We start from the raw sequence: 66,334 nt of genomic DNA, 5'->3' as shown, positions 1-66,334 counted from the left end.
TGCATGGATCACTGTAAAATTAGATTAGAATGATAGAAATAGCATGCACTACATTAAAAGATTATAGGTTGTATACAGAAATATAAAAAAGTCCAATAATAAATGGCCAGTTATCTAACTTGGTTGTTCATGTAGGTTAGGTACCATTGTACAAAGTCTCAATGCAATACATCAAGCAGTTGCTGAGATATTAACCTATGTTTGTTAACATGCAAAACCTTAACCAGAATTTCTAGGTCGCATAATAAAGGGGCAAAAAGTATATAATATGCAAGATAGAGTTATCTTACTTGATTATTTAAGAAGGCTGAATGGTTGGGAGCCGGTGTATAAAGTTTCAATGTATTACATGATGTATTCGCTGAGGTATTGACTTAAAAGTGGTTACATGCGAAACCTTAACCAGAATTTCTAAGTCGAATAAAAAGGGCCATTATTTGAAATTAATGCAATATAGAGTTATCATACTTGGTTATTTAAGTAGATTGGATTGTTAAGTACTATTGTATAAAGTCTCAATACAATACCTCAAGTAGTTGCTGAGATATTAACCTTTATTTGCTTACACGCAACACCTTAACCAGAATTTCTAAGTCAAATAATTAAGGCCCATAATTTGCATTATATTCAAAAAAGTGTTCTCTTACTTCATTAATTTAGTTGGTTAGACAGTTGGGAATATATATCTAAAGTTTCAATGCAATACACGATGAATTTGCTGAGATATTGACTTAAATGTGGTTACATGCAAAACCTTAACCAGAATTTCTAAATCCAATAATAAAGGGCACTTATTTTGCATTAAATGCAAACTTAAGTTATCTAACTTGGTTAATTAAGTGGGTTTTATGGTGGGGTACAGTGTATAAAGTCTCAATGCAATATATCAAATAGTTGCTGAGATATGTGCTTACATGCAAAACCTTAACCAGAATTTCTAAGTCGAATAATAAAGGGCATTTTTGCATTAAATGCAAACTAGAGTTATCTAACTTGGTTAATTAAGTAGGTTGGATAGTTGAGTACCATTGTATAAAGTCTCAATGCAATACCTCAAGTAATTGCTGAGATATTAATCTATGTGTGCAAACATGCAAAACCTTAACCAGAATTTCTAAGTCAAATAATAAAGGCCCATAATTTGCATTATATTCAAATAATTGTTATCCAACTTCATTAATTTAGTAGATTAGATAGTTGGGAATACATATACAAAGTTCCAATGCAATAAATGATGTATTTACTGAGATAACTAAAGATTGCTTTTTTGAAAAAGCGCTTGTCTCTCCTATTGTGTGGTCGTAGCTAAAAAAAATGATGGACATGAAATTTGTAATTTTGGACTGGAGTCGAACGAACATTGAAGTTTGGTTTATTCACCCGTATTAAATAGTGAAGAGAAAAAAGTATTGTTGATTAATCTTGGAAAATGTAAACGAAGTTTGCATTGTATAAAGTTCCTGGGCGCAAGCGTTATTCAATTATTGATCGGAAACCATTTTTCAGCTCAAGGTCATCGTGACCTTGACCTTTGACCTACTGATCACATAATCAATAGGGATCATCTACATGACCAACTTGCATACCAAGTATTTAGTTATTGGGTGCAAGTGTTCTTTAGTTACTGCGCGGTAACCGTTTCTTCACCTCAAGGTCACGGCAACCTTGACCTTTGGCTTACTGATTATAAAATCAATAGGGGTAATCTACTAGTCATGACCGACTAGCATACCAAGTATGAAGTTCCTGGGTCCAGCGTTCTTTATTTATTGAGCGGAAACAAAGTTTGACGTACATACTGACAGACTGACTGACTAACAGACTGATCAAAAATATAAGGTAACTTTTGCACTGCCTTCCCACCAGCCCGCCCGAACAATGACGCAAAGCATTCTAACAACTAGTTTTCCCTTTGTGAAAACTTGATTAAGTATATAAAAATGTGCCTGTCAAAAGAAAAAAGAAAGAAAAAAGGCAATCAAGGGTCATAATTTGTATTAAGGGTCATAATTTGTATTAAGGGTTAAAATAGAGTTATGTTACCTTATTGTAAGATCGTCGTCAATAATTGTGCGAATTATTAAGTCAATTGAATGAAGGGTATAGAAGTTCATTAAAATCTCAACTTGCTCTAAAACTTTAACCTGCCCTAAAACTTTAACCTAAGTAGCTAAGTCAATCAATGGCCATAACTTGTATAAAGGATAATATGGAGTTATGTAACCTCATTGTGTGATGATCCTGAACAACTGTGTGAAGTATAAAGTGAATTGAATGAAGGGTATATAAGTTATTAATAAATATCCCAAACCTGTATTAAGTGAATTGAAGGAAGGGTAATGGAGTTATAAGTGAAAATCCAAACTTGCCCTAAAACTTTAACAAGACGCCGACGCCGACACGGACACCGACGCCGACGCTGGGGCGAGTAGTTTAGCCCTCCTTATTCTTTGAATAGTCGAGCTTAAAACCACTGTTATGACGAAATCTGGCATCTCGAACATTTTTGTAAACAAGAGCTGTCACAGTATGTGACGAATGCCCCCGAATGTGACATTGACCTATGAACAAGGTCAGTACATGAAAAGTTGATCTTGACTTTACGTGTCAAATACATATGGCAAGTTATTTTATATTGCCTCAAAACATAAAAAACACCACCCATACTTGACAACCTACACGGTTATGTCCTTATATGCAGCACTCCATTTTGAATAAACACTACGTGAGACCTTGACCTTAGAGGTAGGGACATGGGTCTTGCACGTTACAGATCGTCTTGGTATGTGGAACACATGTGGCAAGTCATTTTAAAATCTGTCCATACAAGAGAAAGTTACGGCCCGGACACGATAACCCATACTCTATGTCCTTATATATGCAGCACTCCATTGTGAATAAACACCTAAGTGTGACCTTGACCTTAGAGGTAGGGACATGGGTCTTGCATGCGACACGTCGTCTTGGTATGTGGAACACATGTGGCAAGCTATTTTAAAATCTGTCCATACAAGAGAAAGTTACAGCCCGGACACGACAACCCATACTCTATGTCCTTATATATGCAGCACTCCATTGTGAATAAACACCTAAGTGTGACCTTGACCTTAAAGGTAGGGACAAGGGTCTTGCACGCGACACGTCGTCTTGGTATGTGGAACACATGTGGCAAGTTATTTTAAAATCTGTCCATACAATGGAAAGTTACAGCCCGGACACGACAACCTATACTCTATGTCCTTATATGCAGCACTCCATTGTTAATAAATACTAAGTCCCACGTTCGGGGGCATAAAACAGACGAGCTAATACAGCTTATAAATGTATGTCAGAAATAAGTAACATACCTCCAAAAACACATGATGAACCCGACAAGTTGTGTAGGTAGAAGATAGCCACTGTTACGACGCCGACTAGAAGAGGTATGAGGCGTTTCAAAGTTCTCCTCAACGCCATAACAACGATTCTCTCCAATGTACCACACGATCAAAACGAGAGAGAGAGAGAGAGACAGCGAGACAGCGAGAGACACGTCATGCTTGGAAACGTGCAAGGAAGGCTAAACATTTTTATTTTATTTTAACACTGGCAAGTTAGATAATATTAACTTTGGCAAGTTCATTATTAAAGTTATTAGTCGCTATCATATGTATATATTTCGAAACAAAGCTATTCGTCAAGATTAGCTTTAAAATGCGTAATAAATATTAATAAACTATTGTGTTTGTGCTAAAATATTGTTTTTAAAAGACGTATCAAGAAACATGTATTTTTTGGTAATAATACTAGCCTAAATGTCCAAGAGGAAAACGTGCAGGCGATGAACCATGTACTTTTGGTAATATTAACCTGAATGTCCACGAGAAATACGTGCAGGCGAGGAACCATGTACTTTTGGTAATATTAACCTGAATGTCCACGAGTAATACGTGCAGGCGAGGAACCATGTACTTTTGGTAATATTAACCTGAATGTCCACGAGTAATACGTGCAGGCGAGGAACCATGTACTAAACTATACATAGGCTGATTGGTATCATGGGCACTTACTGATTCGAGTGCGTTTATAATGAAAGTTTCAATCGTGACAACTCGGCATGCTTCGTGATATTCATACCGTTGTATAATGGCCGAGGTGTTCCGATTGCCAAACTCTGTGTAGCCAGTGAAACATGTATTACGAATCAATCCCTACTGCCACAAATTAATGTCCGATTTCATTACCGTCCAATCTATAATTAAACATTGAGTATTAGCTTGATATCATTGCCCTTTTCTGATGTAATTCGGCAAACAAACCGACCCACTTTGTCCTAATCAATTATTAAATAAAATCGGAGTTACTTTCATATTGTTAAAATAATCACGTTATGCGAGGTATTGTAAATTCAATGCCCTCGGACACTATCCGTAGAAGTTTACCTCTCATAATAACTAAAATCAAAGCATTGAAAGTGCTGAATGCGGCAATGCCTTGATATTATCGTGTGTGATTTTTACTAAAAGTGAAAATAATATTGTCTTGAAACTAACTACCGGTACTAGAAAACCTTTGGTTCAAGTGGCAACATCAGAATTTCAGATTTGCAATCATATGTAAATTTTTGACACAGTCGATATTCATCCTTTTATTAGTAGACACAACCATTTAACATTGAAAGCCATTTTTCAACTTTGAAATGTTGGTGAATAATGATGGGTCTCGAAAGTGTTGTAGACGCTTTCAATATCAAGTGTGTTACCACAAAAGTTACTTAAACTTTAGTCTAAGGCTTGCATCAAGAATGAATACTTGCAAATAAGACTTATAATTCCTCCTGAATGGAACAAACCTCAAGCTGAACATGCCATACGAATAAAATTTCCAATCTACAAATCCCAATAATATAGTGTTTATATCTATGAAAACTTGCTATAATAGAATGTTAAAAGAAAAGCAAAATATTCCAAGCTAAATTGGGAAATGAAAATGTCAAAATATTAAGCATACACTCGAACCCCGTTGGCGGAAGTACCTCGAGCGAAGCGGGAATGCGAAGCGTTAGTATAAAGAAATCAGTCCTTTACATTCAGTTCGAACCAATGAGGAAATTGAGCCAAGCAAGTTCGAGCCAATGAGTATTGACTCTATTTGTTAAGAAAACTTGGTAAAAAATTGTTAAAGCATCTTAATAAAATAACATAATACAAAATTGACAATGTCGCCATTCGTACACATTTAAATGTTGTAGTTTTAACATGGTTTTCAACATTCTATGTCGCGACAAACAACTGTCAATTTTGTTATCAAAAGTTAATAAAACTTTAGCCTTAGACATATAATCTCTCCTGAATGGAGTAAAGCTCAAACATATAAACATCACATATTAAACCAATTTCTAATGTACAAGTCCCCATTATGTAGTGTTATTTTTATATTTATAAAAAAACTTATTATAATAGAATGTTTAAAGAAATGCAAAGTATTGCAAACTTAAACGGGAAATGAAAATGTCAAAACATTAAACATTCAGTCAAACTCCGTTTGCTCGAGCTCCCAGGGACTGGCGAAAGTACATCGAGCATTGGGGTATTCGATAGTTCTAAGCGGGGGGTGCTAAGCTTCAGTATCAAGAAATCGGCCATTCAGTTCGAGCTAATGACGAAATCAAACAGGCAAGTTCGAGCCAATGAGTATTGACTGTATTTGTTAAGGAAATATTGCCAAAAATTGTTAAAGCATCTTTTAAAAAAGAACATAATACAAAATTGACAATGTGGCCCATCTACATATTTAAATATTGTAATTTCAACATTCGATGCCGCGACAAAGTTAGATTCTTATTGTAAAATGCTGTATGTCGCTGCAGCACAGCTTTTATATAACAAAAACAAGACTGATAAAATGGCCTTATGTCGCTCACCTAACTGAAACGACCAACAAATCAGTGGTTATTAAGGTTGTTTTTGCTTGCTCAGGAAGTAAGTGGTTGCCGATAAGTTTATGAATGATATCGAATACGAAGTAAGTAAGTTGGTTGCTGAGGAAGGTTTTTAAGTAAGTGGTTGATAAGGTAGTCATTAACAGCTATGGAAGTCACTGGTTGCTAAGAAAGTCATTGGTTGCTATGGATGTAGTTAGTTACTTAGCACTGCATGAGGCTACTTACCAATTATCAAAGGTCTTGGCCTTGCAGTATTATATGAGATACAACTGTATAAGTATATAGAAAACTTGGGGTCCCTGGGAAAGTATTCATAAAACATCTTCAGTCATTTTCCTACATAAGTCAGTTCAGTATATTACTGGTCATAAAAGAGTAAACAATACGAGTCCAGGAGGCTGGTCTGCCATGACTCCAACGGCAGTTTTTGAACAAATTTCACCGTTATCTTTTGACTGAATGAGTTGGAAAGGTTGAAAATGTAAGCAAAACAAATTTACGTCGGATTAAAAAACTTTTCCAAGTTTAAGAGTTTCAGTACACTGTCGAAGCCCGTTTACTCGAATTCCCAGGGACCGGCGAAGCTACCTTGAGCCACGGATAATTCGAGCCAAGCGGGATCGTTTACCTTCATCCAAACATGGATATAAAATCATTAGATCCGTTTCCAAGATTGAGTAAAGACGTCCTAATAATGCTTTACATTAAATTACAATTTCCCTAAATAAGGTTTGGAAGAAAAAAGAACTATCATTCTTCTAACTTATATAGCCAAACAATCTTTATTAATCATATACGATCTAATTATAATATAGTCTGAGACCTCTTATTTTATTGATCAATTTTGATCAAAGGGAAGTAACTACAATTGACTTTTTAAAAGTACATGAAGTTCTTAAACTCATTTTGATTTTTAATCCTTAGGTCACAGTGAAAAGATATTCACTGCTGTTATTTCACTCAAAATTTCAACGAAGGCATGCAAGAAATAATATAACAATGTTGATTGTGCAGCCAAGAGCATTTTGACAGATATAATGCTGAAATAAGTAAAACTCAACACAGTTAAAACAAGTCTTTATTTGGATAATTGTAACATAATTTGTCCATCAATAACAAAAACATTAACACAAGCTGTCTGCGTTATTTTACTCCTTAGTGTTTACGCTAATGTCACCCCAACGACCACCAAAACCCCGTTTAATCATTAATTGGGTTTACTTTGTGGGCTTATTTCATGGATCGAGCTTTCTATTAGCATTGATGGAAACTTTTTCCTTTACATAACAATTAAATCAGCAGCTACGCCAGGCTTTTGCCAATATACAGGTTGGTATTGTCCATCAGGAATCAGGGGCGTACCTGGGGTATTTTGAACTGTTCGGCAGTGCACTCTTGTGCTAGGTGTCACTATGTTTTTGTTAAGGTCTTTCTTTACTTAGATCACAATATGTTATATGGGATGGAAGCGAAAGGAGAGTCCCTTGAGGTGTTTTTGGAGAATACAGTTAGAAAGAAACCGTTTTCAAGTATTCCGAACCCTAATATTCAGTCAACTTAGGACAAACTTTAACCATTGAAAATAATATATAATGATTATATACCCAGAAAACACCCCTAAGCCTTCTATTATAATGTTTGATTCTGAGTTTTAAGCATTTGTCATTTCGATAAAACTTAATTGCCCAGGTGTATCTGAGTTTACATAGCTACGCCACTGGGAGTGATAGAGTAACCACATTAACATTTACTACGTTTCAAATCGACCCAACAAGCCCTCACTAAAGTATGTGCACGGTAGGTGATTTCATACAAAGTACAAAAATGTATTTAACAAATTAACTGAGCCTCAAATGGTCAATCAATTGCATTTACTTAAACCAAACATATGTAACTTAAATGCTTGATATTCCTAACGACACAGATAAATAGCAAAATGCAACACCCAGAAAGCAAAGATATAACCAGGTCCAAGGCCCGAATATTTTTTAAATGGTGAGTCAATATAATGGTTATGGATATACGTGCATGGTGTGGACATACAGTACATACAAAATCTGCGTCTGAAATTGTAATAGCACTCATTTCCTTCGACTGGCCGACCTAATGAAATGTTACATGAGAGACTATATCCCCGATGTATACACTTCGCATTTTTTACGGCTTGTATCTTCTTCCATGAATGAAACCACATATGGGCTGTATACGTGTAGTTTCCATAATCCCTGTTCAGTCCTGCATTGAAAACTGTGTCACATGTCAGGTCAATTATTGATGAGTTGAGCCCTTTTTCACAAAAGTCATAATAATTAGTCCCGTTTAGGACAGCTGTTACATTCTGTAAAATTGTCCATCCTTTCTGCTCCAAACCTCTGGCTATTATTTCATTGCACCCCATTGCTAAGTATTTGCGCTTATCACTTTTAACACATTTTTTCCGTACCCTCTGAATTGCGCTGGGTCAAGTCGATCATTGAAGTAAACTGTGCTAGCTATATGAATGTCACTTTCAGTCTCTTCTGAAACATTTTGGCTGACGAACGTAACTCCATGATTGTCTAAAAAAAGTTCGTACGAACCGCCTTTAATGTAAGAAAGATATGCATCTGTGACAAAAATAGGACCTGTTGATGCCAAAACACGCAATTTTGCCATTTTACCGTTACGTAATGTTTCTATCAAATGCTTGAAAAAAAGGATGCCTCGGTCTACACAACATTATTCCATTGTTTAACATCAAAGGCCTTTGAAGAGAGTTATAATCCGTGTTCTATCATTCGTATGGAAAATGGACTAAATAAACACATTCTTTAGGTATGCGAGTTCAATAAACTACGTTTTTTGCATTGGATCCGTTTTAATCAAAATCATCTTAAATATAAACTTCACTATAGTAATGTTATATATATATATATATATATAAAATCAGTTTTTTTCAGGTTCAACAACGATTAAGAAGAAGACGAGAGAACGCAATGATACCAATATATGGCAATATCGGTACAAACCCCATAGCTGGATGTGCCAGTATAAAGCCCATAGGTGGCAATATCGGTACAAACCCCATAGCTGGATGTGCCAGTATAAAGCCCATAGGTGGCAATATCGGTACAAACCCCATAGCTGGATGTACCAGTATAAAGCCCATAGGTGGCAATATCGGTACAAACCCCATAGCTGGATGTACCAGTATAAAGCCCATAGGTGGCAATATCGGTACAAACTCCATAGCTGGATGTACCAGTATAAAGCCCATAGGTGGCAATATCGGTACAAACCCCATAGTTGGATGTACCAGTATAAAGCCCATTCGTGGCAGGATCGATACTGAACATTAGCTGGCAGTATCGGTGAAATACCTATAGCTGGAAGTATCGGTGAAGTGCCGATTGCTTGCAGTATCGGTAAAATGCCCATTGCTTGCAGCATCGGTAAAATGCCCATTGCTGGCAGCAGTATCGGTAAAATGCCCATTGCTGGCAGTATCGGTAAAATGCCCATTGCTGGCAGTATCGGTAAAATGCCCATTGCTGGCAGTATCGGTAAAATGCCAATTGCTTGCAGTATCGGTAAAATGCCCATTGCTGGCAGTATCGGTAAAATGCCCATTGCTGGCAGTATCGGTAAAATGCCCATTGCTGGCAGTATCGGTAAAATACCCATTGCTGGCAGTATCGGTAAAATGCCCATTGCTGGCAGTATCGGTTAAATGCCTTTTGCTGGCAGTATCGGTAAAATGCCCATTGCTGGCAGTATCGGTTAAATGCCAATTGCTTGCAGTATCGGTAAAATGCCCATTGTTTGCAGTATCGGTAAAGTGCCCATTGCTGGAAGTATCGGTAAAATGCCCATTGCTGGCAGTATCGGTAAAATGCCCATTGCTTGCAGTATCGGTAAAATGCCTATTGCTTGCAGTATCGGTAAAATGCCCATTGCTGGCAGTATCGGTAAAATGCCTATTGCTTGCAGTATCGGTAAAATGCCCATTGCTGGCAGTATCGGTGAAATGCAAATTGCTGGCAGTATCGGTAAAAAGGCCCATTGCTGGCAGTATCGGTGATATGCCTGTAACTGGCAGTATCGGTGAAATGCCCATTGCTGACAGTATCGGAGAAATGCCCATTGCTAGCAGTATCGGTTAAATGCCAATAGCTGGCAGTATCGGTGAAATGTCCATTACTGGCAGTATCGGTGAAGTGCCAATTGCTGGCAGTATCGGTGAAGTGCCCCTTGCTGGCAGTATCGGTAAAATTTCCATTGCTAGCAGTATCGATGAAGTGCCCCTTGCTGGCAGTATCGGTAAAATTCCCATTGCTAGCAGTATCGATGAAGTGCCCCTTGCTTGCAGTTTCGGTAAAATTCCCATTGCTGGCAGTATCGGTGAAGTGACCGTTGCTGGCAGTATCGGTGAAGTGACCGTTGCTGGCAGGACCGGTGAAGTGCCCATTGTTGGTATTATCGGTAAAATATCCGTTGCTGGCAGCATCGGTGAAGTGCCCAATGATCGGTGAAATATCCATTGCTGGCAGCATCGGTGAAATGTCCATTGGTGGCAGTATCAGTGAAATGCCCATTGCTGGCAGTATCGGTGAAATGCCCAATGCTGGCATTTTCGGTGAAATGCCTATTGCTGACAAGATCGGTGAACTGCACATTGCTGACAGTTTCGGTGAACTGCCCATTGCTGACAGTTTCGGTAAAATGCCCATTGCTGGCAGTATCGATGAAGTGCCCATTGCTAGCAGTATCGGTAAAATGCCCATTGCTTGCAGTATCGATGAAGTGCCCATTGCTAGCAGTATCGGTAAAATACCCATTGCTGGTAGAACAGGGTTCGATTGTAGGTGGTATTATTGGTGCAATGCTCAACGTTATCGGTTCAGAATATATGAAGGTTGCAGCATAGGAACAATATCCATATCTGGCAGTTTCGGTACAATGCCCAAAGTTCGAAGTTTCGAATTATAACCCATAGTAGGCAGTATTAGTTAAATGGTATATACACATAGGTGACAGTATTTGTACAATACCCATCGGTAGCAGAATCGGAACATTTAATAATAGGTGCATGTAGCAGTATCGGTGCAATACTAAAACGTGGCAGCATCGGTAGAATAACCATAGACGGCAGTATCGGTAGAATAACCATAGACGGCAGTACCGGTAGAATAACCATGGATGGCAGCACCGGTAAAATAACCATGGACGGCAGTATCGGTAGAATAACCATGGACGGCAGTACCAGTAGAATAACCATGGACGGCAGCACCGGTAGAATAACCATGGACGGCAGTATCGGTAGAATAACCATGGACGGCAGTACCGGTAGAATAACCATGGACGGCAGCACCGGTAGAATAACCATGGACGGCAGTACCGGTACACAATACCTATAGGCGGCAGTAACAGTGTAAAGCCCATAAGTGCATTGTACGTACAGCTACAATACAAATATATGGCAGACTCGTTACAAGCCCACAGGTGGCAGTATCGGTATATAACATTGTCAGTTCAATATCCATCGATGAAGGAATCAGCAAAATGGGATCAATATCCATAGGAGGTAGTATTGGCACGATAGGTGGCAGTATAGTTACAATACCAGTCGGCGTGTGGGGGTATTCGTCACTTCTGTGTGACTCTTAATTTATATTTGGAATGACTTGTTTTGTAAATAAAGGGTCGTTCAAAATTAGTGCATCTGAAATACATGGGAGAAAGCGCATTTTATTACTAATGGCAATCATGTCAAATTCAGAGAAAAGCAATAAGATAAATATATGAAATTGAACACAATTCAATCAACGATCTGATGTTTTGACAGCAGTCTTATGGTTTTCAGACATTCACGCAAAAATTAGCTGTTTAAAAGACAATATAAATAAAAGAAAAGAGCAATCACGCAGTATGTGTTAAAGCTCTTAATACATACCACATAAAATATTGTATCTTTAAGTCAAGAAGTTATGATTGTGCATTGTTTACTCTCAGATTATTTCTGTGTACTAAGGCGGCCATCTTGGGCGCCATGTTGGTTTAAATATTTTCGGGATTATGTTATATGTAATAGGTATTGCACCAATGCACTATATAATTTTATATGAACTAACGATCGGTTTAAAAATACACTATTTCCTAATAACCTATTTTTATTTTTGTCTAGCGACCATTTTTGATGCAATGAGGGCTGAAATGTAGTTTGAATTTAGAATTCATTGTATTATGTTTAAACTATTGTAGAAATGTTGTTTTGCACAAGAATCAAAGCATTAACAGACAACTTAAAGTAAGATGCCGTTTCCGTAAAATTTGATACCCATCATAGGCGCCACTTGAACACAAAAATCTCACCGACACCATCAATCCAATTCTTGTATTATACGGTGTAGGCTACCGAAATATGCAAACAAATACATGTTCTATACATGTACATGCAATGTTTGGCTATAATAACTCCATTTGGCTGTCGGATTATCACAGCTCACGGTCAAACTACGACAATAAAAGCGAATGGCCATTGTGGCCGAATCGATAGGGATTACGGCCATTGTAACTAACCAAACTGTTACGGATTACTTTCTTTAACAATGTGTGTACTATTAAAATAAATACCTTTTAAATCAGTACCTAAAGGAACAGTAACAACTACAAAGCAAAAATGTTATAATTTCTTTCCACATTATGGTGAATTCGCACGCCTTGTATTTCTAAGCTTTACCTCAATCGTTATTGATGTTGGCTGCCATGCCAAGATGATCACATGGATGAATATTTGTTTTACTTGTTTATATTTGTTGGACAAGAAGAGGCTTTGTTGCATAAGTCGAAATAGACTTTTCTTTTCTTCTCTGTTCTGTGAAAATTCACGTCATAATAAGTGATTAACTAGTGTCCCCTTATTTTTCTAATTAGTTCGAATTATAATGCATTCCTATGGAACTTGAGTTTCAATGGTGTTGTTTTTTATCACCGTATTTATTTATTTTCACACAAAGCTTTCCTTTAAAATAACAGAAAAATCATTTTTGAATAATAAGTTTGTAATGAAGGACTTTATAAAAAGAACATGGTTTGATAATCTGACATAAAGTACTCGGTTTTAAGTAACCACATTTCAAAGAGATTTATTCACTACTCGGCTTGTCATGTCTGTGAAGTTGACAGTCTGGCAGCGTAAATGAGCAGTCTGGCATTCTGGCAGCGTAAATGAGCAGTCTGTCAGCGTAAATGAGCAGTCTGGCAGCGTATATCAGCAGTATGGCAGCGTAGTCTGGCAGCGTAAATGAGCAGTCTGGCTGCGTAAATGAGTAGTCTGGCAGCGCTAATGAGCAGTCTGGCAGCGTAAATGAGTAGTCTGGCAGCGTAAATGAGTAGTCTGGCAGTCTAGTAGTGTAAATGAGCAGCCTGGCAGCGTAAATGAGTAGTCTGGCAGCGTAAATGAGTTGTCTGGCAGCGTAAATGATTAGTCTGGCAGCGTAAATGAGTAATCTGGCAGTCTAGCAGCGTAAATGAGCAGCCTGGTAGCGTAAATGGGCAGTCTGGCAACTTGAATAACCAGTCTGGAAGATTAAATGACCAGTCTGGCAGAACTACTCATATTCTGTTTAAACTGTCGAACTAGTATTAGTTTTGATAAGGACATCAAGTTTTATCTTAAAATGTGATATCACCCTTTAAATGCGATCGCCCATTAAACCCATTTAAAACGCACGCGTTACTATATTGAATAAGAAATCCGTTGTGTATAATACAAACACTGGACAAACTTAAACTACCTGTGCATGTTAAAAATGTTTCGAAGACGTTTGGATTTTCAATTTAACTTACTAATATATCTTATGAAAAAGATATTTGGATACATTATTGTTAGACCATGGATCTACATTTCCTTGTCAGTTTCGTTCCTGTACTTGATTTATATACTCAATTTTAGCCCAACAAGCAAAGGTAAAAACATACATTTGAAAAGTTCTGATAATAATTGACAATAATAATAGTAGTGTACCGTGGGTATCCGACGATGGATTCTTGTCGTCGGCAACACTGGTACCTTTTCCATTTAGGCAACAGTAGTACTCAATGAAGCAGAGTAATAGTGTAGCGTGCGTGTCCGACGATGGGTTCGTGTCGTCGGCAACACTGGTACCTTTTTCATTTAGGCAACAGTAGTACTCAATGAAGCAGAGTACTAGTGTAGCGTGCGTGTCCGACGATGGGTTCGTGTCGTCGGCAACACAGGTACCTTTTCCATTTAGGCAACAGTAGTACTCAATGAAGTAGAGGGTAATAGTGTAACGTGGGTATCCGACGATGGATTCTTGTCGTCGGCAACACTGGTACCTTTTTCCATTTAGGCAACAGTAGTACTCAATGAAGCAGAGTAATAGTGTAGCGTGCGTGTCCGACGATGGGTTGGTGTCGTCGGCAACACTGGTACCTTTTCCATTTAGGTTAGACAACAGTAGTACTCAATGAAGCAGAGTAATAGTGTAGCGTGCGTGTCCGACGATGGGTTCGTGTCGTCGGCAACACTGGTACCTTTTAAAATATAATATTTATAAAATAAAGCGCCCTTAGTAGCACACAGATACCGTACGTTTACAATACGGGTATCTTACGGGCCACGCCGACTTCCAAATCCGCACGGACAACGTACTTTAACCGTACGGGCCTTTTAAGGGCCTCGCCGACTTCCAAATCCGCACGGACAACGAACGTTTACCAATACGGGCCTTTTAAGGGCCTCGCCGACTTCCAAATCCGCACGGACAACGCACGTTAACCGTACGGGCCTTTTAAGGGCCTCGTCGACTTCCAAATCCGCACGGACATCGAACGTTAACCGTACGGGTCTTTTAAGGGCCTCGCCGACTTCCAAATCCGCACGGACAACGAACGTTAACCGTACGGGTCTTTTAAGGGCCTCGCCGACTTCCAAATCCGCACGGACAACGAACGTTAACCGTACGGGTCTTTTAAGGGCCTCGCCGACTTCCAAATCCGCACGGACAACGCACGTTAACCGTACGGGCCTTTTAAGGGCCTCGCCGACTTCCAAATCCGCACGGACAACGCATGTTAACCGTACGGGCCTTTTAAGGGCCTCGCCGACTTCCAAATCCGCACGGACAACGCACGTTAACCGTACGGGCCTTTTAAGGGCCTCGCCGACTTCCAAATTCACACGGACAACGCACGTTAACCGTACGGGCCTTTTAAGGGCCTCGCCGACTTCCAAATTCGCACGGACAACGTACTTTAACCGTACGGGCCTTTTAAGGGCCTCTTTAAGGGCCTCGTCGACTTCCAAATCCGCACGGACAACGTACTTTAACCGTACGGGCCTTTTAAGGGCCTCGTCGACTTCCAAATTCACACGGACAACGTACTTTAACCGTACGGGCCTTTTAAGGGCCTCGCCGACTTCCAAATCCGCACGGACAACAAACGTTAACCGTACGGGCCTTTTAAGGGCCTCGCCGACTTCCAAATCCGCACGGACAACGAACGTTAACCGTACGGGCCTTCCAAATTCGCACGGACAACGTACTTTAACCGTACGGGCCTTTTAAGGGCCTCGCCGATTTCCAAATCCGCACGGACAACGCACGTTAACCGTACGGGCCTTTTAAGGGCCTTGCCGACTTCCAAATCCGCACGGACAACGCACGTTAACCGTACGGGCCTTTTAAGGGCCTCGCCGACTTCCAAATCCGCACGGACAACGCACGTTAACCGTACGGGCCTTTTAAGGGCCTCGCCGACTTCCAAATCCGCACGGACAACGCACGTTAACCGTACGGGCCTTTTAAGGGCCTCGCCGATTTCCAAATCCGCACGGACATCGAACGTTAACCGTACGGGCCTTTTAAGGGCCTCGCCGATTTCCAAATTCACACGGACAACGTACGTTTACCAATACGGGCCTCTTACGGATCTCGCGGTATTTTTAATCCGCACGGACATCGTACGTGTACCATACGGGGCTCTTACGGGCCTCGCGGTATTCTTAATCCGCACGGACATCAGCAATGCACACACGATCTCCACCGAGGCCCTTTTAAGCTGTTCCCTACTTCGAAAGTACCTTCAAGCTCCGTATGATACTCGCAAAAGTCAACAATATCCGTACGGACACAGTGCAATTTTGCAAAATTTCGACTGAGAAACTGTTTGAATTATACATATTAAATATAATCTTTACTAAATGTTATATATTACTTCTTATTAATCAAATTCAAGATTGCCCCTCCTCCATGCATCTGAGAAATATTTTGTCAATACATGTAAAAAAAGAAATATTTGTGGTAATAATTTGATAATGCAAGGGTTGAAAGGAACTTTTAATCCAAAAGCAATCCGCTTACGGCCATGTACATGCCTACTTAGTTTCATAAACCTTAAAACAAATTAAATGAATGAATGAAAATAAATACATGTAGATTTAGCCTATTGAGGTAGATAACCAATTAAACATGTTATACATGTAGAATGTCTAAGTTACCCTAGACATTCTACATGTATTACATGTACATTGCTCACTCCATTGCATACATGTTCTGTCATTTTGATTTAAATGTTTCATGTTACATGTTTGTATTTCAATAAAGCAGTATAATAAGGAATTATTTGTCATTTATTAAAGCTGCACTCTCAGTGATTGAACGTTTTGACAACTTTTTTTATTTTTTGCCTCGGAACGAGCCAATTTTTGCGAAAATCCACGGAAACCAGTTATATAAGACTGCTGACAAAAAGGTAGCAGATTTTTATAAATAAGTCCAAAAATTGATGTTTTATGCATTTTTCTTAAACCATTAGTAACGGTTTAAGCCATAAAACATTAATTATCGAACGGAAATATGAAAATCTACGATCTGATTTTTTGTCAGCGATCTTATATCATTGTTTTGCAGATATTAACGCAAAAATGTGCCCTTTCCAAGACAAAACATAAAAAAGTTGTAAAAAGGGTATATCTGTGAGAGTGCAGCTTTAAACAATACTTCGACAAATATTTTTGTATGCGAAAGATCACTCTAACCGAATGTATCATATTGGTAACGTGTAACCGTCATTTTTATCTTCAAGACTTAATAGTTCATGTTATCTATAATTCGCGAATGCTGTCATTTTCTAAAAATTGTAAATCTGAAATATCGCTATTCCGAAATAATGTTTAGGTCCCTACGATTTTGGATAAACGGTGATCAACTGTATTTCTTTACCTCTTAGAGGCTTTAATAAAATAAATGATTCAGTGAATATAATTTTTTGTTTGAATTCATAAACGTGTGTATATTAATAAAATAAAAATGTTTTCTCAATAATCAGGCTAATTCTTTAAAACTTTTTAATAGAAGCAACATATATGCAAGTGTTGTCTAATTAATTGAACTTGGAAGTTATTAATGAATGCAAAAAACAGACAAAGTTGTTGTAACGGCGTGAGTCAATGAAACTTTAACATACAATAATTAAGCATTGCAAAATAGGCCTGTTTGCGTGCGTGCGTGTGTGTTTTTGTATTGATAAGCCTGAAATAAACTATGGAAATCGACATTGTTAATATTACCGTTCAGCAACAGTTTATCACAATGAAATATAAATGTTTTTGGATTTTGTTTTGTATAGGATTCAACTTGCCCGTAAATCTCAATTCTTTCTTTTTCTGAATTTCAGAACACACGTGGAAAACCTACAAAAGAGCTTTGAGCTCACAGGACGAGCGGATGTTTCCAATCAAAGAGATTAATTACGTTGATCTTTTCAAAATAATACCAAAGAGCACTACCCAATCTGGTGACTTCCCAGTCTCAAATAGAAGTTTGCCGTTCATACCACACATAATCCATCAAACACACTGGGATAAGAACATTCCAAAACAAGAGGGAAAGTATGTTACAAGTGTGATAAAAAATCATCCAAAATGGCAGTATTACTTTTGGACTGACGAGTCGGCTCGGCGGCTTATACGGGATAGACATCCGAGCTTTTTGCATATATTTGATTCCTACACCAGAGGCATTAAGAGGGGAGATGCATTAAGGTACTTTGTGTTGTACGAGTACGGCGGGATTTACATGGACTTGGACTTCCTGGCCTCGAGAGCTTTAGACAGGGTGACTTACAAATATTCCTGCATAATGCCGGCCGAGCCAATAGAGCAAGGGGTATTTTTGTTTAACAAGACTCTCATTTTATCCAATGCCATCATGATGTGCGTGCCAAAACACCCTTTCTTCAAGTTCATGATAGAGACCCTCCACACATATATGCCGAAACAGCCGGTTTTGAAGTCCACGGGACCTGAATTCGTTACTAATGCGTTTTATTACTATATTCTGATGTGCTCCGATATTGGCAATCCGATGGAACTAATCGAAGAGCATGATGGGTATACATTTCTACCGGAAAAACGGCTTTCAGGATTAGGAGAGCCGGCAAATGACGTCCATATACCGAGTACCTTATTCTTTAACGATGCTCTAGGAGAGCTTAAGGATTCGGGGCAATATCAAAGTCGGTGTGTGCGACCAGAAAGAACCAAATTAGACATAATTGGTTGCAACGAAATTGTGAGACGAGGGATAGAAATGCTTAGGAAAAAGGAGGGTGCTTTATCTGAAATGATAAAAGCAAATTATTTATTTTCAGACAGTTCTGTAAATTCAAAGGCATTGAATAGTGCAACATTGTTCGATGATGTCTGTCTTCAACGTGGGGCATTAGACGGCCAAGCTTTAAAATGTGATGATATTTTTGTTTCAGGGCTCCATCGATCTCCGAGTAATTATACTTTTACAGAACACCAGTGGTTTCATTCATGGATTATTGCTAGAAACGATATCTTGAGAAAGAGTGCTGGTATACCAATTGAAAAGATAGTTCCACATGCAATCATTTATAACTGAATACACCTATGCCGTGATAAGTAAAACGTGTACATGTACATATCCATTAAATTAATGTCATCGATCGAAACTATGTAATAACTGAAATGTACTTTCAAGTACAGATATAACAATATGTGTTATATATGTGTTCAATCCACACTACAATCGAATCCGGTTGGCTCGAACTCCAAGGTACCGGCGAAAATACATCGAGCCTCGAAAATTCGAGCCAAGCGGGAATGCTTACCTTACGTTTGAAGAAATCGGCCCTTTACATTCAGTTCGAGCCATCGAGAAAGTCGAGCCAAGCGATTTCGAGCCAACGGGATTCAAATGTATTTTGTATCAGCATTATCCTTATATTAAGTAATATTTTTACTACATGTATTTTCTATCAGACTTATCCTTATATTTAGTATTATCCATACATTTTTGTATCAGCATAATCCTTATATTAAGAATTATTCATACATTCTTGTATCACCATAATCCTTATATTAAGAATTATTCATACATTCTTGTATCACCATAATCCTTATATTAAGAATTATTCATACATTCTTGTATCACCATAATCCTTATATTATTTATTGTGTATACTACTGCATTTAAATGTTCCCTTAAAATAAAATATGCTTAAACCAAGTGTGCAAATATGTGTTCTGAATTTAAGTACTCGGCATATACATTCAAACCCCGTTTGCTCGAACTCGCTTGGCTCGAGCTTGGTCCCTGGCAGCTCGAGACAACGGGATTCGGCATATACATACCACAAATATCAAAACGTATCCCATTTCATGTGCAAGAAGCTTACGATCATTTAATAAACTATGGTTTGCTCTGTAAAAAAAGCCCGCCCAATATTATTTAAGCAGTATTTTTCCGTGGCCAATATTCTTAATTCATCTTTAGTCATTTCTTAACTTAAGTCGAATTCTTAAAAGTTTCATTGTCACATTAAAAGAAAGGTATTAGTGACTTTAGAAAAGAAGTATGTACATTCATTTACATCAATTAACAGATTTAAGGAATTATTTCAAGTTTCAAGTTTAATTGGCAATATCGGCAATACAAGAGCCTTTGGCCATGAAAGGATTTAAGCTTTAATATTAAATAGCCAGTGAGATACTTAACTTTTTGAAAATGTCTTAGTTAGAATATGAATTAAAGCTGCACTCTCACAGATTAAGCGTGTTGACAACTATTTTTGTCTTGGAATGAGCGTATGATATAAGACTGTCGACTAAAGATCAGATAGCTGTTTTCATAGTGACGTTAAAAAATTAATGTTTCGTGGCTAAAAAGGTTGGTAAATGAATTTTTGTCATAAAAAGTAAATATGAAAACCTGCGATCTGATCAGCAGTTTTATATTACTGGTTTCCAGACATTACATAACAATTGACTGATTTTAAGACAAAACAAAATTGTCAAAACGATCAATCTGTGAGAGGGTAGCTTTAATATTTAATAATTCAATATCGGCCCTATGAATATATGATAATCTAAGAATATAATAGTCACCATATAACGAATGTATCGCCTTTTCATCGATAAACAGCTGTAAATACTAGCTATGGTAATAGAACACCTGTCCCACACAATTTTGGAGTCTTAGAGGGACAGTCAACAGTAGCAGTGCGTGTATACCACGTGATAAATTTCGTCATATATGCTACGTCGGAAAGCAACATTTTGCTTAAAATGAAGACTTCAATCAAAGACAATTTTTCTTTTACTGCACCATTTTAAATAAAACAAAGCTCTGTGCCGCTTAAAGAGCCTCGCCTTCGTTTTATTACCAAAGTTTGATTGAGAGTTTAGTTACATCAAACACTTCGACAAAACTGTTTCCAAAATAATGTTTTGACGGCCGTATTGTGAAAACGTTTGTCGAAGTAAACTCTTAATCAAACTCTGATAACAAAAGAACAAATTAGAAAAAAAACAGTTTATATACATTTTCAAAGTATATTTTAATACATGTATACAACTTTACAGCAAAGTAAACATGTCAATATTTCCATTGCTATTTTTACTATAAAATAAGATTATATTGAAAAATATAGTTAAACAAAGTGCAATACTTTCAGGCTAAGTAAATTCATTCTTTATGACATCAGCGCACTCGCTTTTCACCAAGGCGACTCGGGTTCGATTCCCGGCCTGGGCGCATGCGAGTTTGGTTTGCGGTCACCAAGCCGGACAAGTGGGTTTCCTCTGGGTACTCCGGTTTACCGCATATCACAAGACCGTGCCAACGAGAGTGATTAATATAATGTTGTAATAACTTGTTTCACAATCGTTGTAAAATATATAAGTTCAAACTAATATTAAATCTCCAACGTATTCCTTATACGGACCATCTCATAATTTTAGTATTAACATATTCAGCGAACGCCAATGAGTGTCATGTTTTCCTAAGTCAAAAAAGGGACATTACTCTACCATAACTAAGGTCAGAGTATTCAGAGTATTTGGCCTTGCTACGCAAGTGCGTTTGTATAGATCTGGTATCATTGGGACCATTTTTAGTTTGAATTGTTGAACGTTTTTTTGTGTAAGGTTCAAGGTTAAAGTGTTTGCACACTAGCAATGTCGCCGCCGCCGACGACGCCACAAAGGCAATGGCAAAAAGGGGTTTTCACTTTGGTCACCACAGGTCACAACCGATGTAAACAAACACTTAAATGACGTCAATTTCTAAATAACCTTTTTGAAAGAAAAGATATGAAACCCTTTAAAAGACTATGCTAGTTTCTGCTTCTACTGTAACACGTTTGAACAAATGTCGAAAACAATGCTTCTTATACAGGATATGGAGTTCCATTTAAAATAAATGTGCAGAAAACACAGTATTGCTACCTTATGAGACCATAGTAGATCGCAGTAAAAAAATAAGCATTCAACAATCATTTAAACTGTTTGCGTTTTCAGCTATTTAATACTTTTATTATCTATAATAGAAAAATCCGACCCAAGGGCACGCGCGTAAGCCGGTAACGAGGCTTGCACTTATTTCCAACGGGGTCCTTTATTTTTTTTGCTGAAGGGACAGCACGCAGAAGAGACAGTGGTGGGATACAAGGAAGTCCAGGTGCTATACACTAGCTCTTTTTCGAAGAGACCCCTTGGTTCTTTTACGTGCTCGGTGTAAAGCACCGATACACGGGGTACAACTTTCCTGGGTTAAACCAGTACTGAGTACACCATTTTTACAAGCACTACCATTTAAATGCCGAGGGACAGGCAAGGGAGCTACTATTCCAACTTTTTACGTCATTTGGTATGACGCGGCCAGGGATCAAACCCACGACCTCCCGCTCCGTAGGAGGACGCTTAACCACTAGGCCACGGAGACGGTACATGGCGGTGTAAGACGGGGTTTTCCAACACTGGTCACATGCCTGGAAACACACGTCCGGTAAGCAAGAAACTGTTGTAGTATTGTTTATAGTACGTAATACTTTTAATATCATAACGAAAGAGTTGTACTTAGTAACATATGGTAAGAGACATACAGACGGACAGAAAGATTTAAATATATCTTTTTTATTTCCTCCATATATATAGATAGCATAACATTTCTTTATATACAACATGTTCAATTGGTACTAATGTACATTATAAATGTCAAAACAATGAAATAGAATAGGCAACTTTCTATATACACAACAATGAAAAAAATACATACATGTACATTAAAATGAAATGGAGTGAGGAAAATAACTATTTAATAAATAATAAGTTTACTTTTATCACAATACATTTGACTAATTTCTCGAGATATATTTGTTAATAAATGCAGGGTAAAGAGCGAAAGCAAAAATCTAAATCTCCAAACTGCATTCGGATAATAAAATTGTAAATGTTCTACGTTATATACTGTAAAATGTTATCTAGTTTATATTGTTGTAAACAATTTTCAGTTGTATGATTTGAGTAACGAACTTGAGACAAGCAGTTATGTGAATAAAAAAGACTAGATACCAGTACAATACATAAAAGAGCCGCCTGATCTACTTCGTATTATTCTTGCGTTTATTAAATAAAAATACTTGTTCTTGTTTAATCATGATTTGTATCAATCAATTGTATTAATTAGTATCAATTAATTGTTAAAGAAAAAATAAGAGAAAATTTTAAATCGCATTTTCGCATTTGTTCATGAATTGCTTAGAAAATTGATTGGAAAGAATATCTTTCTTAACATAATTCTTAGGATATTTGTAATCTTTAGTCCCCTACTAACTTTGTACAAACTGTATATATCGTAATACCGTTAAACTGTTTATGCTGATGGATGCCCACAAATTAGTTAAACACAACATTTTTTTATATTTAAGGAATTAATTGCGGGGTTCATGTCATTATCGGGGTATGAACGCATTTTGGATGGTCGAAATATGTGGTGTCCGAAGGACTCCACGCGTACTTTGACCATCCCAATTGAGTTCATATCCCCGATAATGACATCAATCCCGCAATTCATTACTTATATTTACACCAATAGGTCATTATTTCATTTAATAATTGTTAAAAAAATACTTTATTTAAGAAAACCCTTCCTTACCCATTCTGTAAATAGAACGACCCGACTGAAACCGGAAACACGTTTTCAAATGACGTCACAATAACGCGGGAAAAAACACTTGAAATCACTTTAAAACGTAAAATTAAAACACTTATGGCAACAACGCATTTAAATATAATAAATAAACACTTTCTTAAATGTTGATTTATATTTTACGGGAACTTCTGACACAATACAAACAATAACAAGATCAATAGTTTTCATGTATATTGTTATGCGAAGAATTGCGATCCGAAGATGTTGTGATTATTTAAGGAATGGAAGTTGAGGTGTAAATATTGCAAATTGTAAATAGTTTTCATTGCGTATAATAGGATATATATTGCATTTCTTAATAAACGAAAAGTATATCAATGAAAAATAGCACGTGGTACAACGTTCTTGATATTAACCCTAAAAGCCCAAGAATGAAACCATTTGTGGGATGTAAATGTATATTTACTGCGAGATCTAAACAACCCGGCTTTAAAAATCTTCTCGCATTCTGTAGTAAAACTTCCATTATTTTGACGTTTAAGACATACGTCATCAAAAATAGTTTTATTGTTTCTATATTCAAGAATTGTGTGGTCCAACTCAGTCTGTGTTGAATTAGTTGAAGAATTCCTAGCTATTTGCTCCATTCCCCTACACACTATTTCATTGCAGCCAATGGTCTCTAGCACTGTCTTGTTACTTTTCATACACACACTTTGATAATAGCCCGATTCCTTACGGCCTCCGAGTTCATCATTGAAGAACATGGTGCTTGGTATATGAATGTCATAAAGGGGTTGCCCTGTAGCGCTCCTTTTTCTTGGCAAGAATGTTATCCCATCATGTTCCCTTTTCATTTCCAAGGGGTTGTCCATTTCGGCACTCATTTTAATGTACGAATAAAAGGCATTGGTAACAAATTTAGGACCAGTCGCTTCAAGAACAAACAGAGTAGTATCAGCTATATGTAGAAGGTCTATCATGTGTTTGAAGTATGGATGTTTCGGCATGCAAAGCATAATACCATTGTTCAATATCATACTACTATTGTACAGAAATATTCCCTGTTCTATTGGCTCCGCTGGGATAATGCATGAATATTTGAATGTCACCTGGTTCAGATTTCTATAGGCTATAAAGTCGAGGTCCATGTAAACACCACCGAACTCGTACAGCACGAAGTACCGCAAGGCGTCTCCTCGTTTGATCCCTTCTTCGTATGAGTCCCATATTGGCAAGAAGCTATTGAACGTCTCCTTTATCAATGCTCTTGCAGTTACATCAGTCCAAAAATGATATTTCCAGCTGGGATTTTTGTTGATCACACTTTTGACATATACCCTTTCCTTTGACGGGATCATTGTGCTCCAATGGGTTTGATGTATTAAATGAGGAATGAGCGGCGATTTTCTGCTTCCTCTTGGGAAATCTCCAGTGGCAGAAGAACTCTCGGGATATATGGTAAATAGATCGACGTAATTGATGGATTTGATATTAGTCATCTGTAACTTTCGTAGGGTCACCCGTTTATTTGGATCTGCAAAATTCGAAAGTGAAAAGAATTGTAAGACTCGCAAATGAACAGGGTCACAGAAATGGACGGTTATTCAACAAGCGCACAGGTTTTAGCCTGTCTATAGCTCAATCCCCACGAACTGCCATGTTTTAAAAATAGATTCTCACAAAGAGGCAGGTTTTGTTATACTTTTAGTCCTATTATCATGTGCGACAAGAGGGCTTCAGTGTGTGTATACCACGTGATACATTGCGTCATAAATGCTACGTCGGAAGGCAACATTTTGCTTCGAATGAAGACTTTAAACAAAGATAACTTCAACACTTCCTCACCATTTTAAATGAAACATAGCGCAGTCTACGCCGCTTACTGAGCCCCACCTTCGGTCTTTTACCAGAGTTTGATTGAGGGTTTAGTTTCTTAAAAAAACTTCGACAAACCTTTTCACAATACGGCCGTCTGACGGAGCACTGTCAAAACATTATACTAGTATTGGAAACAGGTTTGTCGAAGTGTTTGAAGAAACTAAACACCTTATCAAACTTTGGGTATAAAACGAAGGCGAGGCTCTTTAAGCGGCGTAGACTGCCCTCTGTTTTAATTAAAATTGTGTAGTAAAAGAAAAGTTATCTTTGATTTAAGTCTTTATTTTAAACAAAATGTTGCCTTCCGACGTAGCATGTATGACGTAATTTATCACGTGGTATACACACACTGGGCTTGGTTATGATGATATATGATAACCATTGTAGCTGGTATGATGAAACGTTTGCGCAGAGAGGGTCGAAACAAATCTACTGACATTATTTCCGATTAATATCAGTTCCGGCGACAAACCGGAAATCATAACAATCAGAAATGACGTCACCGGATTTGACATTAATGGTGCCAATAACAGAAAACGACAAAATGCGCCTTTTGCGCTTTTAAAAAGGTTAAAATGCTATTGCTTTTTTAGTTTCATAACATTCCTTTCTAATATTACTCTTTGGATATATTTAACTGGACCAATTTGATGTATACTCAGTACCATCGAAACTTACGATGTGAGTGAAATGTCGTTAAACTACTTTCTGCAATATTTCTTCTACTTATGCCATTTTTTTCGTGAAAAAGTTTTTGCGGTATAAAAAAGCAAGCATTTTGAAATTATGTTCGGTAAAGGAACCGGTCATACAAAAAAAATCACAGAGTATTTTGTGCGGTCCTGCTTTTGGAAACGTATCAATTATATCAATTATTTAAAAAAAAATATGTTTGGAATAAAGATAATATCATAAATCTCTGTCGCTGAAAACAGCTTCTTTTTAACCAAAGTCGATTCAATGAAAACAAAAAAGAGACTCAGAAAAACAAATTGTTCTGTTTACTTCTCAATTCTGTAGAATTCATACTATTGTTAGCATGGCTCTTTATTACATTTCTATTCCCTATATATTTCATTTCGTTAATAATCAGTTTTATGAAAGGAAATTTCTGTTAAACATTTCCCCAAATATGGTAGAATATGAACACTTTACAATAGACTTAAACATTTAGGTTATACATCCTGGTCGTTTTTAAAATGTTTAAGTGTTTTATAAAATTATCAACCTTAAAAGAACTGTGAGATTATGGCAGATATATCAAAGCTGCAAAGAAATCAAGAAACCCTATTTTGAGATTAAATTTCTTCTTAAATACTAACTATATGTTTTTCACGCATATACTATGACAATTTATGCACCAGTCAATTGTAACCACGCCCCCCCCCCCCCCCATCCCCCAGGTCCGGGGAATAGCGGGGACAATGACTTTCGGTCCAGCCAAGCCCGGGCAAAATCCCCGCCCTGCGGGGACGAACTGCTGGTAAAACCTCCGCCAAATTCCCCCGCACCCAGAGATCATAAGTTAGGCCCATTTCCCGCTATATTTAGCGCGAAGACAAAACCACCGCATTCACCCGGGGCCACCTGGAAGGTAAAAACACAGCCCATTTTCCCGGCTATCCCCGGTATACCCCGGACCTGGGGATGGGGGGGGGGGCCTGGTTACTATTGACTGGTGCATTACTTTTTGTGTTATTTACCTACTTTTATATGATGTCACCATGACTATGTGTGTAGTTTTCATATGCATGTCCACACAAGCATTCAAGTTTCAAGTAACATCGTTACAAGCGACATGTAATAACATATACAGGCAATTTGACGGAAAATACAAATTGAGGCAATTTTACCACGGGGTACAGTGACAAAATTCACACAGGCTAATTTCATGATATTGAAAATCAATGTTATTCAAAGCTTTACAGCTTAAAAAACTTTCATGTACATGTATGTGCCGCTTTTGCCAATAAAGTGTGAACCTTTTAATACTGTAACATATACACGATCAAAATGGGACAAATAATCTCAAATAGCGTTTAAAACTTTTAAACATGGTTTTCACGAAAGTAGTTTGTATCCAAGCTCTTTAAAGCAAATGCAAGCATTTGGCCATTTATTTTGTGGTCACGGATAACTTCTCAGCAAAAGTATAAATATATAAACCAGTATCTGACAACTGTGATGGCAACGATATAATATGAAAAAAAGATTGAACCATCACAATTATATAGAGGACACTCAGCCACAAAGCTAAAAAAAAACGTTTGAAAATGATGTCACCATTTTTCTTACAAACGGTAAATTGTTTATTTCCAAATATATCTTTATTTAAACTCATGTAACCCTATCTTTTGGAGGGGGATAACATTTTCTTGTTCAAAGTCCCCTATCTTTTGGAGGGGAATAACATTTTCTTGTTCAAAGTCCCCTATCTTTTGGAGGGGGATAACATTTTCTTGTTCAAAGTCCCCTATCTTTTGGAGGGGAATAACATTTTCTTGTTCAAAGTCCCCTATCTTTTGGAGGGGAATAACATTTTCTTGTTCAAAGTCCCCTATCTTTTGGAGGGGGATAACATTTTCTTGTTCAAAGTCCCCTATCTTTTGGAGGGGGATAACATTTTCTTGTTCAAAGTCCCCTATCTTTTGGAGGGGGATAACATTTTCTTGTTCAAAGTCAAGTGTTTTGTTTTGCTCAAGGGGAAGTAACTACACAGGATTTTAAAAGTAGTTCTAAATGTTGATATTTTCAGTCCTTATTTTGCAATGAAAATATCAAATTAGATTTTTCACTTTTGTTATTTCACTGATAAAACTTCATATTTTATCGAAAAGCATGAAAGAAAGTGCGATAATGTAAGATATTCGGAAATGATGCTGTGCTTGAAACTATCACCTGTATGTCCTGCTAATGCGTAACCGTAGGTGGTTTGTTTTAAAGATGCACTCTTACACCCAAATAAAGATGTACTTCAGTTAACCCAATAATTTGAATTTATCGAAAAGAATGAGTAAATATCAAAAACAAAGATTTTTATGAAAGATATTGTGTTTAATTTGAAAGAAAAGAGCATTTCATCCTTATAAGAAGATAGTTGATCACTGTTAATCTTTTAGCACTCACCAATCATGTAATATTTTTGCGTTTTCGGCTATTAAAAAATGGCTACAATCTTGTTGATTACTAGCTCCCAAAAATGCATTATTTTTGTAAGAAGCTACAGGTTTTCCTCTTAAAATTAATCCTTTTTTATACATGTGTATTATTGGTTTTTAATACGACTATCACTTATATATTCAATCGAAAAAGTCGGTCAATGTATTGATGGATTTCGCTATCGCTCAGGATATTAATATATATATGTTCGTCCTTCCCCATATTTCTTCCTTCTAAGTACGTAATCAATCATGATCGTTTGCGGAATCAGTCCCGTGTGTGGGGCTCTGTCCGTTTGTGGAATCAGGCCCGTGTGTGGGGTTCTGTCCGTTATCGGAATCAGGCCGGTGTGTGGGGCTCTGTCCGTTTGCGGAATCAGGCCCGTGTGTGGGGTTCTGTCCGTTTGCAGAATCAGGCCCGTGTGTGGGGCTCTGTCCGTTTCTGAGGCCTGCATATAGCATGCGTTTTAAAATTAACAAAATTTGAGTTAATTTTAACTGACCGTTCCTCATTTGTATCCAGCTATGTGGTGAACATTTACCATTCATTATATCAGTCATTTCATTACAAAATTTGCCAAAAAACATATACATTGAAATAAGCTTACCAAACGGGTTCACTCTAACAATGGTTCTTATGATGGATTCCGAGGTTAAATTGAAAGAAATGAGCATAAAACACAGTATTTCAACCTTATGAGGCTATAGAAGATATTTCAGCATTCACCAATCATTTAATATTTTTTGCGCTTTCTGCTATTAAATACACGGTTACAATCTTGTTATATCAGTAATTAATATTTTCCGTAAATGCATTATTTAGTCATATGTTCAGTCAAAATTGATGTTTGTTTTACATGTGTATGTATTGATTTTGACAAAGAGTGTCACTTTAAGCAAATGTACTCACCACCTTCAGATGTCCAATTCAAAAAAGCTCCGTTTAACACAAACACAAACATTGTTGACATCGCAGTAAAAATCACCAGAGTTCGTTGGAATTGAAGTCTCAACATTCTCTTATTTCCCAGGCATTCTCCAAAGACATGTTGCATCGCCATACTTTTTAAATATCTTAAGTCTGTATTGTAGATCCACAAGCACATGTATCCTTTAATTGTATCTTCATAGCAAATATTCGGATCTGCTTAAGTAGCAGATTGTGTCCTTCCATTATCTGCATGAATGGTTGTATTTATACAACAGATTAACTATTTTATTTTCATTTTATTTTGAAATATTATCATTACTCCTGGGGAAGGACAATTTGAAAATGAAAACGTTTTATGAGCATGTAATGTTTCATTTATTACCAGGCATTGTTGTCATAACAATTGATTAACCAAGATCAATGTTTTATCAGTGAAATGTATAAAGTCCTGAACGGGCACAGACAGCTCATCTTAAAGTGAAACCGTACGTCTTATAATGCTTAAGGCAAAAATAATCTTCTGTTTGGTTCTACCCTGTTAATTGGTTTTTAAATCCTGCTAACCCATAAAATATGCAACAAAATAGGTTTATGAAAAGGAAACTATTTACACGCATTTATTCAGGTTAAACTTATGGGCAGAAATATGAAGTCAAGGTGACATGAAAATAGAGAAGCAGATCTCTATTTTTTCATTTGTTTTTCTAAATTATGTAAACAAAAAGCTTAAGGCCATCACAAATAGGTAGCATGTAAATATACCAGATATCACCAACTGTCATTACGTGTTCACAATGGGGCAGCATTTATACATATTAACATACAAGATATCAACAGTTGTCATCACGTGTTCATAATGGAGCAGCATTTATACATGTTAACATACAAGATATCAACAGTTGTCATCACGTGTTCATAATGGAGCAGCATTTATACATGTTAACATACAAGATATCAACAGTTATCATCACGTGTTCATAATGGAGCAGCATTTATACATGTTAACATACAAGATATCAACAGTTGTCATCACGTGTTCATCATGGAGCAGCATTTATACATGTTAACATACAAGATATCAACAGTTATCATCACGTGTTCACCAAGGGGCAGCATTTATACATGTTAACATACAAGATATCAACAGTTGTCATCACGTGTTCATAATGGAGCAGCATTTATACATGTTAACATACAAGATATCAACAGTTGTCATCACGTGTTCATAATGGAGCAGCATTTCTACATGTTAACATACAAGATATCAACAGTTGTCATCACGTGTTCATAATGGAGCAGCATTTATACATGTTAACATACAAGATATCAACAGTTGTCATCACGTGTTCATAATGGAGCAGCATTTATACATGTTAACATACAAGATATCAACAGTTGTCATCACGTGTTCATCATGGAGCAGCATTTATACATGTTAACATACAAGATATCAACAGTTATCATCACATGTTCACCAAGGGGCAGCATTTATAAATGTTAACATACAAGGTACAAACAGGACTTTAAATGGGGGGGGGGGGTCCCGTGTGACAATGCTATACACTGACGCACGTTAAAGAACCAGGGTAACTCTAACGGTTAGAGTTACCCTGGTTCTTTAACGTGCGTCAGTGTATAGCATTGTCACACGGGACCCCCCCCCCCATTTAAAGTCCTGTTTGTACCTTGTATGTTAACATTTATAAATGCTGCCCCTTGGTGAACATGTGATGATAACTGTTGATATCTTGTATGTTAACATGTATAAATGCTGCTCCATGATGAACACGTGATGACAACTGTTGATATCTTGTATGTTAACATGTATAAATACATTCTGCCTGTGCACAATGCTCCAGAAAATCTTAAAATAAAACACGGCCCATTTCCCCTGGTATACCTCTGGACCTGGGGAGACCGTGGTTACAACTGACTAGTGCATTAATTGTCGTTTGTTGTTAAACCCTTTTATTACCTGGCATAATAAAATATATTGTTATTTGATTCAAAGATAACAAATTAAAATTATTTATGAATAAAAGAAACTATAACAAAGAAATGTGTATTTGTGATTTGGTGCGGAATTGGTCTGGTCCGGCCAGTCTGGTCTCGTCAGGCGCCCCGGGGCATGTCTTTGTTGTTTCAATCAATGTTTATCACAAGTCTTTTATACAAATATTAATTACAGTTTAAACCCTGACCTATCGCTGCGTAATATTTATACACCTAACAAATACCAACGTATAGATAAAAAAATATCAATATTGATTTGATTATGAATATTGAATTGATTAGGTGTATTTATTTTAGTGTTTATAACGATGAGCTGTATATGCTTAAGTTAAATAATCATTCTGTTCTGTTCTGTTCTGATAAAACCCAGATAATGTGTTCAATAAACAACGGATTAAAAAACACAATAAGTTGATATCTTCCCAAATATTAAATTAAAACTAGCAGTAAAATAAAAACTATGTTGAAACTGAAAACATACTTATTAAGGGCATTCAATAATGAAATAGTAAGTTGAAGGACCAAAATAAAATTTAAAAAAATAGATATAACATAGATCATATAGCCGTTGTAACATCTGTAGCAAATTGAATGAAAGAAGATTTTATCAAATTTCCAATAAAAAAAGCGTTTTAAAAAAATCGGGATATCTAGTTACAAAATGAATATGTTTTGGTGTCAAAATTATCAGTGGTCCCCAATCAACAGTTTATTGGGGCTTTTGGTGAACTAAGAAAGAGAGAGAGAGAGCTCTTAAATTCTGGTGTAAGGTTAGGAATTCCCCACACTATTATAAGATCTGTGTTTGATAAAAATGGTAGAGACATTTTATTCGAAAATATAAATATTAAAATAAGTTGGGTTGAAGCTGAACATATTCTTAATGCAATTTGGTTTAATTATATTTTCATGAAATTTAACTACCAAAGAAGTTATTTTCAATTTCTCAAACAAAGGAAACGTGATCAATATCTTCCTTCCTTCCTTCCTTCCTTCCTTCCTTCCTTCCTGCCCTGCCCTGCCCTGCCCTGCCCTGCCCTGCCCTGCCCTGCCCTGCCCTGCCCTGCCCTGCCCTGCCCTGCCCTGCCCTGCCCTGCCCTGCCCTGCCCTGCCCTGCCCTGCCCTGCCCTGCCCTGCCCTGCCCTGCCCTGCCCTGCCCTGCCCTGCCCTGCCCTGCCCTGCCCTGCCCTGCCCTGCCCTGCCCTGCCCTGCCCTGCCCTGCCCTGCCCTGCCCTGCCCTGCCCTGCCCTGCCCTGCCCTGCCCTGCCCTGCCCTGCCCTGCCCTGCCCTGCCCTGCCCTGCCCTGCCCTGCCCTGCCCTGCCCTGCCCTGCCCTGCCCTGCCCTGCCTGCCTGCCTGCCTGCCTGCCTGCCTGCCTGCCTGCCTGCCTGCCTGCCTGCCTGCCTGCCTGCCTGCCTGCCTGCCTGCCTGCCTGCCTGCCTGCCTGCCTGCCTGCCTGCCTGCCTCCATCCATCCATCCTTACTGCCTCCATCCATCCATCCATCCATCCATCCTTCCTTCCTTCCTTCAATCCTCCATCCATCCATCCATCCATTTGTACATCTGTACATTTTCATATTATTATTATTATAGGGTACATGACATGATGCAAATTATGTTGTACATACATATATACTCGTATATTGCATATCTCCTTTAAGGAGGAAATAAAGATATTGAATTGAATTGAAAACATTTATAAACAGGTAAAAAATGTCCATTCATAAAATTTGGTCAACTCCTTACAACCCCAAAACATGGCACAAAGAATACATGTTTAAACCCCGAAAAGGCCGCTCCTCAAAGCTAAATAAAACATGGTGTTTTGAAACGTTTTAGTTTTTTATTTGGCCTTCCCAACCCACTTTTGCACTGTGGATGGCCTTTAATAGCATACATGATTACAAAATTCAGAACGAGAACTTGAGCAAAGTGTTACAATACAAGTCTTGTGTTTTTGATGATCTTTAAAAAATGTAATACAAGTATATAGTGTGTGCGTATATTTGTGGACCAGGGAAACGAGTGTTGTTCACCATTTCGCCTGTTTATACTCTATAACCCCTGAGCGTTGACTAAATCTTCTAGTATGGTTTGACCGACGCTATTGATCATATTATGATTTTAAATGTGTTCTTAGCAAATGTTTTCAGAAATGTTGCAATTCAATCCTACGAAGAAACGTCTGTTGGGCCTCGTTCTTCGTGAGCTATCTAGTATAAAAGACTTCTATTTATGTAGGTACATGTATATACATTTCGGCAATGGATTAATAACATGAACAATCAAAATATATACAGACAGGGGCGTAGCTAGCCCGCTATTCATGTGGATTCATAATTGTGCTAGGGGTCTTCGGGGGCATGTCCGCTCGGAAAAGTTTTGAAACCATGGTGCAATTCGGTGCATTCTGGGCGTTCTGAGGTGCTTTATTTATAAATAGATTAGATTCGAGTCTTTATAACGCTTTAGGGAAACTTGAAAACACACTTTCAGGACCGGTAAAATGTCACTACATCCCTTTAACATTAATAATGTCCATACAATCATTTGCGAGTTTCTTTTTGAAACGGTAAAATATAAGATGTTTTTCTATGTTGTACCTTTTTGTTTCAAAGGGGAGCTAAACAGATACTGAAGGAGTTCGTCTTTTCAAGCGTTAAATGATAGTCAACATGAATTACAGCGGATCTTGCATTCAACATTTTGAACTGAAGAAACTGTCTTGGATGCAAGCCCCAATTTCTCGAAAATTCTTAAGTACGTTAAATGTGCTGAGCGCGTTATTAACGTCTGCAGATACTACGCCAGAGCACTCGTGATCTTCCGTGTCCGAGGGTCTTTCAAGACCGTTCAAACCCTCTGGAGACTCTTTCTTCTCCTGAAATATTCCAGAGGTATCGTTTCCGCCACATGTTTCCGTCCTCGTTCTCGTCAACATCCTGTTTCCTTACTTGGAACAAAAATTAAACACCAATAGAAGTAATTTGAGGTAAGATGGAAAGAAAATAAATTCCATGGAGTGTAAATAGTATACATTAACTTGATTAAGTATCTGGACAATAGTTCATTTATTTCAAGTTAGATAAAATTGTTCAGAACAGCAACAGCGACTGCTGGAATAGTAATGTTGTTGAATATATTATACCGAAACTAAATCTGGCTTAGTCTGATTTTAATCTAGGCTTTGTTTAGCAATGAAAGTATTTGGGTAAGTAATAAATAGAGCACCTATCACTTTAATAATTTATTTTTTAAATGAGAGCCCTTGCGCGAGCTAAAAATTTCAATCAAGAGTTTCGGGGTGGCGTAACTGTTTGTACTATGTTGACAAGCACGCGTATAAATGTTAAATTGAATGGGGTTGTTAGTGGCGAATCCATGGTCTAGTGGTTACGCACTTGACTGTCAATCCAGGGGTCGCAGGTTCGATTCCCGCCGCTCCACTGAACATATTACTCATCTTCCGGGAGGGGCGTTAAATGGGAGTCCAGTGTGACAGTTCTTTACACTGGCGCACGTTAAAGAACCTGGGTTGCTCTAACTAGGGTGGCTCTAACCAGGGACACATTATGGCTGTGCACTATGCTAAAAGACCTAATATGACTTAATGACAAACACTCTAATCGGAGCACTCGTCGAATGGGCTAGGCCCGACTACAAGTATTAATAAGCTTACACACGACCACCTCTATTGAACAGTTAATTAGTTAGGTATCAGCCATTTGCGTCCGGTGTATAAATTGACTATTTTCTCTATTTCTAATTCCAAAAAAAAATACACCCTAAACTAACTCGGCTGAGAAAGTTTAATTCAGGCTTTAGTTTTTTAATTTAACAACACTACTTAAATTGCTGACTTATTTTCATAAAAATAACTTTATCAAATTGTTTTCCCTATTATAAAAAAAATGACTGTTTCACAGGATCGTACTGTTTAAAAACGTATAAGAATAATGACGTAATCAATTAATGATCCGCTTGATTTAATCGAAACGCTGTGGGATATATTTGCTATCTTATTTTAACCAAAAATACTTGTGAAAACATCTGTATAACACCACCAAGTCATTCTGAAATAACACTGTTATTGGCGTTACCAAAACAAATGGACGACACATGCAAGAAAGAATTTGCATATAAGGCAAAATATCAATACAAGTTACGAAAATGTGATGAGAACAAGAATGTGTTAAAACAAGCAAGCAAATGTTGCAAAAAGTCACTAAGAAGTTCTTACAAAACGTTTCAAAATTATAATGTTACAAAGTTAAAGTCGTTGAAAACCTCAAATCCTAGAAAATTTTGGAAAATTTTAAACGGTAAAGAGAAAGCAAATATTTTTGCTAGCTTAAGCGATTTAGAAACACATCTTAGAAATGTCAATGCGGACGATACCAATAATATTACAGGTATCCAAAATAATGTACAAAATATCCATTCTGATGCAAATAATGACATATTGAATTGTGATATTTCTGAAGAAGAAATTAGAAATGCTGTAAAATCTTTGAAAAACAATAAAGCTAGTGGAATTGATAATATTTTGAATGAGCATATTATACATTCATTTCCACTTATGAAAGATATTTATGTAAAACTGTTTAATATTGTTTTTAAGTCTGGTGGTGTGCCTCGAAATTGGACTATTGGTGTTATTAACCCTTTACAAAAATAAAGGATCAATACATGATCCTACGAATTATAGACCAATAACTTCACTAAGCTGTATAGGAAAACTTTTTACCTCCGTCTGAAATTCGAGAGTACAGAAATTCGGTGACAAATACGATCTAATTAGTCAATACCAGGCTGGCTTTAGACAGGGTTATTCTACTGTTGATAACATATTTGTGTTAAATTGAATGATTGAACTGTTACAAAAGCATAAAAAAAATATTCTGTGCTTTTATAGACCTCAAAAGTGCATTTGATACTATAAATAGATCTTTTCTATGGTTCAAGCTAATGTCATACAATATTAACAGCCTGTTTTTGGATGTTGTCAAATCGATGTATAATCATGCAAAATCGTGTGTGTCTGTTAATGGAAATCTTTCAACCTACTTTCCGTGCGCCATTGGTGTACGCCAGGGCGAGAACTTATCGCCATTATTGTTTTCTTATTATTTAGCTGATCTGCATGAATATTTTCGAAATAGTACAGTTTTGCACGGTGTCAGTAGTAATACTCACCCATTTGATAATAATTTGGTCGCCTATCTGAAATTATTTGTACTTTTGTATGCAGATGACACTGTCATCATATCTAAATCAGTTGATGATCTTCAAAATGCTATTGTCCTTTATGAACAATACTGTGACCTATGGGAACTCACTGTCAACACTTTTAAAACCAAAATTCTAGTTATTCAGAAAGGCAGAAGACGTAATTATCAATTTATGTATAAAGGCAATTCATTGGACGTGGTTGATAGTTTAAAATATTTAGGATTAGTATTTAGCAACAGTGGCTCTTTTTATAAAGCTAAGGTTGAAATATCAAAGCAGGCACTTAAAGCTATGTACTGCCTTCTAAGCAAATGTAAGCATTTAGCCCTGCCGATTGATATGCAAATATTAGAAGATCTGTTCAATAAAATGATCAAACCTATACTTCTATATGGTTGTGAATGCTGGGGATATGGCAATAATGAAATTTTAGAAAGAGTTCAATTTAAATTTTTGAAATATATTTTATGTGTTAAGTCAAGCACCGCATCTTGCATTGTATACGGTGAAACAGGCGTCAAACCGTTATCAATTGACATAGAGACTAGAATGATTTCATATTGGACAAAACTTGTATCACCATTGTACCCAAAATTAGCAACAACTATGTATACGATAATGTTAAGTAATTATATTTGTGATGTAAACATACGTAGAAATACTTTTCTATGGATTTCTTTTGTCCAAAAAGATTCATAAAATGTGGTCTTCATAATATATGGGATTCACATATATTTCCAAATCATAAATGGTTGACTTGCAATGTTAAACAGAAACTCATAGTTTTGTTTTTAAATGAATGGTATAGCATTGTTAACACTTCCGGTAAATGCAACAACTATAAATTGTTTAAGAACGATTTCGGAATTGAGAACTATCTAAAAACTTCACCTTACAAATTATTAAAGTTTATGATGAAATTTCGAACCAGAAACCATCGTCTTCATATTGAGACAGGAAGCTGGATTGGACTTGATATGTCATCAAGGAAGTGTCCTTTGTGTCAAGCAAACAGTAGCATTGGAGACGAATATCACTATCTACTTGAATGTAAAGCTTTAACCAATAGCAGAAAGCGATTTATTGATAAAAAATACTATGTCAATCCGAATGTCATCAAATTTAAATCTCTTATGTGTATGTGTAACACTCAAATGTCGAAATATAAAAAGTTGTGTCAATTTGTGAAGGAAATAGTAAAACTGTTCTTAATGTTAATATATTTGTACTGTACAATAACACATGTATCCGATACTCTATAACTCTCGACATATTCATATAAAGCATTGTATAACATATGTCTCTCCCGTTTTATTTGCTTTGTACCTTTGTATATGGAATGCTAACTTTTTACAACAGCCTCGTTGTTATTATGTATTTCTTTTTCACAAGCTCATGCTGTCATGTTACATGAACTGAGTTTTTTGAAAATAAAACTTGAAACTTGAAACTTGACACAATCGGATAACTCGACCAACTCCGCCATACGACGAGTCTCGGTACACAGTCAATCGGATAACTCGGCCATCTCCGCCATACGACGAGTCTGGGTACACAGTCAATCGGATAACTTGGCCATCTCCGCCATACGACGAGTCTGGGTACACAGTCAATCGGAACAACTCGGCCATCTCCGCCATACGACAGGCATTGAATATATATGCCGGTGCGTTGGTGAAAAATTGTTCGTAAAATAAATAAATATTAAATTAATTAACTGTAGTGATTTTTATTAATCATTTTAAATTGATTCCCAGTAAAGAGTATTATTGCATAAATTAAGTTTCCTGAGAGTAAAGTCCTCGGGTTTAACTGCTAAATTGAAATTACTACGCGATCTACTTGCAGCGTAGATAAATTTAAAGAATTCTCACATTGTAAACCGAGGTTGTTTTCAACATAAAATGCCCAAGGTGTTCCGATTGATAAAGACAACGAACGATGAAGATTGCAAACAACTAATAGTGTCGTCACATATGTTTTGTTTTACAAATTACATACTAAAGGTAGAAGATTTATTCACGAATGCATGTATACACATTATTTGTATGGTTAAGGTCAATATGACCCATGTGCATAACATTTCAATAAATATACACTTCAAAAATACAAAATCAAAGAAATGAACACTACAATAAAATGTACATTATATCATATGGACGAACGTAAAATAATAATTAAATGTTACAAATAGTTTATTCGAAATACAGAGTTGGTAAACTTATAATACAGATTGACTATTAAAGGATGTTATACAGTTATATTTGGATATATTGTGTTGTGTGTGTTTGTGTGTGTGTGTTTGTGTGTGTGTGTGTGCGTGCGTGCGTGCGTGTGTGTGCGCGTGCGCGCGCGCGTGCGAGCGTGCGCGGGTGTGCATGTTTGTGTGTGTATTATAATATATACAATATTATTGTACATGTATGTGTAAATATTAAATACATTTTCAGCTGCAGCAGAACTGCTTGTTATTTAAAATAAGGTGAAAAAATATTTATTCACAGAAATTAAATATACTGTTTGAAGTAAGTCAGTATGAGTTTAGCAGAAATACAATGGATATATATCAGAATATAGACGATTTGTTGTTAACATCATAAATCGTATTAAAAATAACAACTTATAAAACAATACATAAAACACAAATCACATTCAATGAAGTAGTTCCGATAAAAAGGTGAAGCAGTCCGTTAATACAGTGATATTTCATGGTCATTATGGTCAGTAATTATAAGTACATTGGTTATGGTATATACAACTTTGCATCTTCTCAACATCAGAAGGAAAACACACATTTGTCTACTGTCCATATCATGACTCATAAATGAAAATTAGTGGAAGTTATCATCGGATCCCGATTGCCGACTTCTACACTGGGTCACAATACTATTTATATTCGAGTATTAAAATAAATCAAGCGTGTTGACAAAGCAAAAAAATCCAGATCAAGATTGACATGATACAATAATAACAATGTGTTTGCCTTGGCGGCATTCCGAGAATAACTGATTGACATGATACAATAATAACTATGTGTTTGCCTTGGCGGCATTCCGAGGATAACTGATTGACAAGATACAATAATAACAATGTGTTTGCCTTGGCGGCATTCCGAGAATAACTGATTGACATGATACAATAATAACAATGTGTTTGCCTTGGCGGCATTCCGAGAATAACTTATTGACATGATACAATAATAACAATGTGTTTGCCTTGGCGGCATTCCGAGAATAACTGATTGACATCTAAAACAATCATTCGGAGCACCTCGGCCATTTTTTATCGAAAACAACCTCGGATGTATATGGACGCTTTACAATGTCAAAAATCGGAACACTCTACGTCCGTTGCAAGTAGATCGCGTGGTAATTTAAGTTAGCAGTTAAACTTAATGACTTAACTCTTCGGAATGTTTGTAATAATACACGTCACTGGCAATCAATTTAAACTAAGATACACAAATACAAGCTAAAACACTTAATTTGATTAAAGATATGATTCGAAATTATACGAACTACTTCTACTGATGAAACGGCATACATAGGAGGTTGTTTTCGATGGAAAATGACCGAGGAGCTCCGAGTGTTAAAACACTGAAACACACGGAGCTGCCTAATCGGAAAACCTCGGCCATTTTCCATCGAAAACAACCTCGGAAGAATATGGACGGTTAACAATGTCAGAATTATTAAAATTAAACTACACCGCGAGTAGATCGCGTAGTAATTTTAACTCAGCAGTTAAGCCTGAATACTTTACTCTTAGGAATCTTTAATAGTCATGCAATAATACACCTCACGAGGAATCAATTTGAACGGAACAAACGTTGTACTTAAATGCACGTTAAAACACTACATTTAATTTTAATTTTCATTATTTTAACGAACTACTTTTTATAATGCACCAGCATACACCCGCGGTTGTTTTCGATGAAAATGGCTGATGTTCCGTCTGGGAGCTGCTTCATAACTATAACTTTTCTGTCAGTACTGTTGTAGTAATGGTAATTATTTTTTTCACAGCAAACGCCATTAAAAATGAAATCCAAAATTTAACAATCGGTTAAAGGTATCGTATGTTGTTGTTGTTGTTGTTGTGGTTGTTTTAACGTTAACAGTCGACAGATCATCACCAAATCTCTAAACTGGCAAAAACCTTGTAAATGGATGCCATTTTTGATTAGTTTTATACGGATAAACCAATTTTGATTAAATGTGTCATTGACAGGGTGTTTGATAGTTCTAACTTCAGTATTAACATTATGCACCAGTCAATTGTAACCACGCCCCCCCCCCCCCGAGGTCCGGGGAATAGCGGGGACTTTGACTTTCGGTCCAGCCAATCCCGGCTAAAATCCCCGCCCTGCGGGGACGAACAGATTGTAAAATCCCCGCCAAATGCCCCCGCACCTCAGGGACCCTAGGCAAGGCCTATTCCCCGCTATATTTAAAGCGAAGACAAAACCACCGCATTCACCCGGCACTGCGGGGCCACCTGAAAGGTAAAAACACGGCCCATTTTCCCGGCTATCCCCGGTATACCCCCGGACCTGGGGGGGGGGGGGGCGTGGTTACAATTGACTGGTGCATTACCAATTCCTGCATCGTCGGATATCTCCGATACACTACTGCGCTATGCTATGTGTGACGTGGTTACCATTGGAACCAATGCAGAAACAAGACTCTCACATATGCACAGACATTCATACTAATGTTTCCTAGTAGAGAAACTGAAAAGCATCCTGGTGAAAACTAGATTTGGACTCGGTCCGCCTGATCACTATACATATTAAAATAGCTATTTAGACCACTCGCCTGCGGAGACAACTGACAATACAGGGTTATTGAAGAGTAATTAATTGTAACATGTGATTTCATTGGAAGAAGGGGTGTCTCCCTGTCTTATGCATATTCATATAACGATATGATGTCAGTCCATTTTCCCACTGTATGTAAGAAGTGTAACGGAAAGAAGTACCATGCTGCCGACGATGCAACTTTGGGCTTACCACACATCGTGAAAGTCAAAGTTACACAGCATATTTTGTAACATACATGCCAAATTAATATATCTAGAATTGTTTTCAAACTCTTTTAGCAATACATTACACATACATCTTGAAGTGAATACATATTCAATATAAATTATCTAACTCTTCACAAACAAAGCCCTTTTGAGCAGTTTTTAAACGACTAGCAGGCTTATATAAAACAACGTATGAATTATTTCGAAAATTCTATACTTCGAAAACCTCCATACTTCACAACTGTAGAATAATAAAGCACTAACTAACTCATCAAATAAGTCAATTGTGCGTAAAACAAACATATTTGTGATAAAATAAATTTAAATAAAGATCTCGTTTACTTGTAAATTGATTGTTGGGCTTGTCCCGATAGGCATTTTCACATTGTACCCATGAACTGCCTGTAGATAAAACAACTCCAGCATAAGAATACTGCGAAACTATCTCAAATACACACCCTTGCCATCTTATGTCATATCTGCTTGCTTTTGCTTCAGTTAGGAGTCTCCTTCTTAAAAATATTCTCATAATGTCTGACATCAGTCGACATTCTTCTGCAGTCCATCAAGAAAATCGCGACCATCGGAACAGCTACAAGAAGAGTTCCAAGTACGCCCATGTATTTTGCGGAGTCCCTTGGATCGTGAGCGCTGGTTTTACTGCGCACATATGACGATGTTCTTTTAGCGTCAATTGTTAAGTTTTTCGCAATTTCTTCCGCTTTAGCTTCTGCTTCGATTATTGTTATATTATTTATCTTCGTATGAGTGACTGTATGAACCACGCTCATTTGGTCGGTCACTGTTATACTGTTATAAGCAGTGAGAGTTTTAGTGACTGTATAGAAACTCATTTGTGTAACTGTATGGACACGATCGTGTGTGCTAGTATGGAAATTGTCTCGAGTAATGGTATGGAAAACGTCCTTGGTAACTGTAGGGCAAATAATTTGAGACGAGGAAGGAGATGGTTGGATCGAAGTTGATGGTTCTGTCACTGGTGGTTGCGATGTTGGAGCTGAAAATAAAAATAAATGGCGTTGGTTTTACTAGTGGAATATTATACACTTTGGACAATAAAATAAGATGACATATTTCCTATGTTGACACTTTTGTTTTATTAGTTTATCACCATGTTTGAATGCATTTTACGTCTTTATAAAACTAAACTACTCGTTGTTTTAAGTAAAACAACTAACAAACGTTCATTTTTTACCTTGTATCCGCATACTATTTTATTGTCATCTATTACAGTCAAATCTTTGACTTGTTTTTTGAATATCATTTAGTTATTATCTGTCTCGCTCAAATCTTTGACCTTATATCCGAATACTATATAGGTATCATCTGTCACAGTCCATTCTTAGACCTGGTATTCGAATACCATATAGGTATCATCTGCCACAGTCAAATCTTTGAACTGGTATTCGAATACCATATAGGTATCATCTGTCACAGTCAAATCTTTGACCTGGTATTCGAATACTATATAGGTATCATCTGTCACAGTCAAATCTTTGACCTTATATCCGAATAATATATAGGTATCATCTGGCACAGTCAAATCTTTGACCTGGTATCCGAATACCATATAGGTATCATCTGTCACAGTCCAATCTTTGATCTTGTATCCGAATATCATATAGGTATCATCTGTCACAGTCAAATCTTTGACCTGGTATCCGAATACCATATCGGTATCATCTGTCACGCTCAAATCACGCTCAAGTCTTTGACCAGGCCCCAATATCACGAAAATACTTAAGTCAAATCTCAAACTCAGTCTCAACACATTTTATCACATAGCATCATCAAAATTTATTAAAAAATGATATATTTTTTTTACAGTTTTATAAGCGCATTCTATCATAGAATATGCTGATAAAAAGCCTTTTGTGGAATTCGAAGGTAAATATATTCTACAGCCAAAAGATATTTGAGTACAATTCTGTATTCTTTATAAAATACTAAAGTATATATTTTACTCTAGAATTAGTTTTCTTTGAAATTTTGACAAAATCAACACATTCTATGAGAAAATACGTTTTTGCAAAAAGTATATAAAGATGCAAGATTTTGACGAATATTATGCTTTTATATGGTGAAATGAGTTGAGACTGAGTTTGAGATTTGACTTAAGTACTTTCGTGATATTAACGCCTGGATACTATCTAGGTATCATCTGTCACGCTCAAATCATTGACCTGGTATCCGAATACCATATAGATATCATCTGTCACGCTTAAATCTTTGACCTCGTATCCGAATACCATATAGGTATCATCTGTCACAGTCAAATCTTTGACCTGGTATCCGAATACCATATCGGTATCATCTGTCACGCTCAATTCTTTGACCTGGTATCCGAATACTATTGAGGTATCATCTGTCACGCTCAATTCTTTGACCTGGTATCCGAATACTATTGAGGTATCATATGTCATGATCTGAAACATATCATGCGTAACAAAACAAATTAACATAATAACACCCGATGTGCAATTGTTAATTGTGGATGCCTAGTGACCCCATATTGTTTCGTATCACTAGTAAAGGTTTTATGAGTACAGAAAGTATTTTGGCACAATTATTTATGCAATTAACATGTTAGAGTTTAAATAAAGTTGTTTTTTTTTTTTTTTTTTTTTTCATTTATTTATTCAATGTTTTTTCAGTAAAGGAACTATTTTAAGTTAACCTCGCATTTTATAAGTACTACATACTGTCATATTCATACTATGCTGTGATAATTATATTTAACTTTCTCAACTTATAACTTATTATGTAAAGTGACTGTGATACAACTACACAGTATTTCTACCTTATGAGACTATAGTAGACGACCGTAAATCTTTTAGCTCTCACCAATCATTTAATAATTGTGCGTTTTCAGCTATTAAATACATGGTTAAAATCTTGTAATCAGTAACTGTTAATTTTTCTATAAATGCATTATTTAGTAAGTACTTAAAGATTTATCAGTCAAAATTAATGTTTGTTAAACATGTGTATGTATTGATTTTGAATAAGAGTGTTATTATTTTAGACTTCGATTATCAAAAAAATACGTTTATTGTCTGTTCAATATAGAACGCATCTTTTTACAGTAAATCTCATAACTTAATAATAAACAAATCTCTCGTTCACCTTTTTAGCAAAATTATACCAAAGCTACAGTATATGGCTGATTAGGTTTATTTTGTGCTTTGCTGTTAGTTTATTTTTTGGATCAACTATTATTCAATATTAGAATGAAGTTTGAAACATTATTATGTAACAAGATAAAATTCCGTCAGATGAATGGCGTTTCTACCCGCAATGAACGGTAAACACATATAAACAAAACATACTATTAAGCTTTTATGGTCGCTTTTAATCATGTGTTTTAAATTACTACAGTAAATATTTAAACAGATTGATAATCCCGTTAATCAGAGTACATCTTAACATTCCTTGGGTTACACTCGATCCATTGCGTGAAATATTTGCGTCACTCAAATCCGTAAGGAAGATTGTGTTTTCTTAAGGTTAGAGTAAAATAAACTCTAAACACTCGGAACTTGTTGTGTTTTATGATGTTACTATAAATATTCGTATCTAAGTGTGTTCTTACGGTATTACTATAATTTATAGTTTAAACAGTCATATCATGGTGTGTGTTATGGTATTACTCGAAATACTTCATCTTTGTGTGTTTTATGCTCTTACTCATAATGCTCAAATCTAAGTGTGTTTTTACAGTATTACTTAAATACTCGTATAAGTGTGATTTGTGGTATTACTCGAAACTCTTTTACTTCATTACTCTAAATACTCGTATCTTAGTGTGCTTTAACAGTATTACTTTAAATATTCGTATCTTAATGTGCTTTTACAGTATTACTCTAAACAGTCGTATCTTAGTGTGATTTTACAGTATTACTCTAAGTATTCGTATCTTAGTGTGATTTTACAGTATTACTCTAAACAGTCGTATCTTAGTGTGATTTTACAGTATTACACTAAACAGTCGTATCTTAGTGTGATTTTACAGTATTACTCTAAGTATTCGTATCTTAGTGTGATTTTACAGTATTACTCTAAGTATTCGTATGTTAGTGTGATTTTACAGTATTACTCTAAGTATTTGTATCTTAGTGTGATTTTACAGTATTACTCTAAGTATTCTTATCTTAGTGTGCTTTAACAGTATAACTCTAAGTATTTGTATCTTAGTGTGATTTTACAGTATTACTGTAAATGCTCGTATCTTAGTGTGATTTTACAGTATTACTCTAAGTATTCGTAACTTAGTGTGATTTTACAGTATAACTCTAAGTATTTGTATCTTAGTGTGATTTTACAGTATTACTCTAAATGCTCGTATCTTAGTGTGATTTTACAGTATTACTCTAAGTATTCGTATCTTAGTGTGATTTTACAGCATTACTCTAAATGCTCGTATCTTAGTGTGATTTTACAGTATTACTCTAAGTATTCGTATCTTAGTGTCCTTTAACAGTATTACTCTAAGTATTCGTATCTTAGTGTGATTTTACAGTTTTTCTCTAAATATTGCTATCTTATTGTACTTTTACAGTTTTTCTCTAAATATTGCTATCTTATTGTACTTTTACAGTATTACTCTAAATACCCGTTTCGAAGTGTGCTTTAACTGTATTACTCTAAATACTCGTAACTTAGTGTGCTTTTACAGAATTACTCTAAATACCCGCATCTGAGTGTGTTTTTACAGTATTACTCTTAATCCTTTTATCTTAGTGTGCTTTTACAGTACTACTCTACATATTCGTATCTTAGTGTGCTTTTAAGGCAATGCTCTAAACATTCTATTTTAGTGTGCTTTAACAGTACCACTCTAAATTTTCGTAAGCTAGTGTGCTTTTTCAGTATTACTCTAAATATCCGTATCTACGTGTGTTTTTTCAGTACCACTCTAAATATCCGTATCTACGTGTGTTTTTTCAGTACTACTCTAAATATCCGTATCTACGTGTGTTTTTTCAGTATTACTCTAAATATCCGTATCTACGTGTGTTTTTACAGTATTACTCTAAATATCCGTATCTACGTGTGTTTTTTCAGTATTACTCTAAATATCCGTATCTACGTGTGTTTTTTCAGTATTACTCTAAATATCCGTATCTACGTGTGTTTTTTCAGTATTACTCTAAATATCCGTATCTACGTGTGTTTTTACAGTATTACTCTAAATATCCGTATCTACGTGTGTTTTTTCAGTATTACTCTAAATATCCGTATCTACGTGTGTTTTTACAGTATTACTCTAAATATCCGTATCTACGTGTGTTTTTTTAGTATTACTCTTAATATCCGTATCTACGTGTGTTTTTTCAGTATTACTCTAAATATCCGTATCTACGTGTGTTTTTTCAGTATTACTCTAAATATCCGTATCTACGTGTGTTTTTTCAGTATTACTCTAAATATCCGTATCTACGTGTGTTTTTACAGTATTACTCTAAATATTCGTATCTACGTGTGTTTTTACAGTATTACTCTAAATATCCGTATCTACGTGTGTTTTTACAGTATTACTCTAAATATCCGTATCTACGTGTGTTTTTTCAGTATTACTCTAAATATCCGTATCTACGTGTGTTTTTTCAGTATTACTCTAAATACTCGTTTCCTTGTGTGTTTTATGTTTTTTCCTAAATACTCGTCTATTGATGTGATTTGTGTTACTTCCTTAATTAAATACTCGTTACTTAGTGTGTGGGGGTGTTTTGAGTATTATTACTCTAATTTATCATAGTTTGCATTGTTGGGTTATCACTCTGAAAATGTGTATCTTAGTGTGTAATTACTCCAAATGCTCGCGTCTCAGTGGATTTGTTTGTGTTAATATCCTAAGTACTCCTTTCTTAGTGTGCATTGTTGTGTTTTATTATAAATACTCGTATCTTAGTATGCGTTATTTTAATGTATTTCCCGAACACTCGTATCTTAGGTATCTTTGTGTTATACTCTATATACTCGTATAGTAGTGATTGTTCTGAGTGTTATTACTCTTAACTACTCGTATCTTTGTGTGTGTTTAGTATTTTATGACAAGTTCAATCCACCATATCGCAAACCGACTACATAACACTCGCTATTATTTGAAACTCAATATTCCGGGGTTTAGAACGTTTCTAGCGCGCACACCCGCTACATGCATACATACATAGATTTTACTATTTAACCTTACTAATGTTTAAATTGTGTTCAAATTATCAAATTATTTTATTCAAGATTATTCTTATTAAACATATTTGTTCTAACGAATTCACAGTTTGTTGTTGTACTGTTTTCTCACTCATTGGAAGTGTATATGGGTTAAATACAAATAATGAGGCATGTATAGGAAATATTATGTACTTTTCTCGGGGCTAACACACCGGCTTCAATCACACTCGGGGATATTACACCAGCTTCTATCAAACTCGACACTAAAACACCGGCTTCAATTACACTCGGGGCTAATACACCGGCTTCAATCACACTCGACGCTCACACAACGGCTTCTATCACACTCGACGCTAACACAACGGCTTCTATCACACTCGACGCTAACACACCGGCTTCAATCACACTCGACGCTAACACAACGGCTTCTATCACACTCGGGGCTAATACACCAGCTTTTATCACACTAGGAGCTAATACACCGTTTTTTTCACACTCGACGCTAACACACCGGCTACTATCACACTGATTGCTAATACACTGTCTTTTTTTCACACTCGATGCTAATACACCGGCTTTTATCACACTCGACGCTAACACACCGTCTTTTATCACATTCGAAGCTAATACACCGGCTTCTATCACACTCGGGGCTAATGCATCGGTTTCTATCACACTCGGGGCTTATCCAACGGCTTCTATCACACTCACTGCTAATACACCAGCTTCTATCACACTCGGGGCTAATCCACCGGCTACTATCACACACACTGCTAATATACCGGATTTTATCACACCCGGGACTTATACACCGGCTTCTATCACACTCGACGCTAATGCATTGGCTTATGCAAGGGCATGAAGGGGAATTTATTGTTTAGCTTTAAACAAATGAGTTAACCTCAAAACACTTCGTGCATGGGAAATGTGTGATAATGTAAGATTGTTTAAAATATGGTTATTATCAAAATTAAAATGCACGAAGTAAAGAAATAATAGCGAAAAATGTATCAAATGCCGCAGTAAATGAAGTTTTTCTTCCTTCAAGTTGTATCAAATGCGTTGGCAGATTGAGTATTTGTGGACATTTTGTCAAAGAGTGTGTACACATTGCGATAAATTAGGCGATGAATTTCATTATCTTTTAGAATGTAGAATTTTTGATGAAGAACGAAAAAAATATTTGAATCCCTACTTTTATAGACACGCGAATATTTTTAAACTAGAGAAACTTATAAATACCCGGAATAAAACGCAGATGTTTAACTTAATAATGTTTGTTAAAGCAATTTTATTGAAATCATTATAGTTGTAGGACATGCCTGTTGACATATACAGAATTTAAGCCATTTTGTTTCTAATTGCTACGATATTTTATTGACTCTCCATTTATTTATTTATTTATCCACTAATGTATGTGACAATAACCAGATTGATTACACTGGTAATTTACTATATATAATAATCATTGTCAAACGTTTGTAATATAAGAAAACAAACCTTTAAATGTACCCATTTCACTCGTTTGCCTTTGTGGCATTTATCATTTGATATTACCTCATTTACCCATGTTTGTATTGGAATGAGTGAAATAAAGGAAACTTGACTTGACTTGTCACCAATACTATTGAAGTAACGCCATTAGTACTTAACGTTTTCTTTGTGCTTTACACTTGTCATACCAAACAATGAGATTTAAAACATCCATCCATTTACCACTACAATTAATAACATCTCTATCATTTCGTGCTAAAAATATAGTCTGACGTTTGCAAGGGTATACCAATCTAAGTCTAATATGTACACAAGCCGATGTATTAGTCGTCTTGGGCACTAGAAGCAGTTTATATTAAGCACCGTAATTAATAGTGGCTTCTAAAACACAAATTGATAAAACTTAAAAAGCCTTACTTGCAAACCCGCCGCAGCTATGTCTAGGATAGTAACCAGTGTTGGAGGATTTTGTTTGAGATGACTCGACTTTTGAAACTGTAAAGCAAGGGAGATTATTGGGACGAACCTATCATGGCAGGCAATTTTCTTACAACATGAATTTCCCAATCGTATCAACTCGGCCATCTCCGGCAAACTTCGGGACAGATCTCGTAAATAGGCTTTAAGATATACGAAAATGTGATGAGGCCGCCGGCGATTAACTCAAATATCATTAAGCTAAGGAGACTCATTCGATAAAGTAAACAATGAACTGAATTCGTGTCTTAACAACGCTTTGAGGAAAGTTGAAAATGAACATCCAGGACCGGTATAATGTCAATGTATAAAGTTTTCAATTAGGGGCCGCCACGATAGACTTTTTTTAAAGATACGTATTGTTTCCGAGATCATATCTGTTGAATATGGCCGAGGTGTTCCGATTGGTGGATAACCATATACCGTCAGAACTCGATAAATCTAAGTGGTTGTGACCCAAAGGAATACTTCAAGATAACGAACATTCGATATAACCGAAAACAAAAAGTGTAAACATGTAACCTAACCTTACACATTCGAAAAGCGTTCGAAATAGCTAAATATGGAAGAAAAAAATATATATTATGTGTGTCCGGTTTCAGTTCTTTGATTGATTCCTATGTTATATCTGTAAACTATATGTTTCTGCGCTCAGTAAAGATGTTTGCGCAACAAGTTATAGACAAAGAAATATATAGATAGATGTACACATAAAAAAGAATACAGAGATGCGGATATACGGAGAAATTAGAGATACGGTGATACGGATAATACTGAAATATAGAGAAACGAATAATAGTGAAAATACAGAGAAACAGAGAATACAGAGGAATAGATATACTGAAAGAGGGAGAAAACAGAGAAGAAAAAGATCCAGAAAATACAGAAATACGGTGATACGGACAATAAACAGATACATAGAAAACAGAGATACGGAGAATACACATACACTTAAATACGGAAAATACAGAGAAACAAAGATGCGGAGAATACATAAAATACAAAGATGCACATGGATTCTGAGTAACAGAGAATACAGAGATACGGAGAATACAGAGATTCGGAGAATGCAAAGATACGAAGAATACATAGATACGAAAAAAATACAGAGAAACATAGATACAGAGAATGCAAAGATACGGAGAATGCAAAGATGCAAACAATACAGAGATACAAACAATACAGAGACACAGAGATACGGAGAAAACAGAGAACTTCGAGATTCTGAGCAACAGAGAATACAAAGATACAGGAGATACTGAGATACTGAGTATACAGAGACATGGAGATACATAGATACGGAGGATACAGAGAATACAAAAAATCTGAGCAACAGAGAATACAGAGATAAGGAGAATACAGAGAAACAGAGATACGGATAATACAGAGAACACAGAGATTCTGAGCAACAGAGAATACAGAGGAACGGAGAATACAGAGGTGCTGAGAAAACAGAGATACAGACATACGGAGAACACAGAGATTCTGAGCGACATAGAATACAGAAGAACCGAGAAAACAAAGGAACCGAGAAAACAGAGGTACGGAGAAAACAGAGATACGGAGAACGCCGAGATTCTGAGCGACAGAGAATGCAGAGGAAAAGTGAAACCAAGAAAACAGAGGTACAAATAATACAGAGAATACAGAGATTCCGCGCTTCAGAATATGCTAAACAGATTTACAGAGGAAACAGAGTTATGGAGAATACAGATAAACAGATATACAGAGATAAGGAAAAATCATAGATACACCTATATTGAGATACTGAGATACTGAAATACTGTGATACAGAGATACAGGGCTGTACAGTTAATACAGAGATAAAGATAAATTGAGGTACATAGGTATAAAAAGAGATACAGAGAATACACAGATACAGAGAGATACAGAACAAAACAGTTTGCTAATGATAGCCCACGTAAGCGAATGCTTGCCTTTAATGGACCCAGGTTTGGTAGTATGATGAGTCAGACAATCAAACAATAGATGACTTAACGCATTTTTGTTCTACTTCTGAAATAAAACCTCTTGAAATGTCCATTTGTAACATTCAATGGGTTTAACTCAAAAATCCCTAACAGTTCAATGAAGCATACCTGCAATTCAATGAGAGCGTCTTCAGCTTAAATCTCAACTTCAATGTATGTAAATATTAGTAGAATAAAACGTTGGATTTTTTTAAGACTTGTACACATATATAACATTGCTTTTCTTGAGGCCCGTCTGTCAACAGCAAATATTGATTATAAAACGTTGGATCATACTGATACTTACAACCGTAGCAAAACTTTGTCTTTAGAAACATTTCAGTGCCGTTCGACCATGAAGGACCAAGAAGAACACAATTGACTGTAAGTCCCCATAAGTAACCATAGCAGTTGTGTGGCCTGTTGTTACACTCTGTCTGACACCCGGCCTCGTCCAAAATTCCGGGGCGTTCATATGTGTTGACCTCCATCCTGGTGTTGTATACACAGGGAATTGCTAGAAAGGGAGAGATAAACTTATTTCTAGATATCGCATTGCTTTGGTATATGATTTTAGAGCTGCACTCTCACAGAAATACCGTTTTTACAACTGTTTTTTTTTTTTTTTTTTTGTCTTTGAAAGAGCAAATTTTTGCGTTAATATCTGCAAACCAATGATTAAAGATTGGTGGCAAAAGATCAGATCGCAGATTTTCATATTTCCGAATATTAATGATTTATGGCTTAAACCGTTACAAACGGTTTAAGAAAAAAGCATAAAACATCAATTTCTTAACTTCAATATAAAAATCTGCACTCTAATTTTTGTCAACAGTGTTATATAACTGGTTTTCATGCATTTTCGCAAGAATTGGCTCGTTCCAAGACAAGAATAAAAAAAGTTGTCAAAACGTTCAACCTGTGAGAAAGCAGCTTTTTAACTAGATACACACAAAATGTAATTGTTTAGCTGTAAATCATTTGAAGACATATTATTAAGTTATAAGCATTACGTAGACAGCGAGTAGTGGGTTGTAACGCCGTTATAACCAGTACATCGAGAACTACGTCAGTCATTAAAATCGTTGTTAAACGAATTGACAACGTTTCGATTTTATATTTTTTTAAAAGATGCTCTCTTACTCCCAAATACATGTAAGATGTACTACAATTAATACAACTGTTTTAATTTATTTCTACCTAATGAGACGATAGTCTTTTAGAACTCTCCAGTCATTTAACATGAGTGCGTTCTCCGCTATTAAATCCTCGGTTGCAATCTTGTTATCAGTAGTTACTATTTTCCATAAAAGCATTATTTAGTAAGTAGTTAAAGGTTTATCACTAAAAAATCATATATTTTTTTATATTCATGTGTGTGTTTTGATTTTAAATGAGAGTGTCACTTTAAGTACGGGAAAATTTCGAGAAGTTCAACCTACGCCGAAATGTTTCTTGTGACAGAAATAGTCGGTCCAATGTCCCCTAGAATACAGGCTACATTTTACGCCAATGGAATTGCAGAAAGGCAACCATTAAGTAGTAGACATAGTCATTGAAATTTCAACTTTCACGCGTGTTAAAAAGTCCGCCTACAGCCAATCATTCGATACACACTCCCAGCGTCAGATTTTGTGTTGCCAATGTATCAGCCAATGAGGTTGTAAGTCAGTTAGATGGCATAAAGAATTAAGAATTCACTTCGTGTCGTCTAACTATAACTGAGTGCATTATCCGCCGGAAGAAGTTCAAGTAATGCACCAGCCTATTTTTACCACGGCCCCAGGTCCGGAGAATAGCGGGGACTTCGACTTTCTGTCCAGCGAAGCCCGGGTAAAATCCCCGCCTTGCGAGGACAAACTTCTGGTAAAATACCCGCCAAATGCCCCGCACCCCAGGGTCCCTAGGTAAGGCCCATTCCCAGCTAATTTTGGCGCGAAGACAAAACCACCGCATTCATCCGGCAGTGCGGGGCCACCTGGAAGGTAAAAATACGGCCCATTTCCCCGGCTATCCCTGGTATATCCCGGACCAGGGGTCGTGGTTAAAATTGACTGGTGCATAAGGCATCTTGTCTTTGGATATCAAAGCGGCAACAGAATAAACGCATCCTAGCTTGACCAACTTACCCGTATTATGAAACTGACATAGGAAGGCCCTATCTTCCGTGCACGATTTTCGTTCGCCTTTGTGGGTATCTTTCTTGATCTTGAAGCACAACTCAGTGTTTTTCCACCCAGTCTGATAGTCCGCGGTAAGGGCGGAGTCTAACTTCGTACAATCCGGCACCCAGATGTGTCGCTCGTCTTCGGGTTGGACGAGTCCTATCCAATAGTCTTCGTTGCTGTAGTTGTGAAAAATGGAAGTAAATATTGAATGTGGTTTCAAATATTTCTTTTGGCTCAGAGTCTTCTATCCGAAAAGGTCTTCGAATTGGAAAATGAAAGTAAAGGATTGTAAACGGTGGTTATTGTAGGCCAGATGGATCTATGACTCTCTGGTGAATATATATTATATTCCCATTATGTACATTGAATGCTTATAATGATAAAGAGCCTGTCACTTCTAGTCGATATTGCCCACCGGAGCTATACCGGAGAACAAATTTGGCGATTTTCGGGAATCGGGACTAAAACGGCAGTACAATATGGAAGGGTATTGAAGCAAAAATGAAATATTGCATTCAGACTTGTACATCTTGCTTTGTTACTTTTACATCTTGCATCAACCCTTCCATAACACAACAGTGTCACATCGTTTAGAACGGCAGGACATCGTCAGGACATCGACAAAAAATAGCATCGGCCGGAGACTGTATAATGTTTTGAATATGCTCGAAAATTTCGGTTCAACGGCAGTACTCTGGTATGGTTTCGTTAAAGTCGTTCGTTGAAGTCCGTGGAGAACTGTTAGCGCCCCATAATGTATTGGCGGCTCTCTGGTGACCTCAAGGTTTACATTAATGGTACAAATGTGAAACCGTAGAGTCCTGCCGATGTACTTACGATGAAGTACCGTTCTTAGCAATGTAATACTGTACGTATTTCGTGCATCGATGGTACAAAGCCAGCACAACGGCTCCTGTCAGCGGTGGTACATGGGTAGAAAAACGGCGGCGTTACGGTATAACATGATACAGAGGGACAGAAACGTGGTTATCCGTTCGCACATCGGCTCTTACGCCGGTACGACATCGGTATTGCTACGGCCAGTTGTGATTCTTCATCTCTTTACGGAGCTCCGCCGATTTTCTCGCCGTTGTTAATTGTGTGCTCCGGTTTAAGTACCGGCGAGGTACATCGGTAGCGTGTGCTCCGGTTTAAGTACCGGCGAGGTACATCGGTAGTGTGTGTGCTCCGGTTTAAGTACCGGCGAGGTACATTGGTAGTGTGTGCTCCGGTTTAAGTACCGGCGAAGTACATCGGTAGTGTGTGTGCTCCGGTTTAAATACCGGCGAGGTACATCGGTAGTGTGTGGCAGGTTTAAGTACCGGCGAGGTACATCGGTAGTGTGTGTGCTCCTGTTTAAGTACCGGCGAGGTACATCGGTAGTGTGTGTGCTCCGGTTTAAGTACCGGCGAGGTACATCGGTAGTGTGTGTGCTCCGGTTTAAATACCGGCGAGGTACATCGCTAGTGTGTGCTCCGGTTTAAGTACCGGCGAGGTACATCGGTAGTGTGTGGCAGGTTTAAGTACCGGCGAGGTACATCGGTAGTGTGTGTGCTGCGGTTTTAGTACCGGCGTGGTACATCGCTAGTGTGTGTGCTGCGGTTTAAGTACCGGCGAGGTACATCGGTAGTGTGTGCTCCGGTTTAAGTACCGGCGAGGTACATCGGTAGTGTGTGGCAGGTTTAAGTACCGGCGAGGTACATCGGTAGTGTGTGCTCCGGTTTAAGTACCGGCGAGGTACATCGGTAGTGTGTGCTCCGGTTTAAGTACCGGCGAGGTACATCGGTAGTGTGTGCTCCGGTTTAAGTACCGGCGAGGTACATCGGTAGTGTGTGGCAGGTTTAAGTACCGGTGAGGTACATCGGTAGTGTGTGGCAGGTTTAAGTACCGGCGAGGTACATCGGTAGTGTGTGGCAGGTTTCCGACAACGCACAAAGGGACACTCTAAGAATGAGGACTTTTTCGAACTTCAATTTTGATGCAGTAATGTATGTTCATTTTTAAAAAAAATAATTTTATTGGTCACACGAGACGCAGGTTGTTTGAAATTCCAAATAACACTTTCAATTGAAAGAAATAAGTAACTTTTTCACTAAAATTCTTGATCAGTTAATATGACATTTAACAAAGACGATTCCAGCCAGTGTCCCTATAAAGGAACGAACACTTAAAAGCTTTATACGTACAATATTTGGCCGTTTGTTAACCCTGGGTTCGCCTCATGAGCCAACTCCATCAACAAATCTTTCAAATAGGGAGAGTCTATCTTCGCAAGAATCCCGTTGTTTTGGTTCTGGCAGACATCTTGTGCTTGGTTCCACTTCATTTTTGTAGTGTAATACACAAACTCAATTTTATTAGAAGTGTTTGCCATTTCTGAAAGTAAATACGACTGTGTCAATGAGTTTCCTGACATGTTTCAAGTTTTATGACAACATCGAATAGTGTAAAAAGAAGATTTAACACATCATACACACTAAATATCAGTACTCTCAAAACAAATGGTACAAACCAACTAGCATAAATGTAATTATATTTGCGCATCCCAGCCTCTGAAGTTTCCTTTATGTCACAAAGAAGATGTATAACATGTTGTATTGAAAAGATCTGGCATTTATATTCAAGGCCCGATGAATTTTAAAAAAGCATGTATTGTTAAGTGAAGTGAAACAAGACAATGTGACATACAGTTGGATGGCCAAAAGTCTAGTCAGTCCAACCAAAGAGGAGACAAATGCGCAGAGAGGAGAACAAACGTAAAATGATTGACATTGGCCATATAATGTCATACAAAAACACAATAAAATTGACAATTTTTTTGTTTGAAAAACGAAAATGACTAGAACATTGTCAGTGACAAGATCACTAAAAGTAATACAAGCACTAACAAGAAAAAGAAGACACACGATGGGGTATGTCTTATATGAGCTACACAAACAAACGCATAAAGGTTATGAAGTGTTAGGTTAATGACTTATAACAAAAATGAGACCCATCCAATTGACTCTCATGACTTGGCAATGTCAAAAAATAATGACAATGTACATAATAAGAATCACACCCAATGTCTCCCATAATTACGTACCTAAATCCGCATCTAGCGTCACCATATGCTCCCCATAGCTGCAATAAAAGGAGACTACATACACCAAGAAAGAGGTAACAAAAGTCCATGAACATCCTGCAATTCGAAACTCCATATTTGTAATAATACAAATTGTTTCCTATTGAGGTTTAATTAAGTTTCAAGCACTTGGCCCACGCGGACATCGGTTCTAATAAGAAAGTAAACAGCCCGCCAACATACGTTATAGAAATGCTCAAGTCACACTGCGACAGAACGTGATACACTTCTAATTATTAAAGTGACACTCTTATTCAAAATCAACACATACCCATGTATAACAAACAAAAAATTTTAGTCATAAACCTTTAACTACTTACTGAATAGTGTATTTATGGAAACTATTAATAACTGATAATTAGATTGTAGTCGTGTTTTAATAGCTGAAAACGCAACAATATTAAATAATTGGTGAGTGCAAAAAGATTTACTGTAATCTACTATCGTTTCATAAGGTAGAAGTACCGTGTTTTCTGAACCTTTCTTTCAAATTAAACTCGGTATCCTTTATAAGAACCATTGTTTTCGACATCTATTCATCCTTTTTGATATATTAAAACATTGTATTTATTGTGGGAAATCTTATTTGGGAGTAAGGGTGAATCTTTATAAAATAAGTAAGCTGCTATGTCGTAGTAATACGATACAGGTATAAAAAAATTCGAAATAAATTTTAAAGATAACAGAGAAAACGAAAAAAGAGGTTAAAATCGGCAGCAGAATTTGATTCCTGGACCTTTGAGTTGTCAGACGAGATATGTACCGTTGGACAAATTTGTCAACAGTGCAGCGAAAGTTTTCAACATTCAAATGTTAGTGTTGATGTTTGACAGATTAAGTGAAAACACTTTCCAACAGAGTTTTGTCGACACCTCGCGGGCACACAGAAGGATAACAAGCCTATTTCAAGAGGCCTAGCGTTACCAGAAATGTGTTTCTTTATTCGTGAATATAACATACAGTCGAACCCCGCTGGCTCGAACTCCCAGGGACCGACGAAAATACCTCGAGCCTCGGAAAATTCGAGCCAAGCGGAAATGTTTACCTTCAGTATAAAGACATCGGTCCATAACACCGAGTTCGAGCCAACGAGCTTTTCGAGCCAAGCGAGCTCGAGCAAACGGGGTTCGACTGTATTATAACTACCAAAGAGGAGATGGTGGCTTTAAGCGACTCTATTGTGCCTTAGTTATTGATATACGCTTCTAAGTCGCGCGATATGATATTTCACCACCCGTAAGAATTAATCATATAAATAAGCTTGAAGACCACGCCAATTTATAATTGTGTTGTTTTCTCGAGTTTGTCAGAAAAAAGATAAGTGAGCGGGCAAAAGAAAAATGTAATTTGTTATTCAGTTTTAAAACAGAACAGTTCAATTGATATTGGGAATGGACAAAAAATGATTAAAAGGTATACAAGCTGCACTTTTGGGAGAGAGAGAGAGAGAGAGAGAGAGAGAGAGAGAGAGAGAGAGAGAGAGAGAGAGAGAGAGAGAGAGAGAGAGAGAGGTTTCCTGCAAACGCAACCTAACTTTGGGGTTGCCTTACATTATTTGCAATTGATAAAAAAGAAGAAATTTAAAATTCAATTCAAAGAAGCAAACTGTTTACATTTGCCATTTCAAATCAATAATGCCTTGATCTGTCGTACTTAGGTAGTTTATTCGTGTTTGTTCGTATTTTGGTGACTCTACAAGCGTTTGTTTAAACTTTATTTATTTTACATCGATTGCAAAGACAGTTATTAGCTTATGTTAAGTCACTCACAATGGCACGATGTCGCGAGAGGGTGTGGTCTCGTGTTATGTGGAAACCGGAGTATCCAGAAAACCCATTTGTCCGGCTTGGCGACCATCAACCAACGTTCTCATGAATTACATGATTTAACAATCAGATTAGTAGATAATAACAAATAAGGGAAATAATTATTGCGCTAAGTCACATAATGATTAAACTAAGTCACCGAGTGATTGCACTAAGTCACTTAATGACTACACTAAGTCACATAATGATTACATAATGATGACACTAAGTCACTTAATGTTTGCACTTAGTCACATAATGATTACATAATTATTACACAAAGTCACATAATGATTGCACTAAATCACATAATGATTACACTAAGTCACATAATGATTACATAATGATTACACTAAGTCACATAATGATTGCACTAAGTCACATACTGACTACATAATTATTACACGAAGTCACATAATGATTGCACTAAGTCGCATAATGATTACACTAAGTCACATAATGATTACATAATGATTACACTAAGTCAAATAATGATTGCACTAAGTCACTTAATGATTACACTAAGTCACTTAATGATTACACTAAGTCACATAATGATTACACTAAGTCACATAATGATTGCACAAAGTCACATAACGATTATATAATTATTACACAAAGTCACAAAATGATTGCACTAAGTCACTTAATGATTATATAATGATTACACTAAGTCACAAAATGATTGCACTAAATCACTTAATGACTACATTACGTCACATAATGATTACACTAAGTCACCGAGTGATTGCACTAAGTCACTTAATGATTACGCTTAGTCACATAATGATTACATAATGATGACACTAAGTCACAAAATGATTGCACTAAGTCACTTAATGACTACACTAAGTCACATAATGATTACACTAAGTCACCGAGTGATTGCACTAAGTTATATAATGATTACATAATAATGACACTAAGTCACATAATGATTACATTATGATGACACTAAGTCACATAATGATTGCACTAAGTCACATAATGATTACATAATGATTGCACTAAGTCACATAATGATTACATAATGATGAAACTAAGTCACATAATGATTACACTAAGTCACATTATGATTACATAATAATGACACTAAGTCACCTAATGATTGCACTAAGTCACATAATGATTGCACTAAGTCACATAATTATTACATAATGATGACACTAAGTCACATAATGATTGCACTAAGTCACATAATGATTACATAATGATGACACTAAGTCACATAATGATTGCAATAAGTCACATAATGATTACATAATAATGACACTAAGTCACATAATGATTGCACTAAGTCACATAATGATTACATAATGATGACACTAAGTCACATACTGATTACATAATGATGACACTAAGTCACATAATGATTGCACTAAGTCACATCATGATTGCACTAAGTCACATAATTATTACATAATGATTGCACTAAGTCACAAAATGATAGCACTAAGTCACATAATTCTTACATAATGATGACACTAAGTCACATAATGATTGCACTAAGTCACATAATGATTACATAATGATGACACTAAGTCACATAATGATTGCACTAAGTCACATAATGATTACATAATGATGACACTAAGTCACATACTGATTACATAATGATGACACTAAGTCACATAATGATTGCACTAAGTCACATAATGATTGCACTAAGTCACATAATTATTACATAATGATTGCACTAAGTCACAAAATGATAGCACTAAGTCACATAATTATTACATAATGATGACACTAAGTCACATAATGATTGCACTAAGTCACATAATGATTACATAATGATGACACTAAGTCACATAATGATTGCAATAAGTCACATAATGATTACATAATAATGACACTAAGTCACATAATGCTTACACTTAGTCACATAATGCTTACACTAAGTCACATAATGATTACATAATGATTGCACTAAGTCACATAATTATTACATAATGATGACACTAAGTCACATAATGATTGCAATAAGTCACATAATGATTACATAATGATGACACTAAGTCACATAATGATTGCACTAAGTCACATAGTGATTGCACTAAGTCACATAATGATGTGACTTAATAATGACACTAAGTCACATAATGCTTACACTTAGTCACATAATGCTAACACTAAGTCACATAATGATTACATAATGATTGCACTAAGTCACATAATTATTACATAATGATGACACTAAGTCACATAATGATTGCACTAAGTCACATAATGATTACATAATGATGACACTAAGTCACATAATGATTGCAATAAGTCACATAATGATTACATAATAATGACACTAAGTCACATAATGCTTACACTTAGTCACATAATGCTTACACTAAGTCACATAATGATTACATAATGATTGCACTAAGTCACATAATTATTACATAATGATGACACTAAGTCACATAATGATTGCAATAAGTCACATAATGATTACATAATGATGACACTAAGTCACATAATGATTGCACTAAGTCACATAGTGATTGCACTAAGTCACATAATGATGTGACTTAATAATGACACTAAGTCACATAATGCTTACACTTAGTCACATAATGCTAACACTAAGTCACATAATGATTACATAATGATTGCACTAAGTCACATGATTATTACATAATGATGACACTAAGTCACATAATGATTGCACTAAGTCACATAATGATTACATAATGATGACACTAAGTCACATAATGATTGCAATAAGTCACATAATGATTACATAATAATGACACTAAGTCACATAATGCTTACACTTAGTCACATAATGCTTACACTAAGTCACATAATGATTACATAATGATTGCACTAAGTCACATAATGATTACATAATGATGACACTAAGTCACATAATGATTGCAATAAGTCACATAATGATTACATAATGATGACACTAAGTCACATAATGATTGCACTAAGTCACATAGTGATTGCACTAAGTCACATAATGATGTGACTTAATAATGACACTAAGTCACATAATGCTTACACTTAGTCACATAATGCTAACACTAAGTCACATAATGATTACATAATGATTGCACTAAGTCACATAATCATTACATAATGATGACACTAAGTCACATAATGATTGCACTAAGTCACATAATGATTACATAATGATGACACTAAGTCACATAATGATTGCAATAAGTCACATAATGATTACATAATGATGACACTGAGTCACATAATGATTGCACTAAGTCACATAGTGATTGCACTAAGTCACATAATGATGACACTAAGTCACATAATGATTGCACTAAGTCACATAATGATTACATAATGATGACACTAAGTCACATAATGATTGCACTAAGTCACATAATGATTGCACTAAGTCACATAATGATTACATAATTATTACAGAAAGTCACATAATGATTGCACTAAGTCACTTAATGATGACATAATGATTACACTAAGTCACATAGTGATTGCACTAAATCACTTAATGATTACACTTAGTCACATAATGCTTGCACTAAATCACATAATGAAAATACTAAGTCACCGAGTGATTACACTAAGTCACATAATAATTACACTAAGTCACCGACTGATTACACTAAGTCACATAATGATTACACTAAGTCACCCACTGATTACAGTCACACGCAGTCACATGATGCTACACTCTTTCCGAATAATTAGGAATTGATCCGCCCAATAACAATTACAGCTATTGCACTAAGACTCAAATAAGATCCCTAGTATTTCATAACAAAAACATTGTCACAATGACGTTACACCTAGTCAAATTATGATTATGTAAACTTAGTCACCTAGTCACATTTTGCTGACAACTAGTCATATTGTGATTACAACTGGTCATAAAGTGATAACTTCAAACTCACATTTTGATCACACATATTCATATCGTGATAACACCTCCTCATAATCCGATTACATTTAGTCATATCGTGATAACACATCCTCATAATGCGATTACACCTAGTCATAATGCGATTACACATAGTCATATCGTGATAACACCTCCTCAAAATGCGATTGCACCTAGTCATATCGCGATTACACCTAGTCATATCGCGATTACACCTTGTCATATCATGATTACATCTAGCCATATCGTGATTACACCTAGTCATATCGTGATTACATCTTGTCATATCGTGATTACACCTAGTCATATCATGATTACATCTAGCCATATCGTGTGACTACACTTAGTCATATCGCGATTACACCTAGTCATATCGTGATTACATCTAGTCATATCGTGATTACATCTAGTTATATCGTGATTACACATAGTCATATCGTGATTACACATAGTCATATCGTGATAACACCTCATAATAATGCGATTACACATTGTCATATCGCGATTTCACCTAGTCATATCGTGATTACACCTTGTCATATCGTGATTGCACATAGTCATATCGTGATTACATCTAGTTATATCGTGATTACACATAGTCATATCGTGATTACACATAGTCATATCGTAATAACACCTCCTCATAATGCGATTACACCTAGTCATATCGCGATTACACCTAGTCATATCGTGATTACACCTAGTCATATCGTGATTACACCTAGTCATATCGCGATTACACCTAGTCATATCATGATTACATCTAGCCATATCGTGTGACTACACTTAGTCATATTGCGATTACACATAGTGAAATCGTGATTACATCTAGTCATATCGTGATTGCACCTAGTCATATCGTGATTACATCTAGTCATATCGTGATTACACCTAGTCATATCATGATTACATCTAGCCATATCGTGTGACTACACTTAGTCATATCGCGATTACACCTAGTCATATCGTGATTACACCTAGTCATATCGTGATTACATCTAGTCATATTGTGATTACACATAGTCATATCGTGATAACACCTCCTCATAATGCGATTACACCTAGTCAAAATACGATTACATCTAGTCATATCGCGATTACACCTTGTCATATCATGATTACATCTAGCCATATCGTGTGACTACACTTAGTCATATCGCGATTACACTTAGTCATATCGTGATTACACCTTGTCATATCGTGATAACACCTAGCCATATCGTGATTACACCTTGTCATATCGTGATAACACCTAGTCATATCGTGATTACACCTTGTCATATCGTGATTACACCTTTTCATATCGTGATTACACCTAGTCATATCGTGATAACACCTAGTCATATCGTGATTACACCTTGTCATATCGTGATTACACCTTGTCATATCGTGATTGCACATAGTCATATCGTGATTACATCTAGTTATATCGTGATTACACATAGTCATATCGTGATTACACATAGTCATATCGTAATAACACCTCCTCATAATGCGATTACACCTAGTCATATCGCGATTACACCTAGTCATATCGTGATTACACCTAGTCATATCGTGATTACACCTAGTCATATCGCGATTACACCTAGTCATATCATGATTACATCTAGCCATATCGTGTGACTACACTTAGTCATATTGCGATTACACATAGTGAAATCGTGATTACATCTAGTCATATCGTGATTGCACCTAGTCATATCGTGATTACATCTAGTCATATCGTGATTACACCTAGTCATATCATGATTACATCTAGCCATATCGTGTGACTACACTTAGTCATATCGCGATTACACCTAGTCATATCGTGATTACACCTAGTCATATCGTGATTACATCTAGTCATATTGTGATTACACATAGTCATATCGTGATAACACCTCCTCATAATGCGATTACACCTAGTCAAAATACGATTACATCTAGTCATATCGCGATTACACCTTGTCATATCATGATTACATCTAGCCATATCGTGTGACTACACTTAGTCATATCGCGATTACACTTAGTCATATCGTGATTACACCTTGTCATATCGTGATAACACCTAGCCATATCGTGATTACACCTTGTCATATCGTGATAACACCTAGTCATATCGTGATTACACCTTGTCATATCGTGATTACACCTTTTCATATCGTGATAAACACCTGGTCATATCGTGATTACACCTTGTCATATCGTGATAACACATAGTCATATCGTGATTACACCTTGTCATATCGTGATAACACCTTGTCATATCTTGATAACACCTTGTCATATCGTGATTACACATAGTCATATCGTGATTACACCTAGTCATATCGTGATTACACCTTGTCATATCGTGATTACACATAGCCATATCGTGATTACACCTTGTCATATCGTGATAACACCTGGTCATTTCGTGATTACACATTGTCATATCGTGATAACACCTGGTCATATCGTGATTACACCTAGTCATATCGTGATTAGACCTTGTCATATCGTGGAAACACCTGGTCATTTCGTGATTACACCTTGTCATATCGTGATAACACCTTGTCATTGTTTAATGACGTCTAGTCATATCGTGATGACGCGTTGTCATATTTTGATTACACCTCGTCATATTATGATAACACCTAGTCATATCGTTATAACACCTAGTCATATTGAGATTACATCCTAGTCATTATGTGTTAACACCTAGTCATATCGTTATAACACCTACTCATTTTGAGATTACATTATAGTCATTATGTGCTTACACCTCTTCACTATGTGCTAACATCTAGTCATTGTATAATGATGTCTAGTCACATGACGATTACACATGCTCACACTGTGATAAAACCAACTAACCTAATACTTGCACTTGGTCAAATGAAAAATGTGTAATAAAGCCTATTGTTAGAGACCACTAAAACCACAACGTTATGAACATATCAGAAATGTGAAATTTGTTATTATATTAAGTTCCACGCATTTTGTGAAATTAAGATTTGATTAGTTTTCAGGGTGCAACAAACGTGCACTCTTGCTTATAGAAGTTACAAAGAATGTTTGAGCAAAAATAAAGTTACAATCCTAATTCTTAAACAAGCTTAAATTCTTGGCATTGCTTTAAGCATCTTGAACGTTTTAAGGGTAAATTGTGGCGCGTGTATCTCCAAAAGTATTTTAGGGGCGTAAGCTTTAGACTTGCGGCCTTTTCTCAGAAACGAAATTGATTTGGGTTAAAGTGTTTGCAATTCGGGGGGGGGGGGGAAGTACGCCCCCACGAAAATTTTAAGAATTTTAGTCCGAAATGGTGCATTTTGTTACTTTTTATCTCCATTATTGAAATAATACGATTTAGGGGTAGCGCGCGCCGGGTGCCCCCCTTCCCCTGGATCCGCTAGTGCATACAGTGCCTACGTGGAGTACTGCCATTGATTGACACTGAGTACAGTGTGGTTCATACAACTCGTGCTCTCGTGGATTTTGTGGTTTTAAGCTAAAAGAAAACCTTCGAAAAGGAAACGCCGCAATGCGACGAAACCAGGTTTTCAATGATTGACAAAAGAACTTCAGCATATGTTGTTAGAATGGTGTGTCAGCTGATTTATTGAGTGTTGTGTGTATGTAAA

The 66,334-nt window shown here is 36.5% G+C and overlaps 1 protein-coding gene across 1 annotated transcript; it reads left to right on the top strand.

Moving 5' to 3' along the window:
- Positions 1–50,522: 50,522 nt before the first annotated feature.
- On the top strand, positions 50,523–51,542 carry LOC128223232 (putative uncharacterized protein DDB_G0281733). The gene is made up of 2 exons (XM_052932524.1): positions 50,523–51,022; positions 51,182–51,542. The coding sequence occupies exons 1-2, from the start codon at positions 50,523–50,525 to the stop codon at positions 51,540–51,542; spliced, it is 861 nt and encodes a 286-aa protein (XP_052788484.1).
- Positions 51,543–66,334: the final 14,792 nt, after the last annotated feature.

This window comes from Mya arenaria, chromosome 17, assembly GCF_026914265.1.
Source record: "Mya arenaria isolate MELC-2E11 chromosome 17, ASM2691426v1".
In the NCBI taxonomy this organism is placed as follows: domain Eukaryota; kingdom Metazoa; phylum Mollusca; class Bivalvia; order Myida; family Myidae; genus Mya; species Mya arenaria.
The sequence above is the reverse complement of the archived record's forward strand: the minus strand, read 5'-3'. Positions and strand labels throughout refer to the sequence as shown.

Excerpts from the sequence above, each read along its gene's own strand:
- LOC128223232 (XM_052932524.1), top strand. The coding sequence starts at position 50,523 with ATGCGGATATACGGAGAAATTAGAGATACGGTGATACGGATAATACTG. Across the intron at positions 51,023-51,181 it reads AGAGAACTTCGAGATTCTGA|AGAACACAGAGATTCTGAGC; the intron begins GCAACAGAGAAT and ends CGGATAATACAG.